This window comes from Aethalodelphis obliquidens, unplaced genomic scaffold (assembly GCF_003676395.1).
Source record: "Aethalodelphis obliquidens isolate GAN/ISIS:26980383/991018 unplaced genomic scaffold, ASM367639v1 scaffold8, whole genome shotgun sequence".
NCBI classification, from domain to species: Eukaryota; Metazoa; Chordata; class Mammalia; order Artiodactyla; family Delphinidae; genus Aethalodelphis; species Aethalodelphis obliquidens.
In genome coordinates this window covers 17,513,996-17,586,084 of record NW_020837952.1, presented here as the reverse complement: position 1 = coordinate 17,586,084, position 72,089 = coordinate 17,513,996, and the positions used below count along the sequence as shown (strand labels likewise).

General features: G+C 36.5%; 1 protein-coding gene across 5 annotated transcripts; it reads right to left on the bottom strand.

The window, feature by feature from the left end:
* Window positions 1-28,973: 28,973 nt before the first annotated feature.
* Window positions 28,974-62,697, bottom strand: CPSF6 (cleavage and polyadenylation specific factor 6). 5 transcript variants are annotated; one of them, XM_027106983.1, is made up of 11 exons: window positions 62,535-62,697; window positions 54,492-54,701; window positions 52,734-52,837; window positions 48,087-48,232; window positions 47,016-47,189; window positions 46,776-46,886; window positions 45,816-46,320; window positions 43,592-43,707; window positions 42,943-43,096; window positions 40,461-40,650; window positions 28,974-33,841 (listed from the first exon to the last, which is right to left on the bottom strand). In XM_027106983.1, exons 1-10 carry the CDS (start codon window positions 62,592-62,594, stop codon window positions 40,464-40,466), a joined length of 1,767 nt encoding a protein of 588 aa, XP_026962784.1. In that variant the 5' UTR covers window positions 62,595-62,697; the 3' UTR covers window positions 28,974-33,841; window positions 40,461-40,463. The 5 variants fall into 5 exon arrangements, with proteins under 5 accessions (XP_026962784.1, XP_026962783.1, XP_026962782.1 ...); XM_027106982.1 differs by having other exon boundaries at window positions 28,974-40,380; window positions 40,461-40,653; window positions 62,535-62,666; XM_027106981.1 differs by having other exon boundaries at window positions 40,461-40,653; window positions 62,535-62,666.
* Window positions 62,698-72,089: the final 9,392 nt, after the last annotated feature.

Sequence of the window (72,089 nt, the reverse complement as noted above, 5' to 3'; positions counted from 1 at the left end):
AGAAATTCTTGGTGAATGAAGTTTCCATTGCCTCATTTCTTGAAATTATGTTCCACTCATCTTTGTTTCTCCTTACCAATTTCTCTCCTCTTTAAATCATGGAATTCAGGTGTCCATTTATTTGTTGCTGTTGTTGTTGCTGCTGTTTTTCCTTCTTTTTAAAAAAATTTTATTATTTTAAATTTTATATTGGAGTATGGTTGATTTATAATGTGTTAGTTTCAGGTGAACAGCAAATTGATTCAGTTATACATATATCTATTTTTTTTCCCATTTAGTTTATTACAGAATATTGAGTTTCCTGTGCTATATAGTAGGTCCTTGTTGATTATCTGTTTTATATATAGTAGTGTGTACATGTTAATCCCAACCTCCTAATATATTCCTCCCCCCCCACCTTTTCCCTTTGGTAACCATAAGTTTGTTTCCTGTGTCTGTGAGTCCGTTTCTGTTTCCTAGATAAGTTCATTTGTATCATTTTTTAGATTCCACATATAAGTGAATCATATATTTGTGTTTCTCTGACTTACTTGGTTTAGTATGATAATCTCTAGGTCCATCCATGTTGCTGCAAATGGCATTATTTCATTCTTTTTAATGGCTAATATTCCATTGTGTGTGTGTGTGTGATATATATTTATCACATGTTCTTTATCCATTCATCTGTCAATGGACATTTAGGTTCTTTCCATGTCTTGGCTATTTTAAATAGTGCTGCTATTTACATAGGGGTGCATGTATCTTTTTGAATTTTGTCTTGGTATATCCCCAGGAGTGGGATTGCTGAATCATATGGCAACTCTATTTTTAGTTTTTTGAGGAACCTCCAACCTGTTTTCCATAGTGGCTGCACCAATTTACATTCCCACCAAGAGTGCAGGAGGGTTCCCTTTTCTCCACGCCCTCTCCAGCATTTATCATTTGTAGAATTTTTAATGATGGCCATTCTGACTGGTGTGAGGTGGTATTTCACTGTAGTTCTGACTTGCATTTCTCTAATAGTTAGTGGTGATGAGCACTTTTTCATGTGCCCATCGGCCATCTGTATGTCTTCTTTGGAGAAATGTCTGTTTAGGTCTTCTGTCCATTTTTCGACTGGGTTGTTTGTTTTTTTTGTTACTGAATTGTAACTAAGCTGTTTGTATATTTTGGAAATTAAGCCCTTGTTGGTTCCATCATTTGCAAATATTTTCTCCCAGTCCGTAGGTTGTCATTTCGTTTTGTTTATGGTTTCCTTTGCTGTGCTAAAGCTTATAAGTTTGATTAGGTCCCATTTGTTTATTTTTGCTTTTATTTCTATTGCCTTGGGAGACTGACCTAAGAAAACACTGGTATGATTTATGTCTGAAAATGTTTTGCCTATGTTAGTTTGAATAATTTCAGTGGGCTCTGGGCTATAGGAGTGGTCTCTAGTTGTTTGGTCCCTGGACCTGGGGTGATTTAGGGCAGGAGAAATATTGGCTCAATGTGTGAGAGTTAGATAAAAGAGGTAGTCAGAAGTATGGGCTCTCAACTGGTCGGTTTGCATATGAAAGGTATGTTCAGGCAAATTATTTACTATCTCTAGGAATTAGCTAGTCCTGGGAGGGGCAGTCTCTCCCCAGCCAACAAGGTCCCCAAGATGCTAACTGTCATAAAATACAAAGAATAAAAACATGATTAATATGATAAAACAGAATAATACATATTATTTTTGGCATATTAATACAGGCTTTATGAGTGTTTCTTTCGTAGTCCCTCTTGTCTTTGTCAACCCCATTCTCACCTCAGCAGCTTCTGAAAGATGATTCAGTTGTTTTTTCTCTCTGGGTGATCCAGGCCTTGCCTTCTCTCTATCATAGCCACATTCTAATGCAGCCTGCCTGGATAAGGCTGGGAGCTCCAGAAAGAGGAAGACCTTCTAGACTGCTGGAGGTCAGGGGTGGGCAAGACTAGGGAATAAGAGTACTTTGGAAGGAGCTTTCTTCATTGGAAGACCGACATCCATATTCTGGGGCTGGAAGAGAGGGAGTCCCAGTATAAAACCCAATGAGAGGTCAATCATGGGTCACCAAGCAATCAGCATCCTGCAACAGAGAATAAAATCTATTCTCCCTGACAGGGCTTCCCACATGCTTCAGCAACAACTGTCTCCAGGCTGGTGAAAGGTACAGTATATTGGCCTCTCCCTGAGAAGGACTGAGGCTTAGCAATAGTAGTAACAGCTACGATGAACAGGTCATTTTCTTGAGTTGTCTGGGCGTCCAGTTTCAGGATGAAGTGAGAGTAAATAGGATAGATACTCTGGACTGAGTAAGTATCCTTGGATTCTTTTAACTTCAGAGGAAGAGGTGTTTAAAGAAGATAGAACACACTTTTCTGTTAATGTGGCCAAGTGGGATCTTAATTGGGAAAACACCTCTGAATGGTGAAGTAGGACACTAAGGCAGGGCACCTTGCAGGATATAGAATTATGCAGCTCAGGTACTAGATAAATACCCTTTCTTTCCAACCATCCTACCATGAAGAGGTTATCCATGGCTGAATTAGCACCAACAGAATCTACATTTCCTGTAAGTGATATAAACTTGGCTTCAGGTGCCTCATACATATTTGCCCAAGTAACTGCTCTCTCTTCAAAAAAAAAAAAAAAAAAAGATTAAAAAGCTGCACTCATCTCTATGATCCTAACCAGGATCATCCTCATGAAGTCATACTCTATGAAGTATATGCTCATACTCATTATTCATACTCTATGAAGCTCAATTTCTTCCTCTATAAAATGAGAGTACTAATGTTTACTCTGTAGCTTAGTTGAAATCATACCATGAAGATTATGGCAAATTTTAAACAATTAAGAAATGACAGCTCCTCTTCTTCCCCTCTCAGTTCTTTCTCTCTAAACAATAAAAACAACTTATTATTTTAATACAACACATGCCATAGCATTTAGAAGATATTACATCTTCTGACTGTCTGAATAAACCACAAATCCAGAGAGACAAGAATAAAATGAGATTTCATCATAGCTGATACAATATAAGAGCACAGTTGAATAAGAATAAGAATGAGAGAAAACAGAGAAAATATATTACCTTCATGGCATCTATTTATTAGTTAATTTTAGAAATTTCTGAGGAAAAATAAACAATAAAAAGATACCACCTGGAAAGACAGCTATTAAAAACTGATCATAGTAATCAAGAAAGTATGATGTGGAAGGAAAGATAGATACATAGGTCAATGGAACAGAATAGAAAGCCCAGAAATAGACTTATACAAATATGCCCAGTTAATTTTTGACAAAAGAGCAAAAGCAACTTAATGGAGGAGGGATAGTCTTTTCAATAAATGGTGCTGGAATAATTGAATATCCATTGGCAAAAAGAAAAAAAAAGAACCTTGACCTAAATCTCACACTTTATGCAAAATTATGCTCAAAACAAATTTTGAACTTAAATGTAAAATTATAAAACTTACACAAAAGAACATAGGAGAAAATCTTGAGACCTAGAACAAGGTATAGAATTCTTAGACTTGACACCAAAAGCATAATTCATAAGAGGAAAAATAGATAAATTGGACCTCATCAAAATAAACTTTTGCTCTGCAAAAGACCCTATTCAAAGGCTGAAAAGACAAATTAGAGATCAGGGGAAAACTTTGCAAATCACTTATCAGACAAAACCCCTTTATCTAGAATACATAAAGGACCTTCAAATTTCAACATTAAAAAAATAATAATCTAATTAGAAAACTGGACATTGACACAGAAAAGACATTCACAGACATTTCTCCAAAAAGGATACACAGGTGGCAAATAAACAAATGAAAATATTTTTAACACTATTATCCATTAGAGAAATGCAAATTAAAACTACAATAAGATATCATTATACACATGAGAATGAAAAAATTAAAAGTAGCAAAAGCACCAAAAGCTGGCAAGGATGCAGAGAAACTGGATCACTCATACACTGCTTGTGGCAATGTAAAATATTACAGCCCCTCTAGAAAATAGCCTGGCAATCCCTGTCAAAATTAAAAATGGACTTATTATACAAACCAGCAACCCACTCTTGGGTATGTATCCCAGAGAAATGTCTTCTTTCCACATAAGAACTTGAATATGAATGTTCAAAGCAACTTTATTCTTAATAGCCAAAAACTGTAAACTATCCAAATTCCCTTGAATGGGTGAATGGGTGAACAAGCTGTTGTGTCCACACCATGGAATACTACTGCGTGATAAAAAAAAAAAAAAAAGGAACAAACTATTGATACACACAACATCTTGGAGGAACCTCAAGGAAATTATACTAAATGAAAAAAGCCAATGTCGAAAGGATACATACTGGAAGATTCCACTTATTTAACATTCATGAAATAACATAATAAAAGAGATGGAGAAGAGAATAGCAGTTACCATGGGTTAGGGATGGGAGGAAGGAGATGGGTATGGCTATAAAGTAGTGAAAGAAAGGAATCTTGTGGTAATGGGTACAGTTAAATATCTTGATTGTGGCAATAATTATCTAAGGCTCTACATGTGATAAAACAGCATAAGGCCACATATAACATACTCACAAACACATACATGTATAACTGGTGAAATTTAAATAAGCTCTCAAGATTGTATCAATGTCAGTTTTCTCACTTGGATGCTGTTCTATAGTTGTGCAAAATGTTAACACTGGAGGAGGCTGGAGGGAGAGTGCACAGGATTCTTCTGTACATTTCTTTGCAAACTTCTATGAATTTATAATTATTTCAAAATAAAGAATTTTTTAAAACTGCTATGAACATTTGAAAAATATAATTTATGATAAATAATTTTGTGAGATATACCGAAAAGACTTTCATATTTGTTCAACTTTACTGAATCTAAAACTTTTTTTTTTTTTTTTTTTGGCGGTACGGGGGCCTCTCGCTGTTGTAGCCTCTCCCGTTGCGGAGCACAGGCTCCGGACGCGCAGGCTCAGCGGCCATGGCTCACGGGCCTAGCCGCTCCGCGGCATGTGGGATCTTTCCGGACGGGGGCACGAACCCGTGTCCCTGCATCGGCAGGCAGACTCTCAACCACTGCGCCACCAGGGAAGCCCTACTTTCTTCTCTTACCTTTTATTGAAAACCTTTCAACAGAATTATTTTGACACTTAGAAGCTGGTATGGACAAAAGAGGCCAGTGAGAAATGTGTAACTGCTGGGTGTCCATAAATGATCTGGACATTCTGTCATTTTAGGAAAGAGAAAATAAGCTGGGCATGAAAGTGTACCCTTTATCTTTAAATTTCTTCCTGTATCTGTTGCAGGTTGCTTGAACCTCAACATTGTTTTTATTATTATTTTTTTTTTACCGGTACGTGGACCTCTCACTGTTGTGGCCTCTCCCGTTGCAGAGCACCGGCTCCGGATGCGCAGGCTCAGCGGCCATGGCTCACGGGCCCAACCAATCCACGGCATGTGGGATCTTCCCGGACCGGGGCACGAACCTGTGTCCCCTACATCGGCAGGCGGACTCTCAACCACTGCACCACGAGGGAAGCCCTGTTTTTATTTTTGTTTTATTTATTTTATTTTTATTTTGTTTTATGACTGTAAAAAGAACATAGATGTTGCAAAATTATATACAATATATAATTGTTTTTAAAAAGAAAGTGAATTCCCCTGCCTACAACTCAAAATAGATCCTAATAAAGAGACCAAGGGAAAAAAAGGAAAAAAAAAAATGCAGTAAAGGATAAATAGTGGGACAAAAAAGACATGAGATATAAAAAACAAAAGGTAAAATGGCAGATGTAAATCCAACAATATCAATAATAATGTTAAATGTGAATGGATAAGAGAATCAATACCAATTCTTCACAAACTCTACCAAAAAATAGAAGATGAAGAAACAGTACCTGACCCATTTTATGAGGCAAATATTACCCTGATACCAAAACTAGAGAAAGACATCACAAGAACAGAAAACTACAGACCAATACTTCTTATGAATATGGATATAAAAATCCTCGACAAAGTACTAGCAAACTGAATGCAGCAACACATAAAAGGAATTATACACCATGACCTAATGGATTTTATCCCAGGAATACTAGTTGGTTTAACATCTGAAAATCAGTGTAACACATCACATCAACAGGAAAAAAAACAAAAATCACATGATCATCTCAATACACAGGAAAAAAGCATTGAAAAAATCCCACACTCTTTCATGATGAAACTACTCAACAAACTAGGAATAGAAGGGAACATATTCAATCTGATAAAGGACATCTATAAAAAACCCACAGGGCTTCCCTGCTGGCGCAGTGGTTGAGAGTCCGCCTGCCGATGCAGGGGACACGGGTTTGTGCCCCGGTCCGGGAGGATCCCACATGCCGCGGAACGGCTGGGCCCCTGAGCCATAACCGCTGAGCCTGCGCGTTTGGAGCCTGTGCTCCACAACGGGAGACGCCACAGCAGTGAGAGGCCCAAGTACTGCAAAAAAAACACAAAAAAACCCCCACAGATAACATTATACTTAATGATGAAAGACTGGATACTTTCCCCCTAAGATCAGGAACAAAACAAAAAAGATCACTCTCACCACTTCTATTCAACACTATACTGAAGGCCCAGGCCAATTACTTATGAGAAAGAAATAAAAGGCATCCAGATTAGAAAGGAAGAAATAAAACTACCTCTATTCACAGATGACATGATCTTGTATATATTGGGTTGGCCAAAAAGTTTGTTCGGGTTTTTCTATTATAGCTTACTGAAAACCCCGAACAAACTTTTTGGCCAACCCAATAGAATATCCTAAGGAATCCATTTTATTAAAAAAACCCATTAGAACTAATAAACAAGTTCAACAAGGTTGCAGGATACAAGATCAATATACAAAATCAACTTCATTTCTATACACTTTCAATGAACAATCCAAAGATGAAATTAAGGTAAGAATTCCTTTTACAAAAGCATAAAAAAGAATAAGATACTTAGGAATAACTTTAGCAAAAAATAAAAGTGCAAAACGTATACACTGAAAACAAACCATTGTTGAAAGAAGTTAAAGAAGATCTAAATAACTGGTAAAACACCACACTTTCGTGGACCAGAAGACTTACCATTGTTAGGACAGCAATATTCTCCAAACTGTACAGTAGTCAGGACATGGAAGCAACCTAAGTGTCCATCGACAGATGAATGTATAAAGATGTGGCACATATATACAATGGGATATTACTCAGCCACAAAAAGAGATGAAATTGAGTGGTCTGTAGTGAGGCGGATAGACCTAGAGTCTGTCATACAGAGTGAAGTAAGTCAGAAAGAGAAAAACAAATACTGTATGCTAACACATATATATGGAACCTAAAAATAAAAAAAAGGTTCTGAAGAGCCTAGGGGCAGGACAGGAATAAAAACACAGAAGTAGAGAATGGACTTAGGGACACAGGGCAGGGGAAGGGTAAACTGGGACGAAGTGAGAGAGCGGCATGGACTTATATATACTACCAGATGTGAAATAGATAGCTAGTGGGAAGCAGCTGCATAGCACAGGGAGATCAGCTAGGTGCTTTGTGACCACCTAGAGGGGTGGGATAGGGAGGGTGGGAGGGAGACGCAAGAGGGAGGAGATATGGAGATATATGTATATGTATAGCTGATTCACTTTGTTATAAAGCAGAAACTAATACACCATTGTAAAGCAATTATACTCCAACAAAGATGTTAAAAAAACCAAAAAAACAAAACAGTGGTACATTCCTCCCCCCCCAAAAAAAATCTCCAAACTGATCTACCTATCAGAGTTTCAGTAACTTCTTTGTAGAAACTGACAAGCTGATTTTAAAATTCGTATGGAATTCAAGGAACCCAGAATAGACAAAACAATCTTGAAAAAGAACAAAGTAGGAGGACTCACTCTCCCCAATTTCAGAACTTACTACAAAACAATGGTAACCAAGACAGTGTGGTACTGGTTAGGAGCGCTAGATTCAAAAAGACAGATAATAACCAGCATTGGTTAGGATGTGAAGAAACTGGAACCCTCATACACTCCTGGCAGGAATGTAAAATGGGGCAATCATTTTGGAAAATAGTCTAGCAGTTTCTTAAAAGGTTAAACACAGAGTTACCTTATGACCCAGAAATTCAACTTCTAGGTTTCATTTCAAAAGAAATGAAAACACACGTTCATGTAAAACTTGTAAACAAATGTTCATAGCAGCATTATTCATAACAGCCAAAAAATGGAAACAACTCAAATGCCTATCAACTGATAAATAAAATGTGGTACATATATTTAACAGAATGCATATAATGGAACATTATTTGGCCATAAAAAGAAATGAAGTACTGATATATGCTACAACGTGATGAATTTTGATAACATTATGCTAAGTGAAAAATGACACTCATAGAAGACCACACATTATATACTTCTATTTGTATGTTGTACAGAGTTGTCCAGACAGGCAATCCTATAGAGACAGAAAGTAGATTAGTGACTGCCTACTGCTAGGAGCATTGGGAAGAAATGAGAAGTGACTATTAATGGGTGATGAAAATAATTTTATCTCAATAGAGCTGTTATTTTTTTTTTTAAGGAGTCAAAGAACAAAGACTTGTTACATATGGAGAAACAAAGGGTGACATCAGAATTCTTGTCAGAAATAATACAATGAAGTCATTGGAGTAACATCTTTAAAGTACTGAAAAGCAAAAACTGTCAACCTAGTATTCTATACACAGAAAAATATCTTTCAAAAATGAAGTTGAAGCATCACACTTCTAAATAATACTTGGGTCAAAGAAGAAGTCTCAAGAGAAATGAAAAAATTGTTTAAACTAAATGAAAATAAAAATACAGCTTATCAAAGTGTATGGGATGCAGTGAAAACAGTGCTTACAGAGGAATTTATAGCATTAAATACATATATTGGTAGAGAAGAAGATGTAATATAAAAAACCCTAAGCTTCTACCTTAGGAAACTAGAAAAAGAAGAGCAATTCAAGCCTAAAGCAGAGGAAAATAATACAACTTAGAGCAGAAATCAATGAAATTGAAAACAGGAAAATAGAGAAAATCAACAAAGCCAAAATCTAGTTCTTTGAAAAAATGATTAAATTGATAAACCTCTACTAGGCTAACCAAATAAGAGAGAGAAGACACAAATTACTAAATTCTGATACATGTGCTGATTAGTACAAGTACTGATACAGGACAAACTTTGAAAAATTATGCTAAGTGAAAGAAGCCAGTCACAAAGGACCACATATTATGTGATTCCATTCATATAAAATGCCCAGACCAGGAAAATAGAGACAGAAGGTAGATTACTGGTTGCCTTATGCTGGGGTTAAGGGTCAGGTGGGTGATAGCTCAAGGGTACCTGGTTTCTTTTTGAGGTGATGAAAATGTTCTGAAATCAACGTTGGTGATGATATACATTTCTGTGAATATATTAAAAACCATTGAATTGTACACTTTAAATGGGTGAATTGTATGGTATGTGAACTATATCTCAATAAAGGTGTCTAAGAGAAAAAGCAGGGTACAGAACATTGTATATAACAGGCTAACTGTGTCAGAAAAGAGGGAGGGAGGTTACCAAATATTTCAGCACAAAATGCTTATCTATGCATAATATTTCAGGCAGGACATAGGAGACAGAATATATTTATTGTCTCCAAGGAAGATAACTGGTGGCTGAAGGACATGTTTGGAGGAAACTTCACCTTACATTATCTTTTTGTACTTTTTAAATTTATACCTTGTGCTATATTATTAGGCAGATTTACCATGAAGCTAATGAAGCTTAAGTTTTGGGGCCCCCACTTGCATGGGCTCTTCATAAGGCCCCAAGAGGGGCCCTATTAACATATTTACGTGGTCATATGTGTTTGTAAAAATTCCAAAATTGAGATGTGTTAACTTCAACAGCTAACCTTGCTGTTTCTTTCCACTCCAAATTCCCCTCCTTTACTTCTCCTTTTGTGTGATGTGTGGGGAAGCGAAAAGACAGAATCTGGCTGTAAACATTTTGGGGAAATGGTTAAGGAAAAGTAGACTAAAGAGACACTTTTAGTTTGGGTTATGTGGATGGCAGTCACTTTCACATACAGCAAAATTACTGCTAGTTGACCTAGTGTAGAAATGACTTCCAGAAATATTATCTTATTATCCACTATGCCAACACATCTGGCATTGCAATAAGAAGGTGGAGGGATGGACCTTGAATTTAGACATAGGTACGCAGAATGATGGGTCCCCAAAGATGTCCCATGTCTTAATTCCCAGAACATGTAAATATGTTATGATACATGGTAAGGGAGAATTAAGGTTGCACAGGGAATTAAAGTTGCTAATAAGGTGATCTTAAAATAAGGAGATTATTGTGGATGATCTGGATGGGCCTAAAGGGTCCTTAAATATGGAAGAAGGAGGCAAAAGAGTCAGTGTCAGAGTGATGCAACGTCAGAAAGACTCAACTGGCCATTACTGCCTTTGAAGATAAAAAGGGACCATGAGCCAAGGAATAAGGTGGAGCCTGTGGAAGCTGGAAAAGGAAAAACAACAACAACAACAAACCAAAAGCAAACTCTCCCCTGGAACTTCCAGAAGAGATGCAGCCCTATTGACACCTTGATTTTAGCTAAGTGAGACCCATCTTGGACTTCTGACCTCTAGAACTGGAGATAATAGAAGTGTGTTGTTCTAGGCCGGGGTGAGTAAATTTGTGGTAACTTGTTACAGCAGCAACAGGAAACTAATATACCATGTAACTTACTTTAATGAAACATGAGAGTGACATTTAATTGCCAGTGTGAGACACCACCACACTCCCTTTGACTTGCCACCATTGTAAATTTTTGTAGATGATAAAGATGGAGTGTTCATTCAGCTTGAGTTCCTGAATGAGAATGAGTGATCCAGCATGGACATGTAATATGAATAAGGAAAAAAATCTGTTTTTAAGCCGCTGAGATTTCAGGATTTTTTTGTTGTTGTTGTTACTGTGGCATAACCTGACCTATCCTAACTGACTGGCCCTCGAAGGAAGGAATCATACGACCAAGTGGTTATTTTCACTATATAAAAGGGGGATAAGGGTGGTTGTTTCAGCTTCTGGTAAATACTGCATCCTCATTAAAAGGAACAGTTGTATAATAAATGAGGCAATGAAAAATGTTGTACTAGTGAAGTATTTCACAATTAAAGTGGGAGAGAAAGCCACTCAAAATCCTTAAGGCTTATGCAAACATGATTGATGCATTTCACTTTATTATGAAAATTTTAGTATTATGAAAATTTTCATAATACTTCCTTCCTTAGAATTTCATAGTGTATATTATGTGACTACCTTTTTATATGACGCGATTATGTAATATATCCTATGGGAAGTGGAAAGAGAATTCAGTCTTTGTTCTAGAGTGGCTGATCAAAATTTATTTTTTGCTATTATATTTTAAAAAGTTCCAGCATCACAAAGTAAAGATATTTTCAAGTAAATGTTTAGGGTGGTGATCAAATTTGACACAACTGCTATGAAGTTTTTTTTCCATAAATGAGCTGTCAGATTTCAGGGCATTTCAAACTTTTCTTGTGCAATGACTAATTTTAAATACTCAATAACCAGTTTTTCACCAATATCCTTGTCATAGTGACATGAATTTTGTGTTATCTTTGTAGATGTCACTATTTTGTGTCAAATCAGCAAGAAATTTTAGAAGTTCCTATTGTGTTCTTATAATTCACTCCTCTTCTTTAATTGTATTATCAGACAGTCCATAAGTCTACTACTTTTATTAAAATTTTCCCTTATGAATTACTGCTTTTGGATGATCTGAAAATATGTTAAAATTTGCTACTCAGGGGCTTCCCTGGTGGCGCAGTGGTTGAGAGTCCGCCTGCCGATGCAGGGGACAAGGGTTCGTGCCCCAGTCTGGGAAGATCCCACATGCCGCGGAGCGGCTGGGCCCGTGAGCCATGGCCGCTGAGCCTGCGTGTCCGGAGCCTGTGCTCCGCAACGGGAGAGGCCACAACAGTGAGAGGCCCGCGCACCGCAAAAAAAAAAAAAAAAAAAAAATTTGCTACTCAATGTCAGGGTAATTTTTATTCGTTTATATGCTCATTTAAAAAATAATTTTTGTTTCATATTCTATTAGTTTTTATCTGAATTTCTCCTTGGTTCCTTTTAAGAAAAAAACCAACTTTACTGAGGTATAAGTAACATAAAATAAACTGCACATTTTAAAAGTATACAATTTGATAAGTTTTTATATATGCATGTCCCCGTGAGGCCATCACCACAGTCAAGAGAATGACCATATTCTTCACCTCCAAAAGATTCCTCTTGTTCCTTCATCAAATATGTGCTTTACAAAGATTTTCTCCCAGTCTTTTCATTATCTTAGCAGTGTCTTTTTAAAAGCACAAGTTTTATAAATTATGTTGAAGTTCAATTTATTTATTTGTTCTTTTCTTGATTGTGCTTTTGGTGTTGTATCTAAGAAATCTTTGCCTAACATACAGGTCACAAGATTTTCTCTTATTTTTCTTCTAGAAGTTCTATAGGTTTTTCAGTTAGGTCTACAATCCACCTTGAGTTATTTCCCATATGTAATGTGAGGTATGGATTCAAGTTCATTTTTTTGCATATGGATGTCTACTTGTCCCAGTACCACTTGTTAAAAGGCTATCCTTTCTCCACTACGTTGCCTTTGTGCCTTTAAAACATTTTTTATATTTACAGAAAAGTTGCAAAAGTCATACAGATAATTCCATCACTGAGTTTCCCCAATGTTAATTTCTTAGATTTGACAAATGAACTAGAGTTACGTTAAGTTGCTGACATTAGTAAATTACTATTAACTAAATTCTAGGCTTTATTTAGATCCCTCTAGTTTTTCCACTAATGTCCTTTTTCTGCGCCACGGCCCAACACAGGATACCACATTACATTTGTTTTCATGTCTTATGTTTTCTTCTTCTTTCACATAAATCAAATAAAAATGCACTAGACCAAAGTCTTCAACGCAGACAAGAAAGAACGTTAAGTGTTATTCTGAAGTGCTAACAGTTGTGGATCTTAAAATTTTAAAGCAAAAGAGAGAATTTCTTTTCAGAGGTCAGAATGAACAGTGTCATTCTTAAATAACAAATATTTCATAGGAATCATCAAAATAATTGCTGCTTTTAATCCATGAGCATTTGGGAAAATACTAAAATGAGAAAAGCTCATTTAACATTTATCCAAAACACTTTATTAAAAATTAATTGGCCGCTGAGCCTGCGCGTCCAGAGCCTGTGCTTCACAACGGGAGAGGCCACAACAGTGAGAGGCCCGCGTAACGCAAAAAAAAAAAAAGTTAGTTTTAAAATGGGAAAATATGTATAAAATTAGCTGGTAAATAAATCAAACAGCAAGTAATAGTCCATTATTGGAGATTTTATTTCAGATATGACAACCCTGACCAATTATTGATTTTTGTGTAATATGGTTAGTACAGAAAACCTTATGAATGATTTTTAACTTTCTTGTCAACTATAAACTAGCTATGACTTTATTCAAGAAAGTGAAGCAAGTTTTGGATGATTTGAATTGGTTTGTGAATGACATTTCTGGTCAGCTGTATGATAACAAAGCTGTAATGAAAGATGTGAACAAAGCATTCTTTTAAAACGTGAACAAGTACACAATATGTGCTCTGTCTAGTTTCTTTAAATTCATTGGAGAAAATGTCACTTCCTCACTGTCAGGCTGTGTTGACTTGGATTCAACATTTTGCAACTATTATTTGTGTTCTTTTCAGGTTCATCTGGCAGATGAAGTATTTTTAAACATACATGCCAACTTAGAAGATCTGTCCATAATAAAGCTGTTCAAACTTTGCAATACGGGTTCAAAAACATACTAAGGACTCTAAAACAAATTTTCAAAGATTTGGAGAGAAAACTCACAATAAAGAAGGTGCAACATGTTTTTTCCTAAAAGTTGATAAAGTTCAAATAAACCATTAAAATTTTTAAACAATCATAAGATTATAGGAAAGTTGAGATAATATTATAAAGAACTGTTTTCCCTGAATCATTTGAGAATAAATTGCTGAACTGATACCCATTATGTTAGGTGTATTCTTACAACCAAGGACATTCTCCTACATAACCACAATCAAAATCAGAGAATTGACACTTATACTTTACTACCAACTCAGACCCTATTCAAGTGTTGATAATCATCCCAATAATGTGTTTTAGGGCAAAAGAATCCAGTTTACCATCACACATTGATTTTGTCATGTCTCTATGGTCCTTTTAGGCTAGAACAGTTCCTTACATTCTTTTCTTGACTTTTATGACCCTGACAATTTTGAAATCATAGTAATTTACTTTGTATAAATGTCCCTCAATTTCGGTTTGTCTGATTTTTCCTCATGACGAGATTCAGATTGTGTATCTTTGGCAGGAATACTGCAGATACTAGGCTGTGTTCTTTTCAATGCATCCTATTAGATAGCACATGGTTTCCATTTGTCCCATTACTGATGATAATCACTTTGATCACTTCAATTAAGGTGTGTCTACAAGGTACCTCCACTGTAAAATTAATGTTTTCCCCTTTATAATTAGTAAGTACTTTGTGTGGAGATATTTGAAACTGTGCAAATTTCCCATTCCTTGTTAATTCACCCATAACTTCAATTTATTTGTTTATATCTGTATAAGCTCACACTTATTTTTATATGGTAAAATCTCTTATTATCACTTTTTTGCAATTTAAAAAATGGTGGTAAAATACATAATATAAAATTTAACCTCTTAACCTTTTTTTTTTTGCGGTAGGTGGGCCTCTCACTCTTGTGGCCTCTCCCGTCGCGGAGCACAGGCTCCGGACACGCAGGCTCAGTGGCCGTGGCTCATGGGCCCAGCTGCTCCACGGCATGTGGGATATTCCCGGACCAGGGCACGAACCCGTGTCCCCTGCACTGGCAGGCGGACTCTCAACCACTGCGCCACCAGGGAAGCCCCTAACCTCTTAACCATTTTTAAGTGTATAGTTCAGTAGAGTTAACTGTATTCACAACATTCATTTGTGTAATAAGTCTCTAGAACTTCTTCATGAAAAAGTAAAACTCTATATCCACCAAAAAACAACTCTCCATTTTTCTCTCCCCCAAGCCCCTGGCAGCCACCATTCAAATTTTTTTTTTTTTTTTTTTTTTCACCATTCAAATTTGTTTCCATGATTTTAATAGGAAATTTGGAATCATAATTTTGACTGGGGACTAAACCAGATGTTTCATGATAGTGGAATAATACAGTATTTGTCCTTTCGCGACTGGCTTATTTAACGCAGCATAACGTTCTTAAGGTTCATCCATGTTGTAGCATGTGACAGGATTTCCTTCTTTTTTTAAGACTGAATAATATTCCATTGTATGAATGAAACACACTTCATTCATCTGTTGATGGACATTTGGGCTGCTTCCACTCTTGGATACTGTGAATAATGCCGCAGTGAACATGGGTGTGTGAATATTTCCTCAAAATCCTGCCTTTCAATATTTTTGGATATACACTTAGAAGAGGGGTTGCCAGATCACATGGTAGTTCTATTTTCAGTTTTTTAAGGAACTTTCATGCTGATTTCCACAGTGGGTGGGTGCACCATTTTACATTCCTACTGAAGGTACACAAGGATTCCAATTTCTCCACATCCTCACCAACACTTATTTTTTGTTTTGGGTTTTTTTTTTTTGATAGTGGCCATCTTAGTGGGTATGAGGTGGTATCTCATTGTTGGCTTAATTTGAATTTCTCTAGTGATTACTGATGTTGAGCATCTTTTCATATGCTTGTTGGCCATTCTTTGAAGAAATGTCTATTCATGTCCTTTGCCCATTCTTTAATTGGGTTGTTTTGTTGTTGAGCTGTTAAGAGTTCTTTGTATACCCTAAATATTAAGCCTTATCAGAAATATGATTTACAATTTTCTCCCATTCCATAGTTACCTTTTCACTCTGTTGTTTATTTTCTTTAACATGTAGACGTTTTTAGGTTTGATGTGATCCCACTAATCTGTTTGCTTTTGTTGCCTGTGCTTTTGGTGTCATATTCAAGAAATCATTGCCCAATCCAATGTCATCAAGTTTTTTCCTATGTTTTCATCGAGGAGTTTTATAGTTTTAGGAGGAGACGAGGATTGAATACAGTTTTCAGAGGGAACATAGCCCTGTCTACAACTAAATTTCCAAATTCTAGGCCTCAGAACTGTGAGTCAATACATTTATGGTTTTTGTGGTGCATTGTTACAGCAGCACTAGGAAACAAATACAGAGGGTGTCTCTCCTGCCCCCTTGTTGCTCTGGCTGGTTTCTAGAAGGTAGAAGAACTTTGGATCTAAACTGTCATCAAGTTCACTGCCCACTATTATTCTCTACTTTTACAAAAGAATTCTGTTACTAGAATTGCTTACATGATTTCCCAAAAAAGGACTGGGTCCTAATTCCATATGCTAACTCACAAATTATCCTGGATAAATAAATATATATATATAATGAGTATATTCGTACATGGAGGCAAATGAACTTCTCCATAGTATAAGTGTGACTGCAATATATAAAGCTATTGAGTTATTGTGCGTTTGTGTCCTTGTCAAGTACTTGCATTGTTAGAAAAAATGGGAAGCTCCATTGTTAGGACTGTGGAGGCCTTAATGAGGTCACTGTTCCAGACTTTTATATACTCTCACTTTTCCCTGACCAGTTAGTAGCTTACTGGAGGGTGGGTATTTTGTAAAAATGTGTGCTCCCTGGGAGCTTCAACTTTATATAAGGCAACAAGTGGAATGGCCTTTCAAATGTGACTTGGCCATTCCTGAATATTCATCATGACACTCGGTTTGTGTCAGACCCCAGACATCCACTGATTAATAATAACATCTCCTTCCAGCTACTTTCCCATTTCTTTGCTCTTTACAACAACACAATACTTTTAAAAACTATCTCCTTTCTCTCCTCCCATTCCCTCCTGAATTCACTCCTTTTATCCTCACCACTCCATTAAAATCATTCCACTCAAAGTCACCAATGAATTCCAGATACCAAACCAAAAGGTCAATTCAGTCTTCATTTTATCGAAACCCTCAGCACATGACACACCTCACTCCCTCTTTTGTGAAACTTGTCTTCTGAAACCCCCCTCATTTTCTCTCCCTCCCTCCTTTCTTCCTTCCTCTTTCCCCCTCCCCCCCCCCCCCCAGCTTCTTTCTCTCCTCTCTCTCTTCCCCGGTTCTCTTACAGGCTGCCGCCTCTGTCTTTTTGGTTGCATCATTCTATTTTCCCTATTTCTAGGCATAGGAGTCCTCTATGGTTCAGGCTGCTGACATTTTTTTCTTTATCTATCATTCTCTCAGTGACCTCATCTGGTCCCACTGCTTTAAATAGTATTTAGACACTGATACCTTGCACAGTCATATCTTTAGCCATGAAATTGTCTCTGAATTCCAGATATGTACATCCAAATGACTACTTGACATCTCCACTTGGTAGTCTAATCGTTCTCTCAAACTCAACATACCCAACATGAAACTTTTTATTCCTGCTCCCACCAGAAAATGTTTCTACCCCACCCTCCAGTCTTCTTTATCTCATTTTTTTATTTCTTAGGTCAAAAACTATAGAGATAGCCTTGATTTCTTTCTCTCACATTCACCTTTTGTCCATCAACAAATGTAGCTGGCTTTAAAATATACTCAGTCTCACTGCTTCTCCACTGCTATTACCTTAATCAAAACCACTTTAGGGACTCCCCGGGTGGTCCAGTGGTTAAGACTTCGCCTTCCATTGCAGGGGGTGCAGGTCTGATCCCTGGTCGGGGAGCTAAGATTCCCACATGCCTTGCAGCCAAAAAACCAAAACATAAAACAGAAGCAATATTGTAACTAATTCAATAAAGACTTTAAAAAAATGGTCCACATCAAAAAAAAGAAAAATCTTAAAAAAAAAAAAACACTTTAATTTCAAACCTACACTAATGCAAAATCATTCCAGTTGGTCTACCTGCTACCACAACTGCTCCCTAACAGCCTCTTCTTCAGATAGCAACCTGTGATAAAACTTAGGATTATATCACTCCTCTACTCATATCTTTCCAAGTTTCCTGTCACACCATGAGTAAAAGCGAAAATCTTTACCATTCCTTATAAAGCCCTACACAATCATGCCCCCAAACACTTCCCTAAACTCATTTCTGACCATTCTCCTCTTCCCTCATCCTACCATCCTTTGCTGCTTCACTTACCCTTTAGGGCATCTCCACTTACCATTCCCTCTGCTAGAATGGTCTTCTCCTTGATATCTACATAGCTGACTCCTTCACTATCTTTGGATCTCTGTTCAAACTGCACCTTATAAAAAAGGGCCTTCCCTAATGAACCTGTATAAAAATATCCTGCCTTATTTCACTTAATAACTTTAACACCAATTGGTATATTTGACCATTGTCTATCTTTCCTCATTAAAAATAAGCTCCAAGAGAAGAGGGATGTTGTCTGTTCCACTCAGTGCTGCATTTCTAGCTCCTAGATCTGTGGTCAGCACATTTGTTAAATGAATGAATCTCTCCTACCTGGAGAGAGATGCTAACTATACAATGTCCTGGTTTGAACACCATATATGACTTCACATAAACCCCTCTTCCAAGACATACTGAATACTGCAGCACCACCTCTTTTGGGGCTAATCCTTAAAAGCATGCACATAAAAGCACTCAAAAAGTGAAGTTGATGAGCTATATGTTCTTCAGCCAAGTTAGCTCCATAATATCCAAAAATAACTCAGTCATAGAAGATTGAGAGCCCCCCAAATTGATGAAAATATATCCACTGCTTCAGAGAAAAATTACCTTTTCATTTCTTCACTAATCTTGAGATGAAGGAATTTTTTTTTCCAATCTGGCCCTTAGAACAGTGCCTGGCATCTAGTAAGCAACTCAGTAATTCCTGAAAGAATGAATACACAGAACCCATTGGTAATTAAGGCCTTTCAAATATTGGAAGACACTTCACTGCCACCCACATATCGATAGCTTCCCTAACCCATCTTGGCCTGCCACCTAGTGGTAGTTGCTTCCAACACTATGCTAGGGTCCATTCTGTCCTAAGAAGACTCTTTCTGGTAATCTCCATCTTAGCTAATTTCTTCAAGAAGCGGACTCCAACTGAGGTCATCATTCCAAGATTTGGGAGCCGTTAGCACAAGCAGCTGTTTTTCAAAACAGTTTTTGAAAAAAAAGGAGGCACCACATCACCGTAAGGAGGACAGAGATGGTTTGGCACATGTATACTACTAAGAGCAAAGGCTCACCCAGAGTGGCTCTAGGAGGCATAGAACTCCAGAACAGTCTGCTCGACGAGGGAGGACGACTCTTCAGTCTACATCCAAGTACACTGATTGTACTGACCACTGCATCCCATCTAAGACAATGAATACACAAAATATACTTGTGTGCAGCCTGACATGCAACTCAAAGTTTCAGAATGTTTATCTTGTTACTGACCATTGTTGGCAATTGCACTTATCCCAACACCCACTCTAGTATGCTGGGACACTGGTGACCAGGCACGTAGCTTCCTTTAACCAGTATGGTGTTAAGACTAATTTTAAGGCTGTTCGGAGAGCAAGTAGTGTCATAAGCTCACTTCTAATATAAACCTTATGCTTTACATTGATGTTATTTGAAATAAAACACATCAAAGCAATGGTAGTTTTTCCAAACTACACATCTTTCTTTCATGTTGAGAATAGAGCAGGAGGCTAGTTATAACATTATCTGCTATCGCCATGCCCTCAATGGACTGTGCTATCTCCTACTTCAAGTCAACTCGTGCTCAAATAAATTTTCAGATATAAATAGGAAATCAACTGTTTTAGAGTAGCATTTGTAATGTTTTTGGAAAAATACCTTAAGTATTACCTTAAATACTCGTTAGTAGCATTATCTAGGTATGATGATAGCTTGATCTAGAACTCAAGTTGCACTTAACACAACAAAAGGCTATTTCTATCACTGCAATTTTACTGTGTATTAAATATATCTAAAATGTATATTTACAGTTCAAAGAGTAAAAACACATGAGTACCAACCATTCCGATTAACAAATACATTATGCCACCTTAGGAGCCTCCTGTGGCATGCTCCCTTGACTGTATTCCTCAACCTCCCTGCCTCCGGAACTATTATGCTAAATGTTGTTCATGACTTCCTTGAGCTTTTCTATTGTTTTCTTTACATAGGAATCTCTAATACACACTCAAAATTTAGCCTGTCTTGGAACTTTATATAAACAGAATAATACGGTGTGAATTCTGTGACTTGCTTCTTCCAGTCAATATAATTGTAAGACTCATTTATGGTGTTGTGTGCAGCTAGAGTTCTTGTCTTTCCAGCCTATGTAGTATTTCATTATTATGGATGCCCTGCTATTTATCTACTCTATTGTTGGTGGGCATCTGAGCCATTTCCAGTTTTTTTTGCTATTGGAAATAATGTTGCTATATACATTCTTGTAAATGCCTCCAAGTACAAAGACAAAAGTTTCCCTGGTGTATACATGCACATTTACTTTACAAAGCAATGCTAAACTGTTTTCCAAAGTGGTTTTAACAATTCAGAGCCTTTCCAGCAGTATTCTTCATTGCACCATCTCCTAGCCAATAGTTAGAACTGATTAAACTTTTTTTTGGGGGGGGGCCAATCTAGTAGGTGTGAAATGGTACCTGTGATTTCAATATGCATTTCCTAGATTACTAATGAAGTTGGGTATCATTTCATATATTTATGGAATATTGTGTGAAATATCAGTTCATGTCTGTTGCCCATTTTTCTTCTGGGTTTCTGTCATTCTCTTATAGGTCTGTAGTTTATTATATATTCTTGATATTAATCCTTTGTCAGTTTTATGTGTTCCAAGTGTCTTTCCCCAGTTTGGGGCTTCTCTTTTCACTTTGTGGTGTCTTTTAATGAACAGAAGTTCTTAATTTATTCACATTTATCAATCTTTCCTTTTATGATTTGTACTTGTATCTTAAGAAATCCTTCTCTAATCCAAGTTCATAAAATTATTTCCTATATTTTCTTAATAGACTAGCTTTGCCTCTCCCATTAAATCCACATTTAATACACCTAGAATTGATATTTACGTATAACATTAGGTAGATCCCATTTTTCTATTTCAGTATAATCCATAGCATTTCCATCTTAGCATAAAATCTAGCTTTCATATATATGTGGTTTCTGGTCCCTCTATATTGTTTCATGGCCTACTTATTTATTCGTGTACAAAGTCTGCGCTATCTTATTACAGGCCTTGGTATGTGACAAGAGCAACTCTTCCCTCTCTTCGTTATCATTTGCTTTTAACTCCGCATAAAGTTTAGATAGAGACTGTCATATCCAGTAAGACCTGACAAACCTCTTGGAATTTTAATTGGATTTGCACTGATGCTAAGTTAACTTGGAGGGAATGGCCATATTTACATTAAATCTTCCTATTCATGAATATGGTATGTCCATTGATTTGGGTCTATATGAACGCCTTCCATTAGAGGTTTAAAACTTTCTCCTGAAGGGCTTGCATATCTTTTATTAGATTTAAAACTAGCTACTTTATATCTAGTTTCTATATTGATGTTGTGTCCACAAAGCTTTCTAACCTTTTGATTCTAATAATTTATCTGTAGAATCTTTCATACCATCTCCTATCTTCTGTAACTAATGACCAGTAAATCCCACTGCCACATTCTCTAAATTTGCTCTTCTGACCCTAAAGTGGATTACTGCTCTGCTATTGAATCTTCCTAAATTTGTTTCCTCACCTGTAAAATGAGGAACTCCAATGGAATTGATTTGATGCTTACATTAAAAATACCACCTGGGAAAGTGGCCAACATATATTAGTCTCTTCAATGGCTTTCTTCCAGACAGCACATGGTTTTCTTTGTGTATTCATGGTATTTTGCACATGGCAGTCATTTTGAGTATTCACTGAGTATAAATTACTTTATTTCCTGACTCCCGAAGGGCAGAAAAAATATTCCTTGGCTTATGTCCCCTTCCTGAATGCCAATTTTAGCAGAGTGGCCACTCAAACGCTAAAAAAAGATAGGCTTTTTCACCTAGGGTTAAAAACAAAAAAATATTATATAGCTAAGTAAAATTAAGCCCACACTCTTATACCTACCACAGAATTCTATTCAGAATGACATTAGAATACTATACTTTTCAAAGAAATGTTAAATATATTCTCCATATAATCTATATATAAATACAAAATTCCTTCCCTTCAAATGACCCTTATTATGTGCACTGAGCAAATTTAGAAATATTTTCAGTATAACGATGGAAATAAAAAAGGTTTTATTAACTGACTTCATCGGAATATTATCATTGTTACTTTGATCTTTTGGTTTGACTATATTGCTGTGACTTAACAGGGACAATGATTAGAAAAGAATCCTTCAGATCCTTCTTGGATAAGAGCCTGGCTTGAATTTTTCAGTTCTTGAGTTTGTCCTTAATTAGTTATTACTTTGGGTCCGAATGCATACACTTATCTGTTTCCTCAATTATAAAATGAACTTACTAAATTACAACTTACCCTTTTTTCTTACATAGTTATCACTAGATGGCAGCACACTAATATTTTAAAATATTAAGCCTCTGTAAAAAAAAAATCACAATATTTTAATATATCAATTTTCACCTCTAAAATCGATAATTTTTAAAGCACCCATCATTGAAAAGGATGTGGAGAAATACGCATTTTCACATACAGCTGTGGTGAAGGTCAATCAGAGGGCAACTTCATGTGTCAAAAACCTCAATTGTTCATACTTATTGAATCAAGCACCAAAAGAAGCTTTTTGGAAAAGATGTGCATTTAGATTTACTTGTAAGGATTTTCATTATAATATCCTTTATACAAGTCAAAAGTCTAGTGAGATAACCTGAGTACCCAATGCCCTCCACATAACCTACCTGTACAGTCTCTCTATAAAACTGACTTATTAACACAAAATTCATGTCCAAGAACTTCTGCTTACTAATTACATTACATAAGATTCAGTGCGTGTGTTCCTAAACTATATCGATAGTATTTTTTCCTGTGATTTCATGACTTAACATTATGTAAACCAATAAAATGTGAGTGCAAACACAACTGGTTCAATGTAAAGTACGTTAAGTGCTTTGGAAAAACTGGCTAAAGATGAGCCACTTTAAAAATCAGTTGATAAAGAGGAACATTACACAATGAGAAAGAGGTCCATTCTCCAAGAAGACGTAATTCTTTTTTTTGTGTGTGTGTGTCGTACGCGGGCCTCTCAATGTTGTGGCCTCTCCCGTTGCGGAGCACAGGCTCTGGACGCGCAGGCCCAGCGGCCATGGCTCACAGGCCCAGCCGCTCCGCGGCATGTGGGATCTTCCCGGACCGGGGCACGAACCCGCGTCCCCTGCATCGGCAGGCGGACTCTCAACCACTGCGCCACCAGGGAAGCCCGAAGACGTAGTTCTTAATGTGTATGTGCCTAACAACAGAATATCAAACTACATGAGGCGAAAACTGATGGAACTCCAGGAAAAAAAATTAATTAAATAAAAATCACAGTTCACAATGTCATACCTCACACCCAACAAGATGGCTACTAGAAGAAAAATGGAAAATAGGTTTAGTAAAAATGTGGAGAAACTTAAATTCTCATGCATGGCTTGTGGAAATATAAAATGGTATAGCTGTTGTGGAAAAGCTTCAGGGTCCCTCAAAAAGTTAAACACAGAATTACCATATGATCCAACAATTCCACTCCTAGGTATATATCTAAAAGAATTTCAAGAAGAGACTCAAACAGATACTTGTACACCAATGTTCACAGCAGCATTATTCACCACAGCCAAAAGGTGGAAACCACCCAAATGTCCACTGACAAATTGATAAACAAAATGTGGTATATACATACAATGGAATATTCACTCTTAAAAGTAATGAAATTCTAACACATGCTACAATGTGCATTTTGAAAACATTACGCTAAGCGAAATAAGCCAGCACATAGGACCAAATATTGTGTAATTTTACTCATACAATGTACCTAGGACACACAAATTCATAGAAAGTACGGTAGAGGTTGCTAGGCTAGAGGGGCTAGAAGTGGGACAGGAATGGGGAGTTACTGTTTAGTGGGTACAGAATTTGTTTAGGATGTTCAGAAATGTATAGTGGTAATGGCTGCACATTGTGAATGTACTTAATGCCACTAAAATGTATATTTAAAATGGTTTAAATGGCAATTTTTGTTATATACAATTTGAAAGATGCTGAATTAGCTCTTACAACTGTACTACCATAAGCATAAGCTAACAGGATAACGTGGTAGACCTAAACCTTAAGGACATTCATTCATTATTTACTGAACACCTATGTGCCATACCCTTACGTAGGCACTTGGGACTTACAAGATATACGCTTTCATGTGCCTGATAGTCAAACAGACAACAAAGATAACATCTTGTGCTAGGTAACAACATATGTTAGGTAACACATAGAAAAATAAAGCAGAACTAAGGGAGATATTGGGTTCCATTCTTCAATAGAAAGGTGAAAATAAATCTCATTAAAATGATACTGTCATGCAGATATCCAAAGCATTCCAAGCAAGGAAAACAGCCCATACAAAGGCTGAGAGAGGAATATGCCTGGACTGTTTGAAAAAGGCCAGGGGAATTCCCTGGCTGTTCAGTGGTTAGGACTCTTGAGTTCTCACTGCCGAGGGCCCAGGTTCAACCCCTGGTGGGGGAACTAAGATCTCACAAGCCACGTGGCATGGCCAAAAAAGGAGGCGAGAATGGCTGGAATGCAGCGAGCATGGGGAAAGGTACTGGGAGGTCTGGTTAGACAGGTAATAGGAGCCAAATTATGGAGGAACCTTTTAAGGACTGGAGTTTTACTCTAGTACAATTGGGGAGCCATAGCAGGATTCTGAACAGAAACGACAGAAGCTCTGACAGCTGTGCTAAGAACAAACTGCAGGGAGGCAGGAGTGGAAAGCACAGAGAGCTGTTAGGAATCACTGCAGTAATACAGGCAAAGAATGAGCGCAGTGCAAGCAGTAATGGGCTGTCAGATTCTAGGTATTTTCTGTGGTGGACAAGATTTCCTGATGTACTGGATATGGGGTGTGAGAAGAGTCAATAATTTCAGGTTTTGACCCTAAGCATTTGAAATGATGTTGATGTTAGCTGTTAAGGACGACTGTGGGCTGAGCAGGTGGTGGGGAATGGGTGAGGATGAAAGAATTCAACCTTGGCATGTTATGTTTGGGATGCCTGTTTGATATTCAAGTAGAGATGTCGGTAGACACTTAAATCTCCAGTTTGAGAAAAAGGTCTGAATCGGAAATATAAATTTAGAAACTGACAGCATATTAATACTTAGAGCCATGAGACAGGAAAAGAGGACCAAGGAATGCAGGGAGGCTAAGCCTCCTGGGAGTACCCCACAGGTCAAAGGTTAGGGAAGAGAAACAGAAGACTAAGAAGGATGTAAGGAATAATAAAATTTTAAATTAAAAATCTTCATTTATGACCCCATTTTATCTGCCTATTTATGTTGAACTGATCAACTTCTAATAAGAGGGCATGTTCCATCCTCAACATTCACGTAAGCATGTGAAACAACTGGTAAAAGGTACCTTCAGGTCATCTCACCCAGGGGTGAGGAGTTGTGCCATTTATCTCCCTCCTCCCTTTAGTGTTCATCTACATACTCAGATCATTTAGAAAGCCAAGGACAACATAAAACTGATTACCACAGAAGTTTATAGGTAGGCAGTTTCCCGGTGTGTAGATATACATAGCATGTTGGCTGCCAGCCATCCTGAAACAATTTCTGAGATGCATAAAAATGATTTCAACAAATGTTTACAATGGATACACTATTATTAACTGTGAAAAGCCAGTCATCACTAAATTCAGCAAATAACAATTAGCTCCAGTCTTCAGTCTGCAAATCACTTTCTAATAAAGTGAGCATGTTCTTAGACTAAGTTAGATGCTTAGTTGGAATTTCCAGCATTTTGTTTTCATTTTCTCCCTTACTTGGGAAAAGTTGAAGAAAGAGTAATGTAAAATGACTTACCAGTTTCAGGGGAAAAAGAACTAAAGTGGTACACAGTGATACTCGAGTTTCTATACTGCAATGCGGTGCGGCCCAATTCCTGAGTCAATGCCAAATTTTCCCACAATGTTAAATTAACATTTCCACAAATGTTACTCATTGATCTTATATCTAATAGGACAGCTACAGGAATTATGTCAGTAGAACCTGTACAACTATTAATATGAAATTTTTTAAAATAAAAATAACGAGATACAACTGAGTTGCTATGGTCCGTCCTATACAGCACAGTATATTTTACAGAACAGGTATGTTCAGTATTTGTGGAAATGAACATTTTTTGTTTTGTTTTGTTTGGCCGCACTGCACGGCATGTGGGATCTTAGCTCCCTGACCAGGGATCTAAACCCTGCACCTCCCCCCTCCTCCCCCCCTGCCCCGCCCCCGGCGTTGGAACAGCACAGTCCCAAGCACTGGCCAGCCAAGGAAGTCCCAGAAATGAACATTTTAAAGTAATATACTCCTAAATGCTTACAGCTATCAATAAAGCTTTTTAATTTAGCACTTAACAGCAGTGGGGGCTTAGTTTGATAACCATTCAGCACACAAGCTGTGTGGATTTGCAGTCATAAACCTACTCTAACTTCAACTCACCATTCTGCTAGCCATAACCCCTCAAAGCCTGTTGGCCCACTTGTAAAAGGAGAAAACCACCTTGCGTATTCGACAGGGTAAGAAACTCTATCGAGATAATAGGTACAACAGCAATTTTTAAAAAATGCTCATGGATGGACCTTGAGCATATGCTAAGTAAAATAAGCCAGACAAGTACCCTATGATATCATTTATATGCGGAATATAAAAATTCAAACATGTAATGAATCCTGATGGCACTCCCCCCACCCCCCAAAAAACAATGAGGGCATGGGTGATTCTATTCTGCAGCTGGGTTGACAGCCATTAAATTGAAAAATGATGAAGACTCTCCCCATTATTTAGTTTCTTCTCTATTTTAATTGTTACTACAAAGTTATGGCTTTAATCCACATGTCTTCTAAACTCCAAAACCATAACTAATGAATACACGACTACTTGCTATTTCTTGGATCTCAAAGGCATTAAATTCAGTGTCTATCTTTTTCCAGTGTTTCCCATCTCAGGCAATGACATACCTACCACTAAGCTCTAAACATCATCCTTCCAAACTTTCAGTTATTACCAGTTTTGTCTCAAGTCTTTCACCAAATCAACTTTTCTCCACCACTATTATTCCCACTATCTCTCTAGTCAAAGACTCTTGCAATAGTTTCACTGGTTTACCTCATCTATTCTTTACCTGATTTAAGGTGCAGCCAAGCTTTCAGAAATGCTTTGACACTACACACACTTCAGTGATGCCACATCATTCCTGGGACAATCTTTAGTGTGATTTACAAGCCCTGCAGAGTCTTGGTCCTTGTCTGTTTCTTAAGTCCCACACACAGGCCATGTTCTTCACTCCCTACTTCAGTCAAATCAGTATTCTTCCTAATATGCTCCCTCATACCAAAAGGTCTTTTGTGCAAACCTCCCTTTGCCTAGAAGGTATTCCCCTTCCCTTTTCCCCAAGTTAAATCTTATTCCTTCTTCAGGACTCGGTGTAACTTAAGGAAGTAAACTATTTTCTCAAGTTTTCCTATAAGTCATAGGTTTTTTGAAAGGTTTGTAAAAAATATACATGTATTCCTTATCTAACACTGAAAATAGCAACTGACTGGAATTGATATAACATGAAAATTCAAGAACTATTAGTGAAATATAAAAGAGAAACAAAGATACAAGACAAGACAGCATTGGAAACTATTTCTAATATCATTTACTTCTGGAATTAAAACTAGAAGACTGGGAAAATTCTGTCTATGAATCCTTTATTATTATTATTATTATTTGGTCACACCACATAGCTTGCAGGGATCTTAGTTCCCTGCCCAGGGATCGAACCTGTGCCCCTGCAGTGGAAGTTCCGAGTCTTAAGCATTGGACTGCCAAGGAATTCCCTTACAAATCCTTTATTAAAAAGCTCCCTCTTTCACTAAATCAGGCCTTGACTGACTCCAATTAAGTTTTGTGTAGCACCTGATTAAAAGATGTTCCCAATAATCTTTTCTTTCAAATACTCTTCAAGAGACTCAATTAACTCAATGCAAGTGAGGATCAATGAACACAATCCTCTTTAAAATGTAAACATGTAAAAAAGAATATTAGGGAAACTAATAAAACCTCAAGCACAATTTTAATGGGGTCGCAGAAAGTGATCCTAGTAATGGTCATTTATTTCTTATATCGTTATTTCAATTGTTCAGAATTGCTACCTTCAACATAGACTGAATCCTACAGATGAGAAATCTGGGGTCTGATTTAACACCTGGCACACAAATCTTTATTGAAATCATAATTTGTTACTGTTTAAAAAGTACTCTATTACTTCAAAGCTACTATGAAATATTTTTGCTGCAACCTAGAAACATTTTTACTTGATTAAAGTCTAGTAAGGTTAATAATCCTCTAAAATTAGACAAACATTTTCTGAATCTTAGACTTAAAAATAAAGCAGCCTAGAAATCTTTTAGGTTTCTAAATCCTAATTTAGTCACATATCATCTGCTTTAAAGACCATCAAAAGGCCAATACAAAAGAAAATGACCAGTATCTAGGAGGCTGGCTTAAAGATAAAATACAAACAGTACAATTTCTGTTATACTGCATATTGCAATTAGATATGAATTATTCACACCATACACAATGGTTAAAAAATTATAGATCAAACAAACAAGACAAACTGCAAAGTATTATAAAAACTGTGTTTTATTTTCAATACAAGATAAATACCATGCTCATTACTAGTGCAGTTTAAAGGCCAACAATGGCCATATAGCAAACTGCTGAACAGTCACCTAAATGCTAAAGAAAGAAAAGACAGAAAGTAAACATTAAACACAAAATTGCAATTACAAACATTTTAATAAAATGGGATAAGCTTTTTAATAGAAGCGAATATGGAAGTCTACTTCTCAGGGACACCAAAAAGATGTTTATTTGATCAAATATCACCTTACCTTTTGCACAGAAATCTTATTGTGAAGTCACCATAGAGTCAATAGCTAAAATTTTAAGACTTTCTTTGGCCTTCTGGTATTAGTCAAATTATTTACAAACCATGGTTCAGTAATGCATGTATACTGGTAATATGATACAGTTTTTTGTTAAGGGCTTTCGATTAAAAATTGTAAAACAACTTTGTAAGGCTGTACAAGGCTGTAAACTACTTTGCTAATATACCATGGAATGAAGAGGAAGAAGGAATAATAGACCTTTCTTTAAGGCTAAAGTCAATGTTATAGATGCATTCCTTAGAATACATTATGATTTACCCCAAAGGATCCTTTCCCATTAAATACCACCTGAGTACTACAATTTTCAAAGTAAAAAAATAAACACGAATTCACCATTTTAAAATAATTTAACTTACAGAAAGAATGCTGAGAAGTGTTACGCAGTAACAATGAGACAAAAAGAACACATCTTCAAAATGAAATGTTTTCACTAAATGCAGGGTCTGTCCAATTATGAAATTAATGTAAAACATTTACACCCATGGCGGAGTTTTAGGATACTCCCACAGGAAAAACTCTCCGTAGTATTTATTATCTGCAGATACCATTTCAAGATTTGTGTGACTTCAATTAAACTCCACCTAACATTTTAAAAAACTTCCATTACAATATGCTAATTAATATAGCAGGAAGTCTTTAAAATATTAACATCTGTCTATACCTAACCAAGTGTTTATATGTCCCATACAAAAACCATGGTAGCTGCATACTCAGAGTGAATGCCAACAACCTGAAATTTTAAAGAAATTGGTTAAGACAAACCTAAATCAATCTGAACAAGATACAACTGCCTGAATATTTTGAATATTCATAGAAATTCATATTGCTTCTTTCTAATACCAAGAAAGAAGAGTATAAGAACTTCCTCCCAGAAGCCTAGACATTTTAGACATTTTAACACATTTTCTATTTCAACTTACAATAAGATACTTTAATCCTGAATCTTTTGAGTTCTCTAAATCAAAAATCTCACATTACAAACATTAAGGAATGCTATATGTAAGGCCACATCTTAATAAATTTATAATTTTTGGTTGAATATTTATTAAAAAATTAGTCTAAGGCTTCTAAGAGTCAAGTTGCTAAAAAATAAAATACACCAGTGTTTAAACTGAAGGTTAACGTAAAAAACAACACACACACACACTGTAAAAACAGAAAAATACTTTGCTACAAAAATCCCACTTAATATATTTTAGCACAAAAATGTCTAATGTGTACAATGGGTAAGCGTGCACTTAAAGTACATACAACTATGGGAAATATTACAGATGGCTATGGGATGCAAATGAACTTAATGAATAAAATTTAAAAGGCAGTTATCTGTAAAACAGCTAGGATCTCAATACTGTATTCTCAGTAAAGAAACAGAACATAAACTTCCTCTTAAAATAACAAGCTGAAGCTTAAAACACAAAAGTGAAGCCATCTTACAAGATACAGAAAACGCAATGATCATTCAGGTATGAAAACCAAAATGTCAGAGTGCGCCAACAGAAAGTCTTGTAGTAGCATCTCATTGTATAAAACAGTATGTATTTAGGTTATTGGCACATTTAAATACATAAGGGAAAGAAAGTCTTTACCCTTCCAACAAATTTTCCCCCTCACTACAAAATGTTATACAACATTCATTAAAATCTCCATGTTTATTTTAAGAACTGACCTTAAACTAGTAGAAAACAAAGCAATATTCTCCACAGGAGAATTAACTGAAAGTAATACCTTAAGCTACAATCTATAAGTTTTTTGTGAACTCCAAATTGTAGTTAACTGCTTAAGAATATTCTAGGTAAATGGGCTAAACTATGATCATTAGCCACTGTAACTTACTCCGAATCTTGCTTATAAAAATTGACAAAATAAATACTTATAAATTTATACTGGAATATCCTTTCCAAAACCTATGTCCATTAACCAAAAGCAGCACATTCAATTCAAAGTACTGCTTCAAAAGCAATACCATTCAGGTGCTGCATCACTCATTCGTAACTTTACTGGCTGAAAGGAATGTGATGGCATAGCACTAACAAGTGCTATGGTTTAAAATTAAATTCAGTTTTGTTTTCATATCCACTATAATTATTATTAAGAAGAAATGAAAAGATCTCTGGGACTCTTTTTTTGGTGTCTATGTAGAGATTTATCTCTTTGGATTGTTTTTAAACATTTAAAAAAATTTTCAAATAACATCAGCCCATTAAAAAAAAAAGGGATATGAAGAATAAAACATAGCTTGCATTTTCACCTTCATTGCTATATATTCATGTATCAGATAGAGAAAGACTTGGCAAAAACTGGTCAAATCAAAAAGTTATTCCCTTCTGATAACATTTATAATACACTAACAGCAAACAATTCTAGTACACTCACATTGTCTGCAACAAAAGTCACGTAATGAGATCAGCCAAGTAGGGAGAAGAGTGATATAGTATGAGCAATTAAACGGTTCCACTGATTAAAAAAAAAAAAAAAAAAATGAAAAGGTAAATGAAGGATTTAATTAGTACAAAATTTCCAGTTTTCATTTCAAGTTCAAGCACAGTTAAGATTTTTATGATCCCATTTTTAAATTGTTCAGAGAAAATTGTATCCTTATGGACATTTACTTACCTTTTAAGCTTACTATTAACTAATTCCCTTGTAATATATTTATGTCCATACTTCTTCGCATTACAGCATTGTAATATAAAAAAAATCTAAGAAATAAAACTAACAACATCTATACACAAAGCAAGAAAACTGATTTTGATACAACTCTCAAATGTTAAAAAGGCAACTGCATTTTCAACAAGATAGAACACTTAAAAAATCATTTCTGAGAGCAAACAGTTCTGACAAACACCAATGATTCCATGCACAAATACTCTAACCACAAAATGTTTTAAAAATAAAGCTGGCAATAATATGGATAATTTAAAACAGCTAATTCTGCAAGAACTGGTATGATGGTGGACAACATGAAAGTAAAGAACTGCAGTTCTCTGGAGGGCTTCTAAGGTTGCACTTACATAATATTTAGGGTGCCTAAACAAGCAACGTCCTAAAATTTGGCTATACGTTTAAAAAAAGAAAAAAAAGGAAGTGTATTATCAGAAGATCTCTCAAAGATAATCAGATTTTAAAAACATTAAAAAACATATTAACTTGCTTAAGGATTTTAACTCAAATTTCTGAAGTAATGATTCAGAATGAACTTTCTATAAAAATGTCTAATCAAATTGACACTCTGCCTATGCTAATTTTACAATTAAGAACACATGCTAGCCAGGTGCTTTTAATGTGGGCTTATATGCAAGGCAGGTTTGAAAAAAATCTTTGATTAGGTTAACTTTAGCATGAATTAATAGGTTGCATGAATACACAGAACTCCTTAAACTGTGGAGATCGGTACACCTATAATCTCCTATTACACATATAGGAGAATACAACCCAATGTTAATAAACATCACACCCTTCAGAAATCTATTTCCTGTAACTGGAAAATAAAACTAAGGCTTTCTTTACTCACATTTGTCTGCTGCACGGCTGCCTATATTTACGTTGCCCATGGCTTCAACAATAAACCATAAGCACTATCAATATAAAATAGCTAATAACTGCCACATCAAATCAGAACTGTCAAAATATTTCTTCAATGCTAGCAGTTTACAATTAAGCGTTTCAGTACACCTGTGTTGTAATTAAGCTGCATTACTGTAGCAAATCACGTGTGGGTTTTTACTAAAATGTTAAAACCACAAAACCTTTGTTGACCCCTAACACAATGACTGGGTTGTTATGTTGTGAAATTTCAGTTTTTACAAGTTTACATACCATTCAGCAAAGTCACAAGCTTAACTAGGTAAAAACAGCTAGAAAAGCAGAATATAGAAATATTAAATACCCATGTAATCACCTATTCTAATATCAAAATCAAGGGCAAGAGACACTTAATTAGTATGTTTAATTCACTGAACGCAAGATTAGATTGATGCATATCCAAAAATGCTATTGCAATGTTTTTTTAAAGGACAGTATAAATGTCATAGTAACATTATCTTTAGATATTGCTGAACACAAGACTTTCCCTGAGGTGTAAACATCAAATAACTTGAACAGCTTTACACATCAGCCCCATTAAACAGTTTATTACAACACTACATCTATTGTAATCAAAGTGGTGCTGTTTACAGACATTATCGTATGAACATTTTTAACAAGAACAAACTACTATAAAACAAGCATTTACTTGACGTTTTTTTCCAATTGCTTGCACATTATAATGGCCAAATGTATATAACCAGTAATAAAGTTGCAAAAGCTATAACTTTTTAAATCACACAGGTTTCCTTCAAATAAAACAGGTAAGCAACATAAAAAATAAAAGTAGAGCTACTGGTTACCATTTATGCAGATTTGCTTTATTCAGATCTATTCCTGTTCATTTTATCCATGAATCCTTACAGGTTCAGTTCAATCACAAGAAGCAAACTGCTGGACAAGCGTCATTTTTCCCCCATGAAGACTGTTTTGTCTTGGAAGGTGTTCCTCTTCCTTCAGCTGTAATGTGTCAAAATTTATGATGTAGATTTTGCTATTCCCCATAATACACAGAAAAATGCTGGCTTAACTATACATACACAAGTCGTGCATCTACTTCACTGTTATGTATTCTAACACAAAATAAGAATTAACTGAAACAGTAGCTGCCTTTGTGATGGAGAAAGGCTCCCAAATGTATGTGATTAAAACTGAGACATTCTGATTTCATTCTTCTTAAATATTATTGCCTTATAAATTTAATGACTGAAACGGAAATGAAAATGTAGCAGCTACTGTTTCTGTGAAGATGGAAACATTTATAAGTCATTTTCTAAAGTATGCGTACTACAAAAATAAATGGAAAAACACTTGGATGATTTTAATGTAAATATTATCATTCACCCACATAAATTCTATATAACTCATAAACAATTAAATGAGAACTGAATATAAATGCAATAAATTATTTTACAGATTAGTTGTATTTATTTGACATACAGGAACTTCTGCAAATGTTATAAATCAAACGGTCCTCCATGTTACAAAATTTATAAATATAAGCTCAGTATGCACATTTAAATAAATATGACATCCACGTACAAATCTTTAGACATATACAAATTTATAACATTACTGTCCCTCTATTCCACCTACACTGAAATATCTAATGTAAATATATAAACTAAGCCGAAACAAGCTAAATGGGAATCTACAATGATAAATTTCATTGAAAACTCACATAAAGAAATAAAACCCCAATAAATGAGATAACCTAAAGTTTCAGGAGTACATAAATATGCAAACTTCAGGTAGAGGTTCACAAAAGAAACATTCAGGTAACGTGGATATAAGTGATCACTTGAAACACCAGATATTTAAAATATAAATTCCAAGAGAGTGTTTCAATAATATGATGTAAGAGGCAAAAGGGCACAATGTTTAGTGATAGTATTCCATAAAAGTAACTGAAAAATACTTTTTGCTCTACAATTAAGAGTAATTAATATTCTGTCACAACTATAAATCTTCTTCTATGTCCTTTCCTCCTCAATTAGGGTGTAAGCATCTTAAGAGCATCAGTACACATACGCATTCACACTGCCTAGCAGTAAAAACTTAAATTTTACAACTACAAAATGAAAAAGCAGATGTTATAATCCTGGACTTTTAAATAGTTTTTAATTTGCCCATATTTTTCAAATAGATACTAAGCCATTTCTAATGTTACCTTTCATGTATTTTATCTTATGCTGATAAAGCTTTTGGTGGAATTATTTCATGGAAAAAATCTAGAAAGGTAGCTTCACACATTTTATCTTTACTACTTTGCAATATACGTAAAAAAACTGGTATTGAAGTATTAAAGAGAGACAAGGCATATGTTCTAATCTGAAAAAATAGATTAATGGGAAATTCATAAATCTTATTGCAAAAAGATGTTTATCTCCCTAGTTATTTTATCATGCTGGAAGGGATTTAAATAAGAGGGAAAAATTAAGTCACAGTGAGCAAAACAAAAATACCCAACCCTTCCAAAAAACATGGCATACTCTGCAATTTTATATCACTCTAATGGAGAATTTTTACTATTTTTTAGGTAGAGAATCCTATTGTGAAATTACAACACATATCTTTAGGATGAATGCACTTATCTTTTGTCTTATAGATAGATCTTTACTATTAATAAGTCTCTAATTTTCACCATACAGACAAAATCTGGGGGATAATCTGACAGCTTTTATTTCTATTTCTAAACACTTTACATTTATCCATTTGGAAATACAAAATTTTACAATCTCAAAAAAAAAAAAAAGAAAAAGCAAATTTGAAGGCAATACAACCCATTTCCAATAACCCAATTCCATATTATAGTCTCAAGTTTCTAAATAGAAATCTACATAAACACAGATATCAAAAAGAAGCTTAAAGTGACAAATACATTCAACGGTCATGTTTTCAGAATACCATGTGGTCAAATCTGTAATGTCAAAGCCACACAATTTCTTGCTTTAGCTATCAGTTATAGAAGGAAGATCTATGTAAGCAGTTGTTAAAAAAACTAAGACAGATGGAATCTATGGCTCTTTAATGAAGTATATAAAGTGAGCACTAAGTTAAAATTTCAATACAGAGAAGCACCTGCATTTTGAGATAATGCAAGATCAAGTCAATACTAACAACTCAAATTACAAGTGTTTCTATTAGAAAACTTATCCAAGCAAATTTACTGGTATCAGTTAATTCACCTTTCAGGTAGAAGATTCAAATATATATTAGATATGGATCTTTTACAGGTTTTCACATTAATACACTGAATAAGAAGGATTCTAATATAATTTTAGAGATATACTTTTATTAATGCAGTATAATAAAATTCACTTTTTTCTTAATGAGAGGAAAGGAGATGAAGTGGGCAAAAGAACTAGAAGTATCTAAATACAAGTGAACTCTTTAAAATCAAAATCCCTTCTTGCATTGACTAGAACATATTACAAAATCCTGTTTGTTGTAGATGTTTACAAAAAACTCCCTACTACCAAAACATTTCGTACTTTCATCTTTGCATCTCTGCAGATAGTACTTACCTCATTTTAACTAACGCATTTCATTACACTATAAAACATATACAGGATTGTTGCTCTAGGCAGTTCACTAAATAGTAGAAATAAACTTCACAGTTAAAGAATACCCAGCTTTGCCCAAAAAATTTGACAAAATGGACATTTCAAAATAAGCTGCTGTGTGATTTAGATTTCACTGCGAGAGTTAAAACATGCTACCACCAAGGCAAAGTAGTAAATTTGGACAGCATATATGACACCCTTACTCCTTTTTTGGTTATTAGATTTCCTTTAAACAATGCTAACTATTCATTCAAATCATTATTTATTCAAAACAATCTAATTTACAAACTAGAACAATGGTAGTAAGTTTCACACTGAGATGAAGGTGAGAGATCAAGGTGACTCACATTGGCACTGATTTTTATTTTTTAAACAGGGAACATTAATCATTTGTAAACAAAACCATATTCTTAAACCACAGTGAGCAAAACACACACTATACATCCATTCTAGGATCCCTTTTTACCCTCTTCTCACTTTAATTAACATAACTGTGTAGTCAGGCAGGTTTTGCAAATAATACTAAAAGCAAGGAAAATTAGAGTGAAAATAATGAAAGCTGGCATATCCAGATGAAGCGGTTAGGATATATGGGGAAACAATAAACACAGGGCTGGACAGTATTAGTCAGATCTCAGATGACTTAAGAGTTGCAGAAATAATTTTTAAATCTCATTACCACCCGTATCATTCATCAGATGATTAGAAGAATTTAATTTTCACATAAGACTCGAAGTAACATTAACTCTTGAGGAGATAAAAGCATCTTAACATTTACGCAAGAACTTTTGATTCTTTTGGCTTCCCCCTGCCAAATTAATGCAAAGCTATAAATTGAATAAGGAATGCAAAACACCCTAAATCTTGTGCAATGACAACAAAATCTAAGATCATGGTATTTGTGAAAGGAGAAAAGTAATCATACAGCAAAGGAAAGTATAGTTACTTAACCTATAGCCCGTATATGATGCTTAAAATCTAATCAAAGGAATGGATAATGATGTGAGAATGTAAACATCATGTGTCAGAGAGAGGAAAAGCATGAATAGAGTATTTAAAAAAATAATTTCAGTTCATTACTCTTCAGTATACAAAGAAAAGTGGAACTGTTAACAGAAATCGCTGGGTTGTTCCCAGCAAGTAATAAGAGGAACACAAAAGAAAACAACTATGAAAACAAAATTATTTCTGTAAAAAGCATATAATCTTAAAACACTGAACTACTTTTGTTTTGCTCAGAGTGGTCTGAGAATAGAGGCAGAAATTACAGAATATGAAGCACAATATATTTACATGCTGAAATTTACAATACCGATATTCCCATTAAAATATTATATATTTGAACTTAGATATTCAATGCTTTTAGAAAAACTAATACATTTTTAAAATGAGAGAATGCAATTAACATTACCAACAGTTCAAACACACAAAAAAATTAAGATGGGACAGACATTAACAGCTTGCCAACATCATTTAAGTTTCCAGTTAAATTAAGAACTTGCCCTTTTAGCCATTCATCATCACTTTAATAATAGATTACATTATTGTTTTATTTGCATACAGACTTACTACTGACATTCACTTTAGCTTCCAAGTTACTCTTATTCCATTCAGTCCATTTAAGATTTACATGAAAGTTCAAAAGGACTCATATTTTAAAACTTCTAAAAAAGGTCAATAGACCTCATTATGATGGTGATTAAATGTGCAGATATTTTTTATTTGCTCAAAAAAGTTTTTCACTCAGATATATTTAATCCCAGTCCCTACCCATTTATTCACATCTATGTTCACAATAAATACTGTTTGGTATAGCAAAGGTACAATATTCCAGGATAACAGAATTTTTTGCACTGGAAATGCTTATGTAAAATTTTGCTTGGATGAAGGCACATAACAATATTACAACTCAATTCTGATTAATGCACAAACAAAACATGGGAATTTTGGTATGGTACACATCAGTGATTAAGAAAAAATGTCAACAATAGTTTGCAAGTTAGGAATTCATAGTTAATGTCTGAACGTAATGAAACTCAAACCATGATATAGTTAGGTGTACCCATTACCGGAATGTAATGTTAATTCAAAGTATTTAAAATTAACAATGGACCTTTCAGAAGGAGTTTACTTAACTATGCTAAAACCATTAAGAAGACTTGTTAATTAACTTTGGGTATAAACTGGCTCAGAATGCCCTTGATGGGCATATCCAATCTTGGAGATAACTGAAAATGTATGCAAGTTCCATTATCATGACTTCAGTAACTAGAAGCTTGTTGATAACTGACGAAGTCTAAATAAAAATATAAATTGAAGGACCTGTACCTTACTTTAAATGAAATGGCTGATATACGTTAAACATTTCCCTAAGTTGGCCACAATTCACCTTAAGCACTGATGGGCACTGAGAATTTTTTCATAAGATGGGATCAGATCTATAACTGGGGGGTGGGGTGGGCGGGAGTGGGAGAGGCAGAGGGCTACATCTTTAAAATTTAGTATTTAGTCTTACATGATACAACATTCAGTTCTTACATCCAAAAACAGTATCAATTTCAATAAGCTTAGTTTTAAAAATAAAAAGTTTTGCCTCATATTAAAATAATGTTTTGAGAATTATTTATGTTAAGTTCTATAATACAGTACATGGAGAACTATTTTAAAATTAAGGTTTTGATATATATTCAAAATGCATGGAAAAGTATTAAAACTTGCCTTTTTACTTCAAAAAGCCCTTAAAACTGTATAATGTAATAGGTTATTTGTGTACCATAAAAATAAGACTTACATGCTTATTTTCTAAGTAATATTACTTAAAAAGGATCTCGTTTGCTAAAATATATCTAAAGAAACTGTTATTTTGTCACAGAATTACATACAATCCTTTGATTTTGCCCATAACAATTTAAATACTAACAATTACCATAATTGAATTTTCAATATTTCCCAATTTTATTTTATGGAAAATAATCATGTAAAGAGTAATTACCAATAAGGGGTTTGTTTTAGCCTAATTTATTTTGGATATGCCACCAACATATGAAGAAAAAAAAAATCTGTTTACAGAATAACCTTTGTGTCACATGCACAAGCCTTATAGTGCCCTCTCCCCACTTTTCACATGAATAAACGCTGTTCACAAATATAAAAATAAAATTACACGTGAAAATGAAGTATAAACAGACAACTCTTCCCGCTTTATGAAAAATGTACACAATAGTTTTAAAATACAGAAAAAAAAGACACAATGATTATGGTTTATGAATGAAACATCAAAGAAAATTATTTCAAGGTTATTCTAACCTGGGATGTATGATTTGGTACAATTTAAAATTCTCTATATGGAATACCCTGAATCCATTTTAATTGAGTAACTTTCTTATCTTCTTTGCAAATTAAAGAATACTGTTTCTTTTCTTTTAAAAACAAAACCCAGATGGCAGGAAAAGTGTCTTTTCTAAAAAAAAAAAAAAAAAAAAAAAAAAAAGTTTTTCTCAATGCTGAGAAACCACCCTCCTATATTCTTCCTGTATTATAAACTATTATACTGTCAGATTTTCTTTAAAATTTTTAGGGATAAATAAAGTTAGTTCAAGGAAAGAAACTTTATTTTTTGAAGTCCAAGCATACTATATATAGTATGAATTAACTCCCTATATTTTATATTTTAAATCACATGAAAACTATGTATGTGATTAAGAGAATTCCAATTTTTAGATTTTTAGAAGTAGACAATGAGTCCTCTTGATTATTTCTTAGGACCATTAACAACCTGAAACCTAAAAGCTGTAGCTCAAGCAAGCAACACAATATTTAAGGATAAGAGGTCAAAATGTTTACCTGTTATTACTCACCTGTCATTTATCCCAGATGTTTCCAGAAGATTAAATTCAGAACAAGTAGTTGAACCATGTAAAATGTGGGTATATACTGCATAAACAATAGCCTCGGAGTTATAATTACTATTAATAATATATATGTTAAATACAACAGGAACAAGGAATACCCACCTTCTAACGATGACGATACTCGCGCTCTCGGTCGCGCTCTCGATCGCGGTCCCGGTCCCGGTCCCGGTGTCTCTCTCGTTCTCTGCTTCTCTCTCTGTAATAATCATCATGACGATCTCTACTGCGGGATTTATGACGCCGACTCTTTTCTCGTGATCTACTATGATCCCTTTCTCTTGATCGTTCACGTCTTCTAAAAGAAATTACTGGATTAATGCTCTCCATAATTAGATAGCTTAAAAAGATATTCAATATTTTGGTGTTTAAAAATACCTACGGCAAAAAATAACTTATAAATCTAATTTAAACTAAAATATCCTGAACTGCCAATAATGATTTACTCACGTACAAGCATGAACTAGAAACCCCATTTTTAAAAACATTCACCCGGGACTTCCCTGGTGGTCCAACGGTTAAGACTCCTCGCTCCCAATGCAGGGGGGTCCTGGGTTTGATCTCTGGTCAGGGAACTAGACCCCGAATGCCACAACTAAAAATCGCATGTGCCGCAACTAAGACCCGGCGCAGCCAAATAAATAAAAATTGGGAACCAGACACACCATGGCAATACACCATATCATCTATTACATCTATTATAACTAGCAGCCTAAAACAGACATGTGGTATTTACTGAATGAAAAGCAGAAAGGTAAAGGAGAGAAAATTTCAAAGGACTTGTGTTTCAAGCTAAAGAACATACAGAAGGTAGTTTTTTAGACACAAAATTCATGAAATCACTCAATATATAATGAGACTTAAATACATAAAACTACCACCCATTAATACATGTTACCTAAACCTATATGTAAATATCAATTTTACATTTAAAACTAGCCAAAATATGGTTCATCATGAGTGTTACCCCACTAAGAAACTTCCTAATGAAATATATTCGTAGGTATGCTTGGGCGGTGGTGGTGCTGAGGGGCATGGTGGGAAGCAGAGAAGAAACTTAGTAAACATGACCACCAGAAAAGACTGAGATACTATTCTCATTTTTATTTAATAAAGAGAAAAGTTTCATGAACTGCCTTTAAAAACAACAACAAAAAACAGGTACTTTAACCAGAGTATGTATCTTAGAAATCTTACTATTCTAAATTCTGAAATTCACAACAAGGAAATAACAACTGGCTATTAGTTTAATCTCTATTTTGTATTTCTGCACCAGACAGCTCAACTTAGCAAACATTATTAAGTGCTAAGCCTGTGATTAAAGTAGAAGTTATTATTCTGGACTTAAATAATTAAAAGAAGACTATATAAGATACGGTCTTCAGCTGTAACAAATGTGTTCAGGTCCAAACATCTTTATACTGGGTCAAAAAGGTAATAATCATAAAGTTGTGGACTATGACAAAGACAAGCTCTCTTTTCCTAACTTAATGAAGACAACTCTACCACTAGATAAAGTACACTAAAGACCTGAAAGTATCATGTCAAGGTTAAAGATCTACCTTTTGAAAATATGTAAAATTTCAAGGTTAGCAGTAATGCCAAAAAAAGGAACTGCCTAATCAAAATAAAAATACTAAGAAATAGATTATTAACTCCTTTGTTCAAGAAATATTTATTTAGCACCCAATCTGTACCAAGCACTGTTTCATCATTACAAATATTGTAGCGAACAAGACAGGTAAGGTCCTTTCCATCTTTCGATGTGTTCTAGTGAAAAAAAATGTGCATTAGTAACAAATAAGAATAGACTGTAGTAAGTATTATGAAAAATAAACAGAATGAACATGACAGAATAACCTGAGAGAAGACCCCTCTTAGCAAGTTAGATTGAGTTGAGGCATGAAGGATAAGGAGCCAGCTATTAGAGCCAGGGAAAAGGGACTCCCAGCAGAAGAAATACGAAGTACAAAAACAGCAAGGTGGGCATAAATACCAAGTACAAAAACAGTGAGGTGCGGCTTCCCTGGTGGCGCAGTGGTTGAGTCTGCCTGCCGATACAGGGGACATGGGTTTGTGCCCCAGTCCGGGAAGATCCCACATGCCGCGGAGCGGCTGGGCCTGTGAGCCATGGCCACTGAGCCTGCGCGTCCGCAGCCTGTGCTCCACAACGGGAGAGGCCACAACAGTGAGAGGCCCGCGTACCGCAAAAAACAAACCCAAAACAAAACAGTGAGGTGGGCAAGTGCTTGATGTGTCAAGAAGAAAAGGGAGACCAATGTGGCGAGAGAACAGTGAGCCAGAGGAGAGGTACACAGTGAGGCTGAAAAGATAGGTAGAACTATATCACACAGCACTTCAATATTTACAGTCTTATTCTAAGAATAACTGGAAGCCACTGAAGGGTTTTAAGCAAGCAAACATCTAACATTTGATTTAGGGTTTAAACAAAAACAATAACAAGATCACACTAGCTGCTAAGTAAACAGTAATAAGTAAAATCAAAGTCCTATAAAGTCCCAAACACAGTATTTTTTCTATTTGCAAAGCAGCAGTTTTAAACAGACATGAGACAGGAAAGTTTTACCTTGATCCAGAACCATAAGACTTGGATTCAATTCCATGAAGGCAATCTTGCAAAGAGCTAATAAGAACTTTGCAACGATCATCAGCAGATACTTTGGATTGTTTAATTAAAGAAATTGCAGTTACCAATGTCTCAATAGCACTCCCATAATCACCTGTGAGTGGAAGGAGAGGGGCCGAAGTCAAATAAATTTTGTTTTCAAAATACCACCAAACCATTTGGGGCAACCATTTTACAAAAGGAATGCACTTTAAAATCACTACAGAAGATGTCTTAATTTTTCTCAGAGTTTCACCATTCTGAAAGGCTTTAATGTACATGAAGTTAACACCACTTGTTACTATTATAGCTGTGTGAAACACATAATCATTTAGTAAATATGAGAATAAATGAGCTGCCTTAAGGTCCCTGAGCCATTAAATGTCAGGGCTAATATTTAAATTTACACCTAAAATTTTTAAATTAGGAGTTTTTCCACTACACTGTGACATACAGTTCCCTTCAATGCCTTTTAAATAAAGTATAGGTAATGATTTGTAAATATAAAAATAACTACTACATGTAGATGACCCATCTTCAAGACTGTACTTTTTAGGTCATTCCTAATAACATAAATAAGAAATGTTAATACAGAAAGAAATATACAAACCAGCACTGGCATCAGACACAGCTCTTGAAATAGCACTGCTTGAGATTGCCCTATTTCTATTCATGATTTCTTCAAACTCAGCTTCACTCAATGGTGTTCTTGCAGTATCCATTTCCCTGTAAAATCGAAATAAACCTTAAATCATACTCAAAAGATTTTCTAAATTAGTCACAATAGCGTAAAGCAATTCAAATAATTGCTTTTGACAAGTGCCTTAGAGCTAATAGTTACTTTTTCAGATTGAAATGTGATCTTTTTCCTACGAAGAGAAGGTCTAAGCAAAATTCCCTTATCTTTCAGCTGAAATAAAGTAGCAACTTAGAAACCTCCTCTTTCTGGAGGCCAGAAATTATGTACTTACATAAGTATAATATACTATTTTTCAGAGTCATACAAAAACAGATATAATAAATTGTTCTGATGTCCCGACACATATGTATATCTAAACAAAAAATCCTGACTGCAAAAAATACAACCCTACACTATCAAGGGATGGAATTTGGTTTCATTTATATTTGGATCCTCTAGGTGCCAAGGCCCAATTCATAAGAGAAGGATAATAAATGTCTGTTGGACTAATAAAATTTCAGGAGGGAGAAGACTTTAGACTTATCTTGTTTGCCACTGAATCCCTAGAAGGATATCTGGCAAATAAAAAGGCACTCAGTACCTGTAAATATTTGTTGGAAAAAAACAGTAAAATCCCAAGATTTTCTAAAGCTGCTGGACAACTTTAAAAATTGTGACTGCATGTGCAGTATAGGAAAAGGTAAACTTTTTGCCATCTTAGTTATTAGTTATTAGGTAGGATGTTGAACTGAGGTAAGCAGTAGCAGTTCATTCTAATGAAATGAGGAAACAGCTAATATAACCTTCTTCATGTTTATAAGGTATTATTGTTATTCCCAAAACTTTATAAACAGCCCAACCAAATCACAAGTTGTTCAAAATCCATGTATGATTTCAATTAATTTCTGTGACTCATACCCATCTGATCCCCTAAAAAAAAAAAAAACCCACGCAAGATAATCAGTTTTCTCCAATTTTCAATTAAAAATTACTCAATAATAACTAAAAATATATACACAAATGTATTTTAAGAAAAACTGACACTGTAGAAATTCTATTATGTTAGAAAAAAGACATGAGATTCAAATTTTAAACTGTCAAACCAAACCACCTAACCCACCCCTATACACCGAGTGGACACTTAATAGGTAGTTGCTCACTGAAATTAAGCTGAACAGGAGAAAAGTTGTGCTACCTTCCTAGTTATAACGTTTTTCAAAAGAAAACGAAGCAATTTTGGCAGTCACATAAAGACACAAGCTCTATGGTAAATAACTGTCAGGAGACTTTGTTTACAACATCAAATTTATTTCCCTGGCCCTGTGCAACTGTATGGAATTAGGCAGATGCTCAAATCCATCCCTGCAGAACACTGTCAGACAAAACAAAATACAAAGTCATTCAACAGTGATAGTTAAAGAATATAAAATCAAATGATAAACTCAAAAGAAACTGAACGGGGCAAATTCAAGTAGTTCTTAGAGATTAATCTCTAGATTATGATTTGAGTATGGATAGCTTTAAAAGTATTTTGAAAGGGGGCTTAGGGATCACTTAGTTCCACCGTGACTTCCATGCAGCTTTTTTCTAAGGATTGCCATTAACCATTTTAATTTCCATAAAGTCTGTATTTTACAAGTCTTTGTCTACCCAAATATGCTTGTAAATTATTTAATGTTCCCATTTTAATTAAAAGTTAGTAATTCTGCTACTCAGGACTCCTGATAAGCATGAGATAATCAATAGTACCTATCTAATAAACTGACCTAATTCCTAAACCAATGAAGAAACTTTAGCATTCTATGTAATGTCATCAATGGTAAATGAGATTGACTTTAAAACCTTGAAAATAGCTTAAGGATCCCATTTGCTCGCTTAAATTATCTTTATTAACCTCTTTTAACTTAAAAATGATGAAAACAAAGTGACTTGCCCTAAAATCACATGGCTGTGTAAGTGGCAGAGCTGGATTATTCCCAACCCCGTTCAGTATGTTTTTCACCATATCACACTGCTTCTTCTAAGAGAAAACAATACAAAAAATTATGTACCTGGAGAAAAGGTCATGATTTTTTTAAAACTTCACTGACAGAGAAAAATACCTTTTGCAGATCAAATACACCAAGTCTACTTTTATAGATACATACTAACTTACCTTCCAGGAGGCCCATAGTCACCCCTATCATATGGTGGAGGCCGGCCATATGGATCCGTTGGTGGTGGACCCCGGCTATCTGATGTAGGCATGCCGCTGTTAGTTGGTGGAGGAAAGAAAGCGGGGTTCACATGTGGAGCTGGTGGTGGGGCACCTGGAGGTGGTCCAGGAAGATGCGGAGGAGGAGCAAGTGTAAGGGGTGGCCCAAGAGGGCCAGGTGGGCGAGGTGGAAAGGGGCCTGGAGGTGGAGGTGGTCCCTGTTGTGGAGGTGGTGGACCAGGAGGGGGGCCGTAGCCTGGAACTGGAGGTGGAGGCCCAGGAGGAAGCGGACCCAATGGAGGCTGCCCAAAAGGTTGTCCAGGAAAAAGAACTGGTGGTGGAGGGCGATCTCCTCGATTAGGAGGCCCAGCTAAAGGAGGAGGCAGAACCTGACCAGGAGGTGGAGGACCTGGTGGACCGGGTGGGCCTGGAGGACCTAAGGGTGGACGTGGTGGAGTCTGTCCAGCTATAGAATAAAGGGGGGAGAGAGAGAGAGAGAGAGAGAGAGAAAAAAAAAACACTTCAATAAGGCAGTTTGTCTTCACGCCAAAATTATACTTTTAAAGCGTAACTCATAGACCAAGACTCTTTCTCTTTAAATGCAACCCATATGGTAAATGCTACACTAACAATTACAAAGGTGAAGTTTATCCTTACACATTTAGCTAGCTCAATTTATGCTTAAGAAAAACTACTGAAACAAAAACTTTAATAGATTACATTGCTTAGAGATAGTTTCCATCTTTCAGCGTACACACACTTCTTACAGTGAAATCACCCACCTTATAGTCTACTCTGATGCCAAGCTAGAAAGTGAAACAAGGAAAAATGGTCTTGAAAGGATTTTTTAAGAGGTAAGAAAATAAGACGGATGTAAATATTCTATATATAAGTCAAGCAAGTTTGGAGAAAAATAAAGACCTTTTAGGCCAAAAATGGGTATTTCCTCTATGCTGTGCCCCATATGCCATGGAATCCTAGTTTCCAGGAACAAAGGCCGAGTTCCTTTAACAAGATGCTTGATCAAATTTCCTGGATTCCAAAAATAGCATAACAAGGAGAGTAAGTCACATTAATAATGCATTACTTGAAAAAGAGAGAAAAGGAAAAGAGGTATTAGGTAGACACATTTTATCCATGGTAATTTAAGAAAAATTTTACCTGGAAAAGGTGGAGGTGGCCCTCCTGGTCCTGCTGGCCCAGGAAATCTGTCCCCACCAGGAACAGCCCCTGGAAAACGGGCCCGTCCTCTACCACCTTGTGGAAAGGCTGCACGTGAACTGCCTCCCGGAGGACCAGCTTTACCTTCCCCAGACATTTGTCCTGACTGTGTAGCTGCAAATATCCAAATACTCATAAATAGCATTTATTAAAATAGCTGATACATAACCACTGTTAGATATCAGAAACAACTCTATTTCAAAGTTCATTTACACTATATACTAACTTGCAGATGCCTTGGGCCTGTCCAAACTACATGAGAAGTACCAGTTTAGGAAAACATTCATATCTATTTAAGCTCTTTTGAAGCCTCAAAAGATCCAGGCTTAAATGTATTTCCAATAAGCAAACATGAGTTACTTTCAAAAAACCAGTACTCTGCAGCGGCCAAGACCAAAATTCTCCAACAGAAATCTAAATGTCAGTAAGTATAAATCATTTAAATTTTGTAACATTCGTCAGTTGAGTGTTAAGTGCTAGAACATTGAAACAACCACTTGAATTTCTGTTAATTGCCTGATCATCCATTTATCTCTTTAAGTGATAACATTTGTTAAGTGTATAATGGCAAATCTTCTCTATAGTCACTTTACTAAGTAGTGAAAGGTCTTGGTGCTAAGCAGAAAATCAACAAATACTTTCTGATTATCAATGGTTCCTCCTCCACCATAACAGACACCCACATAACTTTCCTTCAATCTAAGGATTAGAATGTAGTTTCTTCCTTTTTTTACGATGGGAATGACAGGGCTACAGAACTTGCACACTGTTGTATAATGCTGGGTCTGTGACATCTAGAGAAAAACGGGAGTAGGTTCCCAGTACACGGACCAGTCATAATCAGTAATTTAAATCAAATTCAAAGCATGGACTTTCTAAAATGGATTCTCCAATGAACTAAATACTAACTATAAATATTAAGATGACTTCTCCAATATAACATCTAACAAATGCTAGCAAGATTAGTTAAAATGTACAACTTTTAATAAAAGCCTTTGAGGGGTTGCTTACTTTTCCTGGACTGCATTTCAAATTGACTCAGGAACTGTTTATTGCATGGAGTTACAACAGGATTCTGACCATGAAGTTCTCTTTTAGGCAACAGATCCATTAACTTTTTTGAGGATGCTTCAGATCCAACACCAACAAGGGCAAACCTAAAAGATGTTTAAAGGGGTGTGGGTAGAAAGTGAGGAGGGATTAACTGTTATTACTCTTATTAAAAAGGAAATGGTCTGAATTTAATTTTACCTAAGAAAACGGAAAATATTTCTTAGAAATATACAAAGCTCACACTTTGATCTTTAACTTTTTTTTATAACAACACATCATACTACCTACTCACTTTAAATGTATAGAATTCAGTGGTTTATTTTTTTTAGCATATTCAGAATTTTACAAACATCACCACAATCAATTTTAAAAACAATTTTCATCACTCAAAAAACTCCCCATAACTGTTAGCTGTCACTCCATTTCTTCCCATCCTCCAACCCTAATGAATCACTAATCCACATTCTGTCCCTACAGATTTGCCTATTCTGGACACTTCATATAAATGGAATTATACAGTATGTGGTCTTTTGTGATTGGCTTTTTCCACTAAGCGTAATGTTTTCAAGGTTTATGCATGTTGTAGCATGTGTCAGTGCTTAATTCCTTTTCATGGCTGAATAATATTTCATTATATGGATATACCACATTTCCCAAAAATTGACAGACATTTGGGTTGTTTCCACTTTTTTCATTATTATGAATAATGTCACCATGAAAAGATGCTCAATATCATTAGCCAACAGGGAAATGTAAATTAAAACCACAATGATACCATTTCACATTCACTAACCAAAAAGACAATTAACAAGTGCTGGTGAGGATGTGGAGAAAACTAGAACCCACATACACTGATGGAAAATGTAAAGTAGTGCAGCCACTTTGACAAACATCCCAGCAGCTCCTTAAAAGGTTAAATACAGAGTTAAAAATACAATCCAATAAATCTTCTCTCCTGGGAGTTCCCTGGTGGTCTGTCTAGTGGTTAGGACTTGGCGCTTTCATTGCCGTGGCCCAGGTTCAATCGCTGGTTGGAGAACTGAGATCCTGCAAGCCTCATGGCAGAAAAATAAATCTCCTCGTGTATACGTGTACCTAACAGAATTGCAAATACATGTTCACATAAATTGGTACATGAATATTCACAGGGGCATAATTTATAAGAAAAAAAAGGAAACTATAAATATTTATAAATTTAACTTCTTTCACTAAATATTTGTCTGTCTATATGAAAGGGTGGTTCTGGAACAGTGCCAAATCATATGGGGACTACAGTGTAACCTATCTTTTTTTTCACATGCTATGCTGATGTTATTATTTACCAGTATTATTACAGAGTTCCCTGTTTACACAATTAACATATATAAATCAGGTATAATGTATTGGACCAATAATAAACTTCCCCCCAAACAAGACAAAAAAAGTTAATAGTGCAATTTAACCTATTGTTGGCTCCCAGAGAATTTGCACCTTAGAATGAAGAAGAAATGGGATGCTTAGTACACAGTTTCCACAGTCAGATCTCATCTCCATGTGCTTCTCAAAGTATGAGTAGCTCACTTTGCTTATGATAATCTATCTAGTGTTTAAAAATACAAAATTATTTTTCAAAATTAACATTTTATAAAACAGCCCCAAATTCAAGCTATTTAATCAAGTAGTAGCAGTGGTAGAAGATATAATAACAGTGTAACCTATTTAGATGAAAGAAACAATTTCCTTAAAAAAAAAAAAGAAAATATATGCTCATGCAAAAACTGGTATATGAATATTCATAGGGGTCTTATTCATAATAGCAAAAATGGAAACAACCCAAATGTCCACCAAATGATGGATGGGATTTTTAAAATGTGGTGTATCCACAAGGTGGAATATTATTTAGCTATAAAAAGAAATTAAGTACTGACACATGCTACAACATGATGAACCCTGAAAACATTATGCTAAGTGTAAGACGCTAGTCACATGGGACCACATTCTTTATGATTTCATTTCAGAATAGGCAAATCCAGAGACAGATTGCTAATGCATATGGGATTTCCTTTGGGGGTGATTAAATATTCTGGAATTAGACAGTGGTAATGGTTGTATAACTTTATAAATAAACTAAAACCCACTGATTTGAAGACTTTATAATGATGAATTTTATAGTATGTGAATTATATCTCACTAGGAAAAATAAAGTTAAAATAGAAAAAAAAAATGAATGAGCGTCAACTCACAGTTATACAATATTCTAAATTATTCTCAGAAGGACTCTTAGGAGGCTTTTCTCCCTGGTATTCAAAATTGTCCTTTGGGACTTCCCCGGTGGCCCACTGAATAAGACTCCGTGCTCCCAATGCAGGGGACCCAGGTTCGATCCCTAGTGGGGGAACTAGATCCCACACGCACGCCGCAACTAAGAAGCCTCCATGTCGCAACTAAGAAGCTGCCTACTGCAACTGAGTCTGCATGCTGCAACGAAGATTCCACATGTCACAACTAAGACCCAGCACAGCCAAAATTAATAAATAAATATTTTTTTAAAAACTAGATCCTTGGGGCTTCCCTGGTGGCACAGTGGTTGAGAGTCCGCCTGCAGATGCAGGGGACATGGGTTCGTGCCCCGGTCCGGGAAGATCCCACATGCTGCGGAGTGGCTGGGCCCGTGAGCCATGGCTGCTGAGCCTGTGCTCTGCAACGGGATAGGCCACAACAGTGAGAGGTCTGCGTACCGCAAAAAAAAAAAAAAAAACCTAGATCCTTGGGGTTCCTGGTGGTGCAGTGGTTGAGAGTCCGCCTGCCGATGCAGGGGACACGGGTTCGTGCCCCGGTCTGGGAAGATCCCACATGCCGTGGAGCAGCTGGGCCTGTGGGCCATGGCCGCTGAGCCTGCGCATCCGGAGCCTGCGCACCGCAACGGGAGAGGCCACACAGTGAGAGGCCCGCGTACCACAAAAAAAAAAAAAAAAAACTAGATCCTTGGTCAAAAAAGTCTGCTGTCTGATTCAAGATTATCTTGGGTCACAACATTTAGAAATAATTTAATTAATTCACTAATTTAACAAACATTTATTGAGCACCACCTCCTATATCCCAGGCACCATTCTAGGGTTAGGGATACAACAGTGAGCCAAGCTCTTATGGAGGTTACAATCTAAACCTAGTAGGAGACAAGACAATAAACGAGTAAAATACATCATAAGAAAAACTAAAAAAAGGAAACAGTGATGGGGGCAGAAGGTCTTGCATAGGGTGGCCAGGGAAGGGAACTCAAGCAAAATCCTGAATGAAGTGAAAGATCCCAAATGTTGACATTTTGGGAAAAAATAAACCAAAAAGAAGAAACAGTGTAAAGGTCTTAAGTAGCAATGTGTTTGAGGAACATCAGAGACTAATGTGGCTGAAGCAGCATAGGGAAGGCAAAGAGTAGTAGGAGATGAGGTCAGAGAGGTAGTGGGGAAACTGGTCTTAGTGCCTTGTAGGCCACAGTGAAGATTCTGGGTTTTACTCTGAATAAAATAGATAACCATTAGAAGATTCTGAGCAGGCAAATATTGATGTCACTTTTTTTCAACTTCTGCTATGTGTCATGTATATAGACTGTAGAGAATCAGAGTGAAGGCAGGAACACCACGTAAGAGGCTATTACAGAAATTCAAGTAAGAGAGAACAGTGGCTCGGATCAGGTAGTAGAAGTGAAGTTCATGAAAAGCAGTCAGACTCTACGCATTTTGAAAATATTCCTAGTTACTGAAAACTGGCATATTAAACAATATAAAGTAAGTACATTAAGCATATTTTTTCTTTATTATTCTGCATCTAGCAAATTACCTTTTAAAAAGTCAAAAATCTGAACCTAAAGATTTATATAAAATGAAGCCTGCCACATTATTTATAATAGGCAAAAACTGGAAACCCAAATAACCAAAAATTAGAATGGTAAAATAAATTACAGTAGCATACAAGGTATGATGGAAAGAACTTAATACATTAGGGAAGATGTATGTTTAAGTGTTAAATATTTGTTTTACTCCGTGTATCAAATACATTATAAAACCTGAGTTGTAATCCTATTGTTTTTGCAGTAAAAATTTAAAAACCTGAAAGTATGTTCACTAAAATGTCAAGAGCGATCATCTATGGATGATGAGATTGTGGCTTTTTATTTTCTTACGTTTCGACACCTGTATTTTATAATGATCCCGTAATGATCCTACCTCATTTGTGTAGTTTAATAGTTTAAAAAAATAAAGCAAAACATCCATGTTACATTATTCTTCAGTTGCCCATCTTCCACTATCCCTTAATTACAGGGATAGCAATGCTTCTTCAAACTGTCATTTCAAAAATCATTTCAACCATAGATGGAGAAAATTCAGGAAAACTGGAAAAGAGACCTAATCTATCTACACTCCCAGCTCCACTAGTTTTAGTGAGGTAGATCACAGGATACATGAAATGAGTATGAATCTTTGTCCAAGAACCTCCTGACAATGTAGAAATAAAACATCCTACACATGTGTAGTTAGCATTAACTTCAAGGAAAGTTACCCCCAAAATTGTAATCACTAGCTACTAACTTCCATTAGGGGAAAAAAAGAATTAAAACAAAATTCTTACCCCTTTGACTGGCCATTTGCCCGATTTTCAAAAAATTTTATCTCCAAAATATCATTTACGCCCAAAGAATGAACTGCTTCAGTTAAGTCTTCATCTGTTGTCCACTGCAAGATATTTCCCCCTCATTAACCATCAAAACATATCCAAGATTTTTATTGTTTCCATTTATTTTTTAAGGGTAAACTCAGGATAAACAAGAGAAAATGCTCAGTGCAAATTAAGTACAATTACTGCCAGTCAGCCTTCAATTTTTAAATAGCACAAAAGCACCTGAGGATATAATTTTATCCCTTGATAAGAGTTTTGGAAATTAGAAGCTACATACCCTTAGAGAGAACATAGATTTTTTTTTTTTTTTAAACTCTTAATGAGTTTTTGGTCTCTTCCAGCTTTCAACTGCTACAACTTTAAATTTTCAATAAAACCAATGTCACTTGTCACTTCCTTTCCTTAAAGGAAATTATTTGGGGAAATAAACTCCATCTTATGTTTCAATGCAAGATGGAAAAAAACAAAACAAAACATCTAACATGTATTGAGTACCTACCATGTACTTTATATCAACTATTTAATTCTTAAAACATAAAAGTCCTATATCACTCCCATTTTACACATGGGATAGAGAGGTTATAGAGAGGTTAAAGAGCTTTTCCAAGGTTATAAAACTAACGTATGTAAAAACTAAGATTCAGAGGCTTACTTAGCAACCATACTCTTCATAACTACATTGCTACTGTCTCCAATATTTAAAAATTGCTCAGGGGCTTCCCTGGCGGTCCAGTGGTTAAAACTTTGCCTTCCAATGCAGGCGGTGTGGGTTCAATCCCTGGCTGGAGAACTAAGATCCCACATGCCTCAGAGCCAAAAAACCAAAACATAAAACAGAAGCAATACTGTAACAAATTCAATAAAGACTTTAAAAATGGTCCATATCAAAAAAAAAAAAAAACCAAAAAACTTAAAAAAAAAAAATTTCTTCAGACTGGGTAGTGAGTGGGAGATAGATCAATTAGTTTTTTAAAAATGTAAACATTTAAAAATAAAATGCTATTAAGGAAATGGAACAGTAACAAGTTTTGATTTCTAGACAACTAAAAAATTTTCAATTATGTGTAACAAATGCTTCTAAGTAGAGATGCAAAAATTCTATAGAACTATTTTAGTAAATATTTAAGATTTAATACTAATAAAATATAGATAACACTGAACATCCAGCTAATGAAACTCCCAACCAATAATAATCCTACAGTCTCATAAATAACCCAAATTAAAATACAATGTACATAGCAGCATTTCCATAAATCAGATTTCAAATTTATGAGCAAAAATGAAACTCAACACGTCTGTAGTATGATTTAGATAATGAAAACTCTTAAAACCAGGAGGTGTACTGTGTTTCTCTCCTGCACTTCTGAATCTCGGTTTGAGACCTTTATGTGAGCATTTTTCTTTGTAAAACTGGGATAGCTGAAGTGTAGGAGTAGTAAAATAAAAAGAATTGATTTGAAGATAAAATCGAACTATATTTAACTGGAATCTCTACCAAAACAAGTTGAATGTCTACAAAATTCAGAACTAGAAGATTTGGAATTTACGATATTTTAAAGGTACTTGTATTTCCCTCCTCGTTGCATAAGGAAGCATGTAGAACCAATCTAGTAACTTCAAATTCTTATTTTATAAAACTGGAGAAAACCAACTACTGAAGCAGTTTGAAATCAATCACCTATGCTTTTATTCATATGTTAAGTCACTTACCCATGTTAGATTTCCAATATATAATGCAATTCTCTTTCCAGTATATGTATAGACAACATTTGGTGCTGCTCCTTTACCCACATCATCACCAACAGTTGGTGGGAGAGTATCCATGTAATCCCGATCTTCCGGGGCATCTCCATTATTTGCAGATGGAGAGATGACATCATCATACAAATCTATCTGATCATGCCCACCATATTCAGCTTCCTGAGATACAGAAATAATGCTCTAGATTATACAATAGTCAGACTACTACTAAACAGATTTGAATGCAAATTCATTCAACTATTTTGTTTTAAACATTTGGTAGAAGACAGAAACAGCCAAAGATCTCAGTACAAATCTTTTCACTTTATGCCACAGACGTATTCTTCTTGAACAGTGCCTATAAAGCGAATTTCTATACAATCAATCCTATTTTCCCACCGATATTTATTATAATACAGGAAATAACATTCCTCTAGGAATAGAATAACATGTAGACAAAATAAAGTAATAATAAAAAACTTTCCATGGAAATAAAATACTCTAAAAGTAACAACACATGAATACAAATAGATGGGCTTACATTTTTTTGACACAAAAATATCACAAAAATCAGAGCCATTACAAATATTTTAATATTTAACAGAAAAATACAACTATTGTTTTCTTTGGTATTCAGTATCTTGCTTCCCAACTCTGAAAGCTATTAGTTTTAGAAAAAGCATAGTGAGCTAAGCCATAGGAAAGGGATAAAGAAATGTGGGTATGTAAATGATTCCGTATGTCACAACAAATGAACAGGGGAAAGAGAAACAATAAATAAAACACAGGTTAAACTATCCAAATTAGTATCTATTAGTAGTTTCATTATTCTCCGTCAACAAAGAGTTAATGCTTACCTGACTTCTTAGTCAATTGGCAAAAGATATCTACATAGCCAAGAGAAAAGGGATACGAACAAGGATCTAGTAAAGCTTTGCCATTGTCAGCAGCAGAATTAAAGCAATGCTAGTAGATGCCACTTACATGCCCAAGTGATATGCAAGTAAGAGGTAAACGAAAAAAAAGCAAATATGTGAACAGGAGAAAAATGGAAAAATAGGGTTCAATCTGTAAATAAGCACAAGAAAAATGAAATGCAGGTACTGGCAGAACACTGAACACCATTTAAATTGCCTTTGGTAACAGTTACTGGGCCACAGGCTTGACTAGCCAGTATCAGAGGAAAAGTTCTATTTTTATCTTCCTCCCTTTCCACCGCCAAGTACCTAGATGGATGTGAACTATTTTATTCTTATGAGGTAGAATATTTGAGATAATAAGGGAAGAGAGGCAATTACACTTAGGAAACAATAAACTTAAAGAGTTCAGACATAACTCATATCATCTCCATTAATACAATTCACTAAGGATGAATACAAATGGCACATAAGGAAAAGCTAATAGTTTTAGGGACTATTATATGGATAAAGAATGACACAGAGAAGATATTTGTGATGACTGTGAACAGATCAACAAAATATTTTTATTATAGGCCCCAAGGGAACATGGCTGTTGTTTTGTTATTCAGAAGGAAGCCAGAAAAAGATTTTTTAAAAAAGAAACAGAAAAAGAAGAAAAAAATCTAGAAGGGGAAATACCACTTATAACGCATAGCCAAAGGGACCTGAAATTTGTAAAGTCATTTCAGGTAACCTTCTGCATAACGAAGTTATCCAATTTACTGATTATGTAACAGAATCTCTACATAACATTGTTAACCAGGTTGAATGTCTGTAACATTTAACAAGGAACAAAAATCTCAAGGTAAGTCAGAGAACAAAACCATCATTAGCAATGGGCAGAAACTAAGACCACAAGTCACTGCATAATGCCATAATTTTGTTTGTACAACAATACCAAAATAACCTTTGAGAACTGAGTTTTCAAAAACCAAGCAACATGATCAAATCGCAGTGATAGCAAAAATTAGAAAAAAGAAGGGTGAGTTTTGTTATGAAGTTTCAGTGTAGCTGAAGCTTCAGGTGGCATGGCTGCAGCAGTGATTCCACACACTTAAGATACTAAAAACCTTCCCGCAAGGGGTAGTGGGCACTTTAGACTCTTTGGCAATCCAGTTCTGTACATCAAGTAGAATTATTATTACTATTATTCAAAAGGAGTTGTGTTTCCATCCTCCTCAGCAGAGACTATAATCACACTATATGGTCTGAGGGAGAGTAAAAGAGAATGCAAGGGTTATTAATAGCAGCACTCAAATAAAAGTATTTAGATTTACAATTTCATGAAACAGGTTAACACAACATGATTTTTCATTAGTTGTAAATCTAGGAAAATGTTCACATAAGTAGACATCATTTACAAGCATAATTGCAGCTACACTAACCTGGTGAATCACCATGACTTACTATTTTTGTCCATCCACGAATTCCTATGTTGACACCAACCAATTTTCCATACTGATATGATTCTACCAATATTTAGGATCAGCCATTTTGTCTGGTAGCTGGACTGCTTCCAATTGGTTGAAGTATGATGCTAATTGAGACCATGGTCCTGGGGTCTGATCTCCATGTGGACTAGTTAGGTTCGCTCAGTTCCAAGGCCACAGCCTGTACTTCTAGCCCCAATGGTATGCATTTGGACTTGGTGAAAAAATATTAATGAATCTGAATACATTTGCCACCATTACTAAAATGCAACTCAAAACACATACTCTTCTGTAGTATCAGTAATCTTCCTTTTCAGCTTTAGCATATCACACCTATCCTCCAGATTAAGGAAAAAAATATATATATATATACACACAGAGAACACATCCTACTTTCTGTTCCCACTCTAAAAAGGGGGAAAACATGCACATTCAGAAATTATGGAAAATGTATATCATGGGTCACAAATAAAGAAGGTGAGCTCTGAAAGTCTATTGGACAAACTTTGTCAAAGAGAGATAGCCCACAGTGTCAAGTTCTACTATGTAGTCTTTTTGATCATTACCATTAGGAAATTTTAATGGCATTCAAAAACAACAACAACAAAAAATAATCAACATTACCCCTCTAATTATTTTAGATACCAAATACTGCCCAATTGTAACTATCTACTTTTCATAGCAGCTAATCACCAATAGAGCCGTACATTATATATAAATTCCAGTAGGCAACAGCTCTTAGGGTTTGTTAAAAAATCCACTAAGTTATTTCATTCCCTACATTCTAATTACTATAATCATTTTAAAGGCAAGGTATCCTTTCAAGATTGTACACTTCAAGATTATGTTCCTCATGACATATGAGTAGCTGTTGCCCAGTCAGAGAAAACACTTAAATTAAGATGGATAGTAAAATAACCAAAATTCAATCAGCTCCTTTTAAAAGCAGTGTTTCTCAACCTTTTTTTCATTATCGTTAACCCCTCCCTCCAAAGAATTATTTTTTAGACATACTTTCCCTAATCACCTCCCATAAAATTTTCATGTCACAGATATACTGTATACCATTATTGGGATGACTGTGGTATAGTTGTACTATATTTTCACTCTCCCTGATAGGCCCAAGACTGCTTTTGGTGGTCCTAAAATTGTATTAATACCACTCCTGCATTCTATGATACTACCACTAATGGCACAGCAAAGGCCACTTGTTCAAAGTCTTCGCAGTAAAAAAAAAAAAAAGGAAATTTAATAGTCATTTCCATTTAGAGAAATATAGCAGGGGGAAAGGTTTTATTTTGCATTTACAAAATGTATTCTATACCATGGAAGAGAATATAATATACCAGCACATAAAATCCAACAGCAAATAATCTAATACATATTTATCTTTTTAAAATACTTCACTTTCTGATTTTGTCTGTTTCAAGTAGATATTAAAATTAGTTTGTAATCCCTGTAAAAAGCTCAACTAATGGTAAGGAAGCCAACTTGGTACTAAAAATATGCCACATAAACCACAAAGTGGGCAACTGAATGAACTACTCATAAATAACAAAACTGAGTAAGAAGAGTTCCAGCTCCCCTAAACATTTCTTCTATCCAAGTTTCTGAATCAATCTCTACCTACCTCAGTTTCCACCTTACAAGCCTTATCTTAGAGGGTTCTCTATTCAACATAAATTTATCAGAAATAAGATTTCACTGATATTTGCCTAATAAACTTATTTTCCAAAATTAGCTAGACATTGGCTATAGTAGATACACAATAACTAAATATAAATTATAACGACTCATGATATAAAGGCAAGTAGAGTTATAAGCATGTCTAGGTCTCTAGCTTCCAAATGAATTTTTTCCCACTACCTATATACATTTTCATTTCAAAGTTGGATGGTCAGATTACTAAGTGAGCACTGCTATCAGTGACCTACCACCAGGTACATCAATAACTAAATGCCACATTAAGAGCTTTTGCTCCCCAAACAAGCAAAATACACACTATTTCAACGCACCCAGCATAAGCTTTCCCGAAGTTCATAGAATCTGACTTTCCTCTCCTCTGCCAACAAAAATTCTACAGATAAAGATACACATAAAGGAGTGGTTTCTATAACACATGACCTGTCAGTGTTATATTTATGTATTTGTCTCCCAATCCCACTACAGTGCACTCTAAGGACAGACTATCTAAACTTTGTATCCTTCCTTGTTGGCGTATAACAAATACTCAAGATATATTAAACAATTGAGTTAAAAAATTTAATTTAGTTTTGGTCAAAATAAAAATCTATAATTATTAAATATTAGGCTAGTAACTACTACCTTCAAGTACAAATCCCAGTTCAAACTGAATTGATACACACTATAGAGGCTGAAACCACCCACTTTCTTCTCAACTCCAAATCCAAGGTAGAGGTTTGGAAGTTCAAATTCTTCCACTGGAGCAACTGTTCTCAATTTGGTTGGTTACATGCAAAGACCTTCAACTTAAGAACCAAAAGAGCAGCTATAAGGAATAGTTGAGTCCCTTGTGCCTTCTCCCTTTCTCCAATTTCATTCTTCATTCTCCATTCTTAATTCACCTGGTGAAGAAAGGAACTATTCTATAGTTTCACTAACTTTTTCTCACACCATATCCAAATAAAAGTTTCTTCTAAGACAGCAGAATATCTCATATTTTGAAATAGGTTTATTATACTGTTCTATACCAAAACACACATGGAAAAAAAAGCATCATAAAAGTATGACCATTTAAAATTTAAAAAAATGAAAAATACATGTATTACAAAGAATTTCAAAGCATACTGTGCAATTAAAACTACAGCTCACCTTGAAGAACAAAGATTTTTTTCAAATGTTTACAGCAGTTTAGAAGCCAAAGTCATGACCCGTTATACTTAGCAAAACATTTTACTCAACTACAACAAAATAAAGAGTCATAGTTGGGACTTCCCTGGTGGCGCAGTGGTTAAGAATCCGCCTGCCAGTGCAGGGGACACGGGATCGAACCCTGGTCCAGGAAGATCCCACATGCCGCGGAGCAGCTAAGCCCGTGCGCCACAACTACTGAGCCTGCGCTCTAGAGTGCCGCAACTACTGAGCCTGCGCTCTAGAGCCTGTGCTCCGCAACAAGAGAAGCCACACTCACCGTAACTAGAGAAAGCCTGTGTGCAGCAACGAAGACCCAACACAGACAAAAAAAAGTCATAGTTTACTACAGCAACCAGCAGAAGTAATGTCAGTGCAAAGTAAGAGTGCAAAATAAAACAATCAATAATAATTTTGTAGTTGCCTCTAATTCTGATAAAATTTCAGATAAATATTTCAATGATAGTAACATTATTAAAAATGAAGAATGAACCTTAAAACCCACCAACTATCCTTATGTGGCCATATTTTAAACAGGAATTACCACAGCAAGCAGATTACAAAGGCCAGTGATATGCAAAATAATAACAAAAACAAAGTCTCTTTAATCCCATTAACCGATTGAAAAGTATAAATATCTTTCTAGTAAAAATCATGCAACTATGTGTGAAATATAATACTATATGTACAAATCAACAAAAAGTTACATTTTTAAAAGAACCCTTTAAAGCAGTTCCTCATCAGGGTCACAGAATTTTAACCTCTTCTTACCTCCTGCTCAGTCAACACTAGTTGCTGCACAGGGATAAGCAAGTATCACTACATCCAGCTATACAGGTTAGAGAAATGCCCATCCCAAATTAAACAGGCAAAAGCCTAAAAAATATTTAATTAAAAGGTTCTGAAGAAAGCTCAACTTTTAAAATTGTAGCCCAATTCTTCCTTTATTGTGGGTAGAAAGACAAAGCACATATATTTTCTTGTAACAAAGCTAATGAAGACTGTCTTGAACATTTAACTCTTCCTTTACTTCCAGATATGGACCCCTTTTCGATGGAATGTTACACTTATTTGATAAATAAAAGGAAAAGAAATTTCCTGAGAAGTCTTTGTCTACTGACCTTAAAAAAGGATTAGAATCTGACTCTGTTTAGCACTCAAGGTAATTTTCTAAACTGTCATTGACACAACTCAGGCATCATATATCCAAAATATAAACACAACAAAAAAGAAAAATTTTTAAACTTAATGTTTGATTACAGTGGGTTACATTTAAATATTCAGTCTTTATCTGAGTAGGAAACATTTAAAGCTAATTGCATTTTTTTTCTAATATTTAAACCAGGGGCACAATCATCCCTCAAAAAAACCAGAAAAGATTTCTAGTTTTCCCTATTTAAAATAAAATCTTTAGCCCCTAGTCAGAAATAAGATCCTTAATGGAAGGGGGAAAAAACCCACAAAAACACATTAACCAGAATTTTACTAAGCTTCTCATATGGACCTGGAAAATATAAGAGACAAAGCGATTAGGTGCACTGCAATTACGCACAATTTAATTTTTTAAATGTGTTACTACATAAAAGGGAGTAGAGATGTGAGCAGTAGGCTTACAGCTTAAACGTCACTACTCTAGTAACCCTTCGCAAGGATGCCCAACATCAGACATCACAGCTCCACAGCTAGTCCTTCTAGGCTACTGTGGCCAGTGAGATACCGGAAAAACCTTGCATTCTCACTTTCTCCAGCCTTTCAAAACCCCTCGGAGGACAGTAAACATTTTGCTTTCGGAAATCGGGTCATAGCTACAATCCTTTATTTTAAAACCAACACCACGTGAATTTCGGGTGAGATTCTTTCATCACACCTCTTATCTCTCGGTGAGCTACCGCCTTTTTTTGTTCCATCCAGCCCTCGGGAGTCCAAGTCTTCCTTTTCGCCCGGGCCACCTATCTTCACAGGTATTTTCATCACAAAGGCCAAGCACGAACGACTGGGCCTCAAAGGCACTACAAGCCCTGGGCCACCGAAGCAGGGAGGCAGCGAACCGACTTTTTAAACACGAGCCATGGGTCCGAAAGTCAAAGGACTTGTTGCAAACTTGCCCGCCACGAAGCCGCCTTCCCGGAGTGTGAGGGGAGGAGGAAGAAGGCGCCACGCCGAAACCTGTCGCAAACACGAGCAGGAGAGCGCAGGAAGCAGAGCGCGCGGGATACAAAGGGACGTGAATGCGGCCTTCCATGAGGCGACCGTGCGCCGACAGAGACAAAATGGAGCGACCGGAAGAATCGGAGCCCGAGCGGCAGGGCCGGGGGCGAGACGGCGGCCGGCGCGCGCCCCGCCAGGCTTCCTCCTCGCCCCGGCGGCCGGGGAGGGGGCGCAGGGGCGGCCCGTTCTCCCCCCGCGCACAAGCCGCCCCTCCGCCCAGGCCTAACACGGCGGGAAGCGCCCGCCGGCCGCCGCCAACAATGGGGAGCGAGGCAGCGGAGAGGGAGGGGTCGGCGGCGGCTGCACGGCGGCCCGCGTCCGCGCTCGGGGACCCGCGGCGGGTGGCGGCGCCTGCCGCCCGCAAGACGACGTGCTAGAACGAGGGGTGAGGAGGCGCCGCGCCTGGGTCGGGCGGCGCGGCCCACAGGCGCCAAGGGCGCACGGGCTGCAGCCGCGGCGGCTCGCGGCCCACGGTGGGCCCCGGGTCCGCATCCCGGCCGCAGCACCGCCTACTTCGGCGGCGTGGGCCCAGGGCCCTCACGTACCTGGTTGAACTCTTCGCCCACATCCGCGTAAATGTCTATGTGGTCCACACCGTCCGCCATCTTCCCTCGGCCTCGGCCGCCGCCGCCGCTACCTCCTGCAGGTCCGCCCGCCGCGGCAGCAGCAGCGGATCTAGCGGCGGGGGCGGGGCGCGCTGCGTCACTTCCGAGGGCTGAGGCGGGGGCGGCAGGGGGCGTGCGTCTGCTCCGCTGCCGCCAGTTCCGCAGGCGGAGAATCAAAACTGCACCTCGGAGGACACAAGCGGTTTCTTTTGTGTGTCTGGATTAGGCTTGGGGGGCGGGGCGGGGAGGGGCGGGGGTGGTCCCAGTCATTTCCAGAGACTGTGGTTTCACGTTGTCCCTGGTAGACTCAAGCGTTTTGTGATATTTTCATTTCTCGGTTTTTCTTACATTTCTCACAACCAGGGCTTTTAGAGAGGTGGAAGTTTTATGTCACGATGAAATACAAAGTGTAGCTCCGCTTTCTGTGAGCGCCCAGAGAGGATGTCTCACCCCTGCAACCTCAGAGACCAGCAGAATTTCGTTTGCCTTGTAAACGCTAGTTACCCGTTGATGATTATCTTTAGTTATTTGCATGCTACTTGTGTCATTTGCATGCTGTTTATCTTTCCATCTGTATCATCGGCATCGTCTTCTTTCCTCTCCTCCGCGTCCCACCTCCCCCCACCCCGAACCTTTCATCTCTCTTCATTTGTTTCCTCCTTTGAGCTGCAGTTGGTTTTCTCTGGGATAGTTTAAATGCCTCTAACTTGAATGTGGTCCCCCTCGGACCCACCCTATAAGGTGGACGTATCTTCAGGCAAGGGCTTCGCTCTTAGACTCATAGAATGTCAGAAAACTGGAAAAGGTGTCATTAAATCCAAACATCTTTTACAGTTGAGAAAGGGAACAGAGACCTAAAGAATCGGTTTTTCCTAGTGGCATGGTGGTTGGGTATCCGCCTGCCAATGCAGGGGAGCTGGGTTGGAGCCCTGGTCCGGGAAAATCCCACATGCTGCGGAGCAATTACGCCCGTGCGCCACAACTACTGAGCCTGCGCTCTAGAGCCTGTGAGCCGCAACTACTGAGCCCTGTGCCACAACTACTGAGGCCAGTGTGCCTAGAGTCTGTGCTCCGCCACCGCAAGAAGCCCGAGTACCGCGACAAAAAATAGACCTGCTCTTCGCAACTAGAGAAAACCCGTGCACAGCAACGAAGACCCAATGCAGCCAAAAAGAAATAAATCAAATAAATAAATTTATTTTTTAAAAAAAGAACCGGGGCTTCCCTGGTGGCGCAGTGGTTGAGAGTCCGCCTGCCGATGCAGGGGACACGGGTTCGTGCCCCGGTCTGGGAAGGTCCCACATGACGCGGAGCGACTAGACACGTGAGCCATGGCCGCTGAGCCTGCGCGTCCAGAGCCTGTGCTCCGCAAAGGGAGAGGCCACAACAGTGAGAGGCCCGCGTACCGCAAAATAATAATAACAATAAATAAATAAAATAAAAAAAGAACCAAAGTGGTTTAACCGGAGTCACGTGGTTAATAAAGAAAGCTTTTGCCACCAATATAGCAGTCCTCCATTAAAGAGGTTTTCAGTTACCTGGGGTCAACTGCAATCCAAAAATATTAAATGGAAAATTCTGGAAATAGACAATTTCTAAGTTTTAAGTTGCTACCGTTCTTAGTAGTGTCAAGTAATCTTTAGCCATCCCACTCCAACCAGCCCTGGAAATGAATCATCTTTTTGTCTAGCACTTTTTTTTTAATGTTTTTTTATTGTGGTAAAAGTCACATAATATAAAACATACCATTTTAACCATATTTAACTGTACAGTTCAGTAGCACTCAAATTGTTGTACAATTCTCACCATCATCCATCTCCCGAATTTTTCACCTTCCTAAACTGAAACTCTGTCCCCTTTAAACACTAACTCCCCGTTCCCCCCCACCCCGCGGCATCTACCAATGCAGTTTCTGACTCTATGAATTTGACTATTCTAGGTACCTCGTATAAGTGGAATCAAACAGTATTTTTCTGCATCTAAAGTATATTGGAATGCATTTTTAAGGTTAACTTAATATATGTCCTGCAGACAGATTGTACCTTTTTTTCCCCTGTGCTGTACAGTAGGCACTCACCAGCCATCTACTTCACACATAGTAGTGTACATACGTCAATCCGAATCTCCCAATCCATCCAACCACCCCTCCCCCCTTGGTGTCCGTACGTTTGTTCTCTGCGTCTGTGTCTATTTCCGCTTTGTAAATAGGTTTATCTATACCATTTCTCTAAATTCCACATATGTGTGTTAATACCTATTAGTCCAGGAAAAAACATTGTATACGTAGGGGTCAGTACTATCTGCAGTTTCAGGCATCCACTGGGGTCTTGGAACATATCCCCTCAGGTAGGTGGGGACTACCACACTTTATTCAAAGGTGTCTCTCCAGTTTGAAACCTTCTCCCATTCTTTATTTCTTTTTCACCTTTTTTAAAACCCACCAAGTTAGAGTGTGTTTCATAAGATACATACTGCCCAGAAATTATTCATACAATGATAAGCCAAGTGATAACTGTGCTTAATATGGTAGAAAAGCTTGGTTGGAGTCTTAGAGACCAGTCTGGTGATCTGGATACAAATTTCTAGTCAGACACTTTACCACCTAGATGACCTCCTTCAAGTTACCTATCCTCTCTCATGTTCAATTTCAGAATCTTTAAAATTGGGGTAATAATATTTACCTCACCAAGGTTGAAGGTTGATAGTGGTTTAAATGACATAGTATGAAAAATGCCTATCTGCTTCTGCTTCTTGGAAACACTGATTTCCTTTTTCCTATGGGGCTTCATAGAAAAAAAGAGCCACTCATGATAAAGGGTAAGAGCATTTTTTAGATTGGTAATGTGGTAGGTGCAATAATGGCCCATCATAGAGTTCTACATCCCAATCCCTGGAATCTGTGAATATGTTACCTTACATTCTAAAACAGACTTTGCAGATATGATTAAGTTAGGAATCTTGAGATAGGGAGATTATCCTGGATTTCCTGGTGGGTCCAAAGGAATCACAAGAGTCCTGTAAGTGAAAGAGCAAGGCAAGAGTCAGAGGAGAAGTGGGGTAAAAGCAGTTTTTGTTCTTTCAGTACGCTTAAAAATCACTCCAAGATTCTGACTTCTATTGCTACCTGTGAAAAGTCAGCTGTTAGCATGACTGTTTTTTTGAAGGTCATTGGAGATTTCCCCCTCTGGCTGCTTTTAAGATTTTTTTCTCTTACACTTTGGTTTTCTGCTCTTTTACTGTGTATGTCTGGAAGTGTATTTCTTTCTTTCTTTTTTTAATGAATGAATAAGTGGGATTTATTATAACAAATGCTTTAAATATGAGATTTAAAGTTATTGGAAGTGGATTTCTTTTTATTTATGATGCTTGGAATTCATTGGGCCTCTTGAATATATTGATTGGTGCCTTTCATAAGTTCTGGAAAATTCTCAGACACTATCTCTTCAAATATGGCTTCTGCCCCACTCTTTCTTCTCTCCTATAATTCCAATGAAATGTTTGTTAGATCTTTTCTATCCACTATTTCTCTTACCTTCTCTTTTTAATTTTCCATGCCTTTATCTCCCCCATGCTTCTTTTTTTTTTTTTTTTTTTGCGGTACGCAGGCCTCTCGCTGTTGTGACCTCTCCCGTTGCGGAGCACAGGCTCCGGACGCGCAGGCTCAGCGGCCATGGCTCACGGGCCTAGCCGCTCTGCGGCATGTGGGATCTTCCCGGACCGGGGCACAAACCCGCGTCCCCTGCATCAGCAGGCAGACTCTTAAACACTGTGCCACCAGGGAAGCCCCCCATATTTCCTTTTGAATAGATTTTTTTCTGGTTTATTTTCTGGATTACTAATTCTCTCTCCTATAGTGTTAGATTCATCTGTTGAGCTGTTAATTTTGTTTTTTAGCTTTTTTTTAAATTTTAGGTTCTAAAATTTCTATTTCATTCTTTTTAAAATCTGTTAGGATCATTTTAATGCCATCTTTTTTTTTTTTTTTTTTTTTTGCCAAAACTGTCGATCTTAGGTTTTATCTCTCTGGATATCATAACTGAATCACTTGAAGAAATAATGTGGGACATATGATGATTTTTTTTCCATAGAGGATTTTCATTTTCTTCTGGCATGCACCTGGTGATACCAACAAACCCAGATGATTGGGAATCTTGGGGAGATTGCTTTAGTTTGGTTTGCCCTTACTTCTCAGGGTACTGTCCTTGTGAAGACCAGCCCAAAATATGGTTTACCAAAATCACCACTTTTGACAGGTTCAGAATTATACTTTTGACAGGTCCTAGACTCCATATTTTGTTCCCCTAGATGTCAAAAGTGGAGTTAAAACTCTCAGCCATCTCTTTTGAATCTAAAAATGCCCCCCAGGACAAAAGCACTGTGAATGTATAGACACTATCCCCTTCTGCTTCTTGGCCAGATAATTCCTTACTCACTTCCTGGTTAGCTTTTTGATTATTTTATTTTATTTTTAAAAGTAATTTTTATAGCTTTTCATTTTAATTTTTGTTTTTATGGCCATGCCACACAACTTGTGGGATCTTAGTTCCCAGACCAGGGATTGAACCCATGCCCTTGGCAGTGAAAGCATGAGTCCTACACACTGGACCACCAGGGAATTCCCATATACAGTTTTTAAAGGTTACTTTCCATTTATGGTTATTACAAAATATTAGCTATATTCCCTGTGTTGTACAATACATCCTTGAGCCTATCTTACACCCAATAGTTTGTACCTCGCACTTCCCCAACTTTCTGATGATTTTAAAATGTTGTTGCAGGGTACATCCTTATTTGGCCACAAAATGAAACACTGTAGTGGGTTACAAAGGAAAATGCATAATAATTATGACAACAATGACAAACTTTTTCGCTTATTGAGTACTTTCTGCATAACAGTCTCTTTGTTAGACATCTTACAGCTGCTAATGTACATAGATGAAAGACAGGAGACTTGGGTTCTTGTCCTGGCTTTACAATTGACTAGTCAAGTAACCTTAGACAAGTCCTTTTCCTCAAGTCCTCCATGAAGGTCCCTCTCAGTTCTGAAATTCTGTTGTTCAGATCTACATAGAATTGAAGGTTCAAGGTGCCTTGGGAGAAATTTGACAATAGTATATGAAATATTGCAGAGGAGTTTCCTTCTAGCTCACCTGCATTAGTTTCCTATTGCTGCTGTAACAAACTACCATAAATTGAGTGACTTGAAGCAATACAAATTTATTATCTTACAGTTTTGGAGATCAGAAGTCTAAAATGGATCTCACTGGGCTAAAGTCAAGGTGTTGGCAGGGCTGGATTCTAGGAGGCTCTAGAGGAGAATCCCTTTTCTTGTTTTATCCATCACCTATAGGCTGCCTACATGCTTTGGCTATGGCCCCCTTTCCACAATCATATCACTCCAATAGTATAAATAATATAAATTAAAATATTTAAGAAGAGTAGCAAAGAGATTGGAAGGGAGATAAGTAATGTTCTAAGGTTCCCTATTGTACATTTGCTTTTTCTCTGTATAGAGGAACTTGCTCTCCTTTTCCATGTACATGGCCTTGCAACAATGGCAACCTCAGCTCCAGAGTTCAAATAACCACTATTCAAGAACATGGCCACCTGTCTTAGTTTCGATTACAAAATCTAAGGAGAAAGCAACTGATTAGCTCAGTTTTAATAGAAGTCTACTCCTAGTCCAATCAAGTTTGTCTAAGGCAGTAGGGTCACAGAGTAACAACCTGGCTTGCAAATTCTACTCGTGTGAGTTAGGAAAGCATGGAGAATTGTCAGTGAAAGATGGTTGCTTTGAACTAAGCGGACACCCCAAAGGTTGTCTAACGCATTCCACCTATTGAATGACAACACATAGACAAAAGCCTGATGGTTGGGGAAGGAAAATCCAAATCCATAAATATTTAACACATGCTATCATTCTGACTTACTCCAAATAAGTCAATGCCATAACCTCTGCAGGAACATGATTTTGGTTCTAACATACTACAGGCCATAGTTTAGTGCTGTGGTCCCCAAACTTTTAAAAATACTTACCCCTATCAGTATAACATTTAAAAACATACAGCCATAGTATATGAAAATGTAAATATTATTTCATTGAGACATTTTATATTAACATTTTTATACCATGAACATATATACAAATATACAATTTTAGAGGATGAAATAAATAAGATTTTAAAATGTCTTGCTGGGCTTCCCTGGTGGCACAGTGGTTGAGAGTCCGCCTGCCGATTCAGGGGACACGGGTTCGTGCCCCGGTCCGGGAAGATCCCACATGCCGCGGAGCGGCTGGGCCTGTGAGCCATGACCGCTGAGCCTGCGCGTCCGGAGCCTGTGCTCCGCAATGGGAGAGGTCACAACAGCGAGAGGCCTGCGTACCACAAAAAAAAAAAAAAAAAAGTAAAATGTCTTGCTAATCATAATGGCCTAGTATTATCATTAGTGGATGTTAATCCGTATTTCAAATCTTCTTGAAATTTTGGGGTTTACGCTTGTCAAATCTGATTGCATCATCATTGTTTTCATCTATATGTACCTGACAAGGGTTCGTATTGGAAGTAGATAATGTTGGTTCTGCCATTTTCCTGCTTTCGCTTGTACTTTCATTATTAGTATTAACTGTGAACCATGGTTTCTCAGGATTGTTTTTAAGACGATTGGACATTTCATTATGGTTAGTTTGGTTAAAACTAGAGAATATAATCTGTAAGTCTGTATAACTGGGCTCTCATAAACTGCCACGTATCGAAATACACTGCAAGTGAAATGTATTAAGTGCCTGTGTGAGGGAATCTTTTTAGAATCCTCTGTGTTGAGGAGGAAATTCCCCTCTTTCCTCAGAATTGCCCCCAGTAGGAGGGATTATGTAGGAAGCAAAAGGAGTTAATGATTCAAAGTTCCTCACTTTCATGGGCCCTTTCCACAATTTGAGACCACTATTCCTTTCCACTCCACTTTCCTCTGTCATACAATGCCCCCTCATGCTGGATGGGGGTTGGAATGGCAGTGGGCATCTTATTGAGTCTAAGTGGAAATTGAATGATGGGGTACATTTAGTTTGGGGTTAAAAGAAAATATTTATGTTGTGTAAGTTATTGCTAGCCATCCTGATATAGGAATGCTTTCTAGAAATTTTTGTTGTTTTTTTTTTTTTTTTGCGGTACGCGGGCCTCTCACTGTTGTGGCCTCTCCTGTTGCCGAGCACAGGCTCCGAACGCGCAGGCCCAGCGGCCATGGCTCACGGGCCCAGCCGCTCCGCGGCATGTGGGATCCTCCTGGACCGGGGCACAAACACGCATCCCCTGCATCGTTATGCGGACCCTCAACCACTGCTCCACCAGGGAAGCCCTCTAGAAATATTTTTATTGCTACTGTGCCAACTCACCCAACTTCTGTGGTACGAAGACACAAGGCCAGATGTCATACTGTGATCTGGGAGTGTCCAACCGTGCTAGGCTCTGGAGGTATGTGGGTAGTGGAGGAGAAACAAAGTTTGAAAGGTATGGAATTATATACTATTCTTTAGAAAATTAATCTAAAGAGACATGCAAAATTTTAAGTGGAAGATCTGGTTCTCATTAATGGCTAGTCAAAATGAAAGTCTCTACTGACAGGAATACACTAAATAATGAGGCATATAAAATTATCAACTCACCATACATTTTTTCCTCTTTTTGAGAAAATCACATGAACTTGAAATTCCTTTTTCTTTTCTTCTTCTAAATAACAATTTGCTTTCATACCTTATTTTGTATTCATAATCTTTTTGTTCTTTTTCTTTAAGAAAGTTCCCTAAATATAGACATATTGGGCCCCAGGAAACCTTGATTCATACCTTCTACATACGTTAGTGACATAAAGCCATTTGACATATGAATTGAGTGAGGACACTAGTGTCAATTCACATATTAAATATTAGTTCAGCTGAAGTTTTCAATTTTTTAAATAAAAATTAAAACAGTACATGATCTAATATCTTTCTATATCCCAATGAACAGATTTGTATACTCCACTTCAGAGACAACGGTTAAACCAACTATTTTGTGATGGCTAAATAAGAAAGACCTATTAAAGTCCAGAAAAGTGAGGCATTCCCTCCTTGAATCAGTCAGTTTCATATTTAAAGCACTGTACTTCCTGTTAACCAAATTCTGTTAGACTGAACCACCTAAAATTGCAGTTTTTATAGGTCAACCGTGGTCTAACATTGGTGAACTCACCCTAATATATCATTTAGGATGTACTCAGCTGCGAGTAAAAGAAAGAGGACTCAAGTTGACACTGAAAGTAAGAAAATATACTGTGAGGTATCAGTGAACACACAAAATTGACTAAAAGGCTTGAGAACTGAATTTGGAAAACAGGCAGAAGAACCAAAGGAGGCAAAGTAGAGTCAGCATCATGTTGCAGAGAGAAACTGCCTAGGAAGCTTTCACCAGCATTGTTGCCACTAGATAATTGCTGTCACTCGGCTGAACTCCACCCTTAACCGTTGATCCTTGCTAGACTGACACACTTTTTACTGAGCTGAAGCCACCTCGTACCTATTCTGTGTTGTTTTTTTGTACATTCCCTCAAGATTCAAAGTCCAGGGCTGGAACATTAAGCAAAGGATCATGTACACACTGCCAGGATGATCAGATACTGGCCAAAGTAAAAGTTCATCTCAAGTATGTATAGACAAAATACTGGCTACAAAGACATCCAAATGTTAATATCATTTTTGGGCAGTGGAGATCTGAGTATTTTTAGTTTCTTATTTATTTATACACTTCTGTTTTCATTGTTGCTATAATATATATTTATTAACTGTATAATCAAGAAAAATTTAAACTTTAGTTTAAAAAATAAAAACCATAGAATTAAGACTTTATTGTGCAGTATAGCTATTCATTTGGACTCAGGATGGAGTTTGGAATTTAGAAAATTATAATCCTAATGACACACACCTGATTAAAAAATAAAACCATCTGAAGGCTACACTGTAGTTTGCCATAGGCTATTTTTCAACATTTGTGTGAAAATATATTTTAAAAAATAAACAGTTCTCGCCATGACTTTAAAGTGTGTTGTTTGTTACAAGTGGCCTTATTTTGTGCTTTGTAAAATGTATTTGTCTTTGCAAACAAATCTTTGCAATTTCTTTCTGGAAATTACTGGAGGTGAAATGGAAATATAAAGTCCATGTGAAGGACTGGACTTCAGCAAAACACAATAACATTAATATGAGTGGAAGTATTATTTTAATATCAAAAATCAATTTTTATGGAGCTAATGGGGCTCAAAATTAATAATCATACTGTTTATTTTTTCCTACAACTTATACAGCAACTAAATAAATGTATAAGTGATGACATAATTTATTCATTCCATTAATCAACACACATATATATAAATTTTTTAGCTGCGTGGCTTGTGGGATCTGACCAGGGATTGAACCTGGGCCCTCAGCAGTGAAAGCACAGAGTCCTAACCACTGGACTGCCAGGG

Coding starts and splice junctions, on each gene's coding strand:
- CPSF6 (XM_027106982.1), bottom strand. CDS start 62,594: ATGGCGGACGGTGTGGACCACATAGACATTTACGCGGATGTGGGCGAA. Junction 48,233..52,733: donor GCAAATGGCCAGTCAAAGGG/GTAAGAATTTTG, acceptor AACATCTTTTAG/GTTTGCCCTTGTTGGTGTTG. Junction 46,887..47,015: donor GCCACCTCCACCTTTTCCAG/GTAAAATTTTTC, acceptor TTTGGAATCCAG/GAAATTTGATCAAGCATCTT.